We start from the raw sequence: 72089 nt of genomic DNA on the forward strand, positions 1-72089 counted from the left end.
CTTTTCTGCTGTGGCTAAAAGAAAACAAAAACAGCTGTGAGGGCAGCGCACCTCCAAGGACAAAACACCTTTTCTTGGGTTTGCACACAACCAATCTGTGAACCTCCAAGCTGCAATCATCTCATCCATCTTGGCTGCAAAGGTGCCGATAACAATGCATTACATCAATGTCTGAAAGTCTTCTCCTTGGCTGGAGTAGTCTTGTCACCCGCAGTACAGATTCCTGGTCTTTTCAAGTGTTAACAGCCTCATATTAAACACCTGGTACAGGAACAATGGAAAGATACAGGAATGTAAAGCACCTTCCATCTGTGCCTCTTGGTTGAGACAAAACTGAAAAGAGAAACCTAACAAGTGCTGCACAGAGCGAGGCTTGAGTCTAACAGCACTCAGCAGAACTGTGCCGGTTGAATGCATCACATACATTGTTCACTGCCCGTGAACTTCACGAATCGAGAAGTCATGCCAATCTGTCTGCTTCCTAGAATAAGATGTAAAATCCATACTGAGGTTCAAGTATGTACTATGCTGTTTCAGGAAAAGGCATTTAAATAAATTTTACGTTTTGCAAAGTTTCCTTGAGGCATTGGTTGAATTTTGTTTATTAAAAAAAACAGGTATTATTTTCTTCTTTAATAGCAGTACCATGCAAGTTTCTCAGCATTGTATTTGAAGCCCAAAGGCATCCTCTTCATGGATTGCTTTTCGACCAATTGAATTGTACAGATCGTAAAATCTTTTTGTCTCATTTGTAAAGAACATAAAAGCATGAGCAAACAGCTTGCTTTTGAAACCATACTTGTTTGCTAGTTTCTTTGGGCTTCAGATCCTTTAGATAGGGATCTTTTGCTGACGTCAGTGGGAGCTGGATGAGACCTCAAAGGCAGCTTGCTGGATTGAAAATCTTGAGATGTGTGTCTAGTTTACCAGTGATTCACTCTGTCATGATCAAAGTCACTGAAGTTCTTATCTGATAATTCGTTGTTATTAAATAGATATATTGAAGTCAGAAGTTGACTTTGTTGGGAAATCAAGCGTCCGAGACTAGCAGAGCTATTGCAGTCAAGGCCTAACACTAGGGAGTTGTGTGTTCAAATCAGGGCTCCCATTTTGGGTCTCAAAGTTTTGTGGACGGCCGCATGAGCACAGACATGGCCTGGGGGAACATTTTGGCACCTGCTTCCCGTTGGAGCTCCATTACCTTCATATTGCGGCCCATACATCTGCACTGAGGGGCAGAGTCTGCTTACATCCGTGGAAGGAAACAAGATGTTATGCAGAATGGGTGTGTATGTAACACTTGCTATCTATATCTGCCGTCTCTTTCTCAAAATGTGGAGCAGGGGCTGTGGTTACACTTGCACGACAGCTTCAAGGTCATAGCGCTTACTCTACTGATGAGCTGACCTCTCAACATCATTTAGTTTTGTGGGCAGGAAATACAGAGGCAAGAGCAAAGATTTTTGGTCTTTGGAAGAGGGAGGGTGGGCAGAGACACCCAGAGGGGCAGGAACACCAACCAAGGGAAGGTGGAGTGCCCAGGGACAGCACATGCAGAGAGCCACGTATTCCGGGAGTAGAGAGAAGCAGCAGCAGATGGTGCCTCACTAGAAACAGATTAAAGCACTTGGTACAGAAACGAGATGTGGCACCACGGGGCGGTTCAAATCAGAAACAAACTGTTCCTAGCAAAGCTCTGACTCGACTGGGAAATCAAAAGCCTGGGTTAATTTCCCTCCTCAGCACGAGAAGGTTCAAGCCTACATGCCCCATTTCCCTATAGAACGGTAACCTCCATGCTATCAAATAAACCTGGAGAGAGGTAGTGGGAGAAGTAGGAGGTGGTGAGACAAACTCTCTCTGCATGTGTAAAGATCCACTGACTGTAGAAGTGTTCTGTGCCATGAAGTGTACAAATCCCGGTGTCATTACTATTGAAAACATAATATGCTCATTGTATTATATATACATTAACGTGCCCTTCTCTGGCATTGAACTGCCCCAATAGTTAAAGCACCTGGTATCTTTCAGACGGCAATGACTTCTAAGCAGAGTGGTGTTCTGTGCATGGCTGACAGGTTATCGTCTACTGGCGCTCACATTTAAAACCTGCTTTCATCTTTGAAATTCAGGTATAGGATAGGCATTTTAGAACACCTCTGTGATGTTCAAAATTTACATGCATGATGGAGAAAATTAACTTAAAGAAGTAGATTAAGCAGTGCCTGGACTGCAAAATTCACCCTTGTCTAGCCCACACTAGAACCACTATTGTCATCCCTCCCAACAGCAAGACAGACAGTTTTGAATACTCCTCTCTTCTCTTTCCATAGGAAGACAGTCAGAAAGGCATTTTATTGTCCGAAGCATAATTGTTTTCCTTATGGACAAGGCACACTTTGTACAAGAATTAAAAAAAATGAAAAATGCACCACAGATGATTTGCAGTGTGCTTTATAAACAATAAATTATATGAAAGTGTTTGACTAGAAAGAAAAACATTTCTGCACATGCTGAAGGCATAGCCTTTATAGTTACCTTTAAAGTGCTGGGGGTTTTTTGAGGAATACTGAATTGAGTAACACAAGGAGATAAAGAACTAAGCCTGCATTTCCTTAAGATATGTCGCTCTGAGATATAATATTTGGTTACTGGAAGAAAAGTGTAGTCCCATTCAATAGAATTCATAAAATTCTGTTAAAATTGTGTCATTTACTGAGAGGAGCAGTTCTCTGGTAGAAGGCTGTTGTTCACTGGAGGACCCCAGATAAGGCCACTCAGCAGCTGCTAACTCCTCTTTGCTTTCAGCTGCTCAACTCTGTAATCATTTTTTACATGACTATTTCACAACTGCATCTGCTCCCGCTGCTCTAAACTCAGCAAGGAACTGGGAACAGTAGGACAAAATCATTTCTATAGTGAATCAAAGGACACAAGGGCCCATGGAAGGCTTTCTTGCATAAATCATGGCCTACAGGGAAGAAAATTTGAGGTCCCTTGTGAGGAGCTAGAACCACTTTAGAAGCAGCTTCATGTAACTGCAGCTGGTACAACTTGGGCAGTTTTTGTGATCTCTACTTTCTGACTGAGAGTAGTGACACTGAGGTTTTCACTGTCGATGGAATTCAAGATGAGAATACACAAAATGGTGTCTCAATTCCGTAGAGGTCTCCCATTTTGGAAGAAAAACAAATCTAATACACTGGTGTGAAAAACAAATACCACAACTTTACAAAAAGAATGCTACTTTTATTTCAAATGCTGTAAAAAGCCTCATATAAATTTTTATAATGCTTCTATGTAACTTTCCCAACCACAACTAATGAAACAGTCTAGGAAAAATATAGCAGTTGCCATTTTGACTCCAAGAACGAGCTGCTGTAATATATCAACATTAAAAGGACAAGGTACAGTATGTTACAATGCTTGTAATTGCTCGCATTATTGAAAAAAGTGAGAGCACTTCCTAAGCATTAGAGTATAACTGGGCTGAACTGCAGTATTCCCTACTTGCTGTCGCAGAGGAGGAAAGTCACCTCTTTAGAAGGAGCCGGCGCAACACCCTTTGTACTGCTTATGCCCATTTATCCTGGTAGTGTGGAGAGCTTCCAGCAAGCCCCTTTGCACTTCGGTGGATTCGCCCACGTCAGATGCTGTTATTCCATACTGTATCCAACGGCTCAGGTGTTTAACAATTGACCTATAAAAATAACACTTATATAACTCTCCAGCAAGGCAAATTTTAACAGTGCAAATGCAGTATCAACAATATTTGATTTATGAATGCTGGCAAATTTTTTTTTTTTTAAACTCCTTTTGCACATGAAACAACCTCCGCTGGTGTCCTGTGCCTAAGGCCACTCACGCTGACCGGAGATGGAACAAAGTGCAAAAGCTCAGCTGCGTTTCCCAATCCAAGCTTCCTCCCCAGTTTCAGGGTCTTCAGATCCAGAATTTGGATTCAGGCTCACCACTTCCATCAATGCACTCGAGTTCTCCCCGCTGGAATAGGCTAACTTCCCAGCAAACCTCTGATAACAATTTGCATACACAATTCCACATTTTAACAAAAGTTAACAAAACATACTTCCAGAAAATAAATTTTCACATGGTTGCAATCATCAAGCCATTTCAGGATCTTTGGTACTTCAAGAATAAGAAAAATAAATGGCACAATGACAAACATCACCAAAGGAAAAAAAACCACAGCCATCCAAAGGAATATGACAAAAATAAAAGATATGTTGCACTTCCATTTTTTGAGAGCCAGTGTAGATAAACCTTGTGTTCTCTTTAATCTGTCGCAGTGTCACAGTTTCACCTTAAAAAAAATAATCATCCTAAAAGCAGTAGTTAATATTTTGTTTAACTTGAATTACTGATTAAAATAATGCTATGTTTAAAAAAAAAAAATCAGCTACCACAATACAGGAGGTTATGCTAAATAGGCTACAAGCTGTTTCCCTATGGATATAACTCCTACGTGAGCACTGATATGGTTAATCATCTGCATTTTTAAATGAGTATTATCTTTAGTGTTACAAATATAAGGGTTGAGCTTTTTCCCAAGTTTGTAAACCAGTGAGTATGTACAGACATAGTTGTTTAATAGATAGCTTTAAATTAAGTGTGTATTTATCTCCCCTCCCCCAAGGCCCACTGGAAAAAAAAAAATCACCAGTATTACTGAGCATTTGCAGTTTCCATGAAACTTATCTTGTCTTAGCAAGTTCAAGCAGAGTTATTTTTATATTACGCAAATAGGGTAACTGTAGTCTTTTGAAACACATTGTTTGCAGGAATTCCACTTCTGGTACACATAGTGCCCCACGGATGAGACTGGAAATTAAAACTAATAAAAATTCTCTTTTGAATAGCAGTGTCCTTTGGGGCCAAGTTTGCATCTTGGATATTTTCTGCCCAAGCTCCCCTGTCTTGATAGAACGGATTGAAGGTCTTAGAAAAGGCATTTCCTTCCCATGAAGCCTCAGAAACTACTAGGGCACGGGCAGAATGAAGTTTGAAAGTATAAAGGTGGATTTAATTGAGTAACTGGTTTTGGATGGTCTTTGGTTGGATAGAAGTTGAGCTTCACTACACTGACCTGGCTGAGAACAACACTGGAGAATTTCAGAGGATCTTGCCCCAGTGGCAGTAAAGGGGTTTTAATTAGTGTGAGGTCTGGGAAGAAAAACTCAGAGATCGATGAGCTGTTCCCACATAAGACCAGCATTTAGCCAAAAGCTTAGCTTAGCTGTGTTCTGATATAACACTATATAAAATGGATGGGCCCTGAGGTACTGGCCATTCCTCTTTGATGAGCTGAAGACTAAAATTTTTTGTAGAAATGCAGTATAAATAACAGAGATGCCTGAAGGGAGACAAAATATTGGAAGAAAGACATCACTGAAGCCCTTGAGGAGCCCAGTAACTGTTGGATCAGGGAAGACTACATGCACGTCAGTAAGCCACTGATGCACAGAAATCTTGGTGGTAAATGGTCTTCGATGCAGCAGATGAACTCCCCAGTGTGTTTTTTAAAGCATAGAAATAACTCAGAACAGCTGATACCATGGTGCCTAACAGCAATAAATATTTCGGTAATGGCTTTATAGTCACTTCCATTTTGCTGAAAAAAAAACCAAACCAAAACAAAAAACAATCAGTCTAATGGAGTCTTCTGTAACTGTATGCCAAAACATCCTGTGCTTCACACCAGTGAGTATTGTGGAAGCTGCAGAGTGCCTTTCACTTGCGTTCTGAGGAGGAAGACAGCAACACTGACTCTGCTTGTTCAGTTACCAGGGACTTGTTGATTGCTGTAAACCTCTTTCGTAACCAGAAAATGATATCGAAGATCTCTACTGTGATAGATTCAACATACTGCAGATAATATGCTAGTACAGGCAGAGATAAATTTGCCAGCAGTCCTGAACTGCTGCTGGGCTGAGAAGCAAAACCACATCCAGCAGAAGGAGGGATTTTTGCTTCAGTTTCCTCGACCTGGGAGAAGGAAACCCATTTCTGCTGTCAGTTTGTCACCATCATGTGGACTGGGGAGAACAGCATTTAGGTGCTCTGCCCGATTCAGTCGTGCGGGGTTGTGGTTCCTGGAAACTGGGCTCCAGACTCGGCTGATCCTTTGTAATCCCATGGTCCGCATTAGATGGAGATACTAAAAGCAGATGGAGTCCACAGGAGAGGGAGCCTAGTGGGGCGATCCTTTTCTTCTGGCTTGGCAGAAGCTGCTACAGGATATTCTGAAAGAAAAGGCTAGAGCAGGATCCCTTCTGCCTGGAACTTCTTAGAGACAAACAAGAAAAAGCAGCAATTCGATCAGTTTTCTAGGATACATTTTGCTCAGGCAGAAAAGGCTATTTGAATTGTGAGTAGCAAGAAGATGATCTGCCTTACAGCAGAGGCAGGAATGCAGTCCTGGAAACTCAGCCACCTCTTCAGAACTTGGTATCAAAAAGTTCCCCTTCTGTTAAAAATCTTCATAATTATTATTTACATTCCTTTTTATCTTCTGAAGTTGCCAACCCATCAACTATCATTTAAAGTGGAAATACGACTAAACAGATCACGGGGACTGTCTCACCGCCACACACAGTGGAAAAAGGAAGGAAGAGAAGAAGAGATGATCGGCTGATAAAGCCAACCAGCGAGGAGAAGCGAGGGTAGGCAGGGTACAAGTAGGCCCATAGGACACCGCTATTTAAAATAATTCAGGGTAGCCACACCCATGGGGTACCTGCAGACCACAACTAGAACACCCTTGAGGAACTGCTCAGAGAATTTTGCAAATGTGGGCAATGGTTTTTTTTATACTGCATATCTAAAACCCACCAGGTAAGCAGTATAATAACAATGCTGCATAAAATGATATGTTTTACTCCTGGGTGGATTAGATGGTTTACAGTACAAACAAAGCCACAGTACAGAGAGGCATAATTAACCGTTATACACACGTAGGCAGTGCAGTTACAAAGGGATGTACGTTCCTTTTATTCCAGTACCTTTGTATAATAAAGTTAACAAAAATATTCAAATATTTAAAAAAAAAAAAAAAAAAAGCCAGCTGGCACTGCCAACTAATTCCTGTAATAGTCTTAGAAATCCTAATCCCGTAGAATTTCCTTGTGAAATTGATGCGCACCAGAGTCAATGTATTGATAACTAATGCCAAGCGGGTCTGGTGATGCAGCTACCTGAGGTTTGTGTTTTTATTTCTTTTGTGGGTTTGCGTTTTGTTTCACAACTTCCCGGCTTTCATGTAGGAAGGGATCGAGCCACGCTGTGTGAGCCCTTCAAACCTCTTGTAGGTATAATTGAGGAAAACCCAGTCTTTGGATTTATAGTCAGGTTCCGTTGTGTTTGGCACTAGAATTCAGAAACAGAAGTAAAAACAAAACAATTAAAACCAGCGTTGCTCCTGAAAGGACTCTTCACAGAGCACTGACATAAACAGTCCTGAACTCTTACTTCTCCCGTCAGCAGAAATTCCTCTAAGTAATCCTGTTTCTAATCAGGTCACTTGCCTTTTGTCAATGGTCTGAGAAGAGTTACAATTTCAACACTTAATCACTGAAGCAGAAAAAGGTTTTGTTGTTTCTTTGAGGTTTTTTTTTTAATATGTCTACACACAGTAACAGACTCCCATACCTTGACAGGAACCTCTGAAACACCCACAGGATATATAACTACAAAAAACATTTAGGATGCTCCATGCACAACACACACGTATACATATTGTGTTATCCTCACCACAAAAAGAGGAAAAAGGTATATCCGACTTCTCCCAAGAGAACTACATCTATCACGCACAAACTACTTCTAGGCCTTCCTCCCTGCTTAGAGCTTCTGCGAGGTTTGTACAGCCTCCATTTATTTCATGAAAAGCCCAGATGGCTGGTGTGCTGCACTCGGATATGCGCTGCAGTGGGCTCCTACATTTAGGTCTCTGGTTGCCGCTTTTAGTGTTCTACAACAATATTTTCAACCCAAGATGCCCAAAACATTGATATCAAAGTTCATATTGAGGTATCTAGACATACAATAACATTCTCGGTGATACAGTGGGTCTGAAATGCCAGAACTAATAGAAATGTACTTGACATTAACCAAATATGGACTTAAATAGTCTAACTTAGGCACTGGAGATTGATTGCTTTTGCATTAAAAAGGACAAATTTCTTTGTCATGAAATAAAAGCCATTTCAAACAAACAAAAACAAAACAGCTTTTTGATAATTCTTACAATTGTTAGCACATCTACACTTATCTGGCATCAATTAATCATTGTTATGTATCTGCCTATTTTTAAGTCATTAATAATTCATTGTAAACAGTGGGAGCTCGGAGAATTTGGCACGTCAGAGAATCAAGCCTTTTATATATAAGAATTTCCTACTACTTGCCAAAAGAAATTAACAAAGAAACCCATAAATTATTTATAGAGGCACTCAAGTTCATAAATCATGATGTTAAATAATCATACATCTGAAAGTTTTTGCCTACAAACACATGAACATTTATGTTTGGCATGAAGCTCAAAAGTCACTAAAGTTCAAAAACAAACCAGTGTATAATGTTTTACAAGAATTTGGTTAGAAAGACTGTATGGTAGAAAACTGTACCATGTTTTCTGTGCTCACTATATGCAAGCCATATTTAATAATAGATTTAACTGTTAAAATTTGTGGGCTTGGTTCCCCCCCTCAAAGTTCTAAGGAAGTAGATCATAAGTTTACAGTTATATTTGAAAGACAGTCTCTATATCAAGCCTGTATATTACCTTGATTAGGGTATCAGAAAAATGAATATAAACAACAATAACAGTGGAGTACTCTGGCATGTCATAGACAGACATTTGGAAATTACAATGGTGGTCTCACCTGGCTGTAAAATATCAGATTCAGGGAATTCATCAAAGTTGGAAGTATCATCAATACTTTTGATTTCTATAGGGATTGCAGCTGGTCTTTCCCTGCAAATAGAAATAAATGCCAGAACAGTGAATACTAAGATACATTAAGTTCCAGTTTTGTTTAACTTGGCTTTTTAGAGTCCCTTTAGCTTAAAGCACAAAGGTTCCACATCAGAGATGTATCTGACTCACCTGTTTGCTGACATCATGGGGAGATTTATTGGTTTCCTATCTAGCATTACTATCTTCTTGGCAAACTTGGGGAAAACATCATTTTCCCATTAACTGAACCAGCATTCCACATTTATCTACCATAAATATATATATCGTACCATTGCTACGATCTTTGTTGTCACCAAGAATCACTGGTTACCTCTGTTTCATAAACCCAGCCTACCCAGCTGAGTAGGATTTTATTTGCATTTGGAGCCAAGAGACATGTTGCTTTACAATTCCAGCGCTCATCAGCCTGGACCTCATCCAAATACCTTTCAGCTGTAGCTCCTATTTCTGACATTGAGTCGCCAGTATCTCTAATCCAAAATGAGCTGGCTCTGACGTGTTACTGTTTTATTAGCTCAACAATTAGGCAGCTCTTTAAGAAGTTTTAAGGTGTCTTTCAAAGTTGCTTAAGTGGTCTGTCCCATGAAAGCATTCAAACGGAAACATGGCACTGGGGGAAAGTCATTAATTTACACCTGTAAACTTACTACAGTTGTAATTATTACAATTACAATTAAATCCACGTCTGGGTGGAATGGGAAAACCATTTTGCCAGGTTGCCAACTGTGGCATGAACAGATGTGTCACTGCTCTTGCTGCTTATTAATGTCTCCCACACTGAAAAGATAAGCTACATCAGGCTTTCTGCACCAGAGAAAATGAAGGGATAAGATCTGGACAATCACAAGTCCACAGTATGGATTTTCAGGTAGAAAACTACAGTATTACTGGAAGAGCAAACCACCTCAAACCTTAAAGAGAGCTGAACAGTTGCCATCATTTCAAATGAAAGTATCTGTGGGGCCACCAGAATCTGCTCTAAAGACGTTACCACTTCAGGTACATGCAGATGTAGCTCAGAATCTGCAGGTGCAAGCTCAGGCTGCAACTGGTTTGGCTGCCTCTGCTGGGCCCTCTACCCAGGCTTGGCCCAGCAGAATTTGGACGCTGAGACCACGACTCTGAGGTGAGTTGGCGCCTCTGCCCAGCGCTCTGTAGACATACCGGTTCACTCAGGTGTAGTATCTGCAGCGTGCAGCAAAGACATGCCCTGTGTTTTCCTCCTACTTGCTGCCTCTGCTCTTCATTCATCTACTTCCCCTGCATTTTTGGAATAGAGTTTGCTTTTCTCGTGTTCCTATTACCAAAAAAGTCAATTATAGCAATAGCTGCAGAGCCCATTACTACTGGAAGAGGAGCTCTCTGATGATATCAGAGCATACATCAGGAATAACACAGCCACCCTACCACAATTTCTTTCCATCCTGGGCACCCTGGGGCAAACCAAGGCATCTCAAGACAGTTAAAATCTGATCGGATCTATGAATATCAGCAAGGCCTGAATACCTTCACTGCCACTCACCTGCTGCCAGTAGCTGCCTTTCAAAATACAAGATAAATCGGAAATTATCATCCTTGACATCATAGCGCATGAAATTCTTGCTTTCATGGCTTTTGTTCTCTATAAAATGTGTATGTGTGTATATATACATACCTGATATGTCCCCAGTCCACTCCTTCAAAAAACGGATGACTTTTTATTTCTTCTACTCCATTACTACCAATTCTGTTTTCTGAGTCAGTACAAAACCTGAAAAAGTAAAAAAAAAAAAAATAAAGAGAATGTTACAAGAAATGCAGACAGAAGCAAATAAAACTGCCATGATATCCTGTAATACGAATTTGAGGAAGTTCTTTCAAATCGTTCCATCACTTCGGGTAATGTAAAAATAGCCCATTGCCCCTAGGAGAGAAGGGAAATAGTAGAAGCATAATATCGTTAAGAGTCCCAAAACAAAAAGTCATAATGACCTTTTCTAAACTGTTACATCCCATCTTCATGGTTTGTAAAAAGCTGCTGCGAGTTCTAGCCCTGCAAGATTAGTTTGGCATGGAGACTTAAGTTTCTACCCCTGAAGACTCCTCTGCATGTTCTCAACTATTTAAAAATCTGTGTTTCAAAATCAAACTAACAGGAACAGACACACTAAGTGAAATAGGACTACTGTCTGATGTCATATTTTGGAACTGAGCCAGACACATTCAGAATGTGCCATGTCCACAGCATACCCTATTCTGCTTGTCATCTCCTCCTTAGAGGTCCAGATGCTGATGGTACAAAGACCCAAGGCCTATCTCCGATGTGGCCCAGCTGCACAACCTCAGCCCAGACTCCAGAAGAAATTGTCAATTTGTGAGAAGCAGCTATGAGAAAGTGCAGAGAGTCAAGTAAGGTAAAACAAACAAAAAAAGGTGAAATTTGAGACAGAGCTAAGACTGTTGAGATGGGGACTGTTACCTGCTCAAGTAGGCAGAAAAAAAACACCAACAAGGAAAAGTAAAAAAGCCTAAAGAAAAAAAACCAGGGAGGTGAAAGCTCTCTGACAACAACTCAGCAACATCAGGGATTTGTTCTAGGGAACAGCAGAGGCTGACCCTTCTCTGGACTGATGTTTGCCTGGACAAGACTCTGAAGAATCTCATCAAGGAGATGGTGAGCATACCAATGCTTGCCCTAGAAGTTCACTAAATGCTAGCTATCTTTTCTGTGTGTCAGCAAAGATATAACCGCTTTATATTTTTACACTGTCCTTGCAGTCTCTTTGAGGGTGGCAAACGGTGTCAACAGTGACACAGACAAGGAGGTTTACAATAACAGAAAAAAAAAAAGCCTGTGTCAAACAAAAAGCTTGGGGTCTCGCTGAGCGCAGAGTCACCCGATGACCTCCTGGAACTGGGAAGCGCTTGGTAGCATGTGGATGCGGGCCTCCTGCTGCTCTAAGTCAGCTGGCCTTTGTCAAATGAAATCCTGTTTGCCCAGATGAGCAAAGCCTCTGGCTGTTGATTTAGTTATCCTGAACTCTTAATTCCTCCACAGGAACATATCGCCCAGATTCACAAGGCACTTTTCACATCAATACATTGCAATATAAAAAAACCCAAAAAACAAAACAAACCACTTTCTCCCTAGTTATTTAACATTTCAGCAGGCAATTTGGTAATGTAGCAAGTTAGGCTGTAAACAATCTCCAATTATGGACTGTATTGTTCTCCTACTTGAAGTTGAGTGTCACTTGGAAAAAAAAAAACCTGCTTATATTTCTACTGCAGTCCAGCCAGTTGGTGGATGCCAAGTACTAATAATAGACCCCAAACCTTGTAACAACAGTTAGCCAGACCAGGTCTCAAGATCTGTCAGGCTTTATCTGAACCTGAGCTTATTTTAGTTTGATTTTATCTATACCCATAAAAATAACAAAACTTTAGCTTTGTCTGCAAGTTCCTTTAACAACATGCAGGAAAGGTTAAAAAGAGCACTAAAGAAAAATGACAGTGAAAATGTAATACAACTGTCATATGCAAATTTATTATTGAGGATTAGCAATAATGAAGTTATTTGAACTGTGTTAGTATCACTGTAACCGAATTAAGAATAAATGTTCATTGTATTTGTTATACTTGCTGTATGCTTCTGGAGCATCACTTGGACTACTAATAAAATTCTAGCTCTTGGCTCTGCCTATGAAGTACATTCCCCTTTTGCCTGTAACAAAATTGTGTCAGCTTGTAATATTATCTTTAAAAAAAATGAAAGCCGAAAATCATCCCCCCTCCCAGGACACGAGAGCATTTCTGCCTGACCTTGACCCCTAAACTCCTCGCAAAAGCTTCAATGCAAGCTGAATGGATCAAAAACTGTCCTTTTGAAAAAACTGAGTAAATCAAAAACATCTGAAGATTTCTGTTCAGGATGTAAAATGCTGGTACGTGATTATTTTCTCGTTCCCCCTGAGAAAAATTGTGTATTAATCACTTTTTTTTTCTTCCTTCAGTTAGCTCTTTTTTTCCTGATACCATGATACAAATGAAGATCATTACAGCTTATTCCTTCAGGTTAAACAAATGGCAAAGGACAAAAGGCTAAAAAAAAAATCCATCCAAGACAGCAACACAGAAGAAACTAACTTTCCCTCCAATCTAAAGTCTCCTTCATGCAGAACAGAAAGTTAACTCAGTGGAAGATGACTGTGTCTGGTGAGTGGGCAGAACTGGCCTTTTGTTACTGACCTTAGAATTAAATCCTTTGCTTTCTCTGAAATGGGCACCTCTGGAGGAAATACCAATGTTTCTTTCCAGTTCATAACTTTCCTATAAGTTTCTTGTGGAGTTTCTGAGCAGAAAGGTGGATACCCTGCACAAACAGATTGAAACATTAATAAGCTTTTCGCAGAAGAAGAAAGTGACCTTGGTTTCTGCTTTTGCTACCATGGCTCCTAAATCTACCAAGTAGTACCAGTCAGAAGTTCTCTCTTTTGTAATGCAATGATAAATGTTATTTTGTTACTTCCAGGTAATGAGACTGACCCTCAAAAACATTTAACAGTGAAACATTCATTGGAAAAGCAGAGGCATCATCTCTTCTTGTAGACTTGGAAAGGTGGGAGGACTTCAAAGTTTTCTGGAAGCTGAATTTGGGGCTTACCTCAGGTAGAACTGAATGAAATTCTGGTACCTCCACTATGCAGAGGATCAGACTCTATGAACTAATGGACCCTGTTACCTTTGAACGATTCTTAAGTTGGGTCTTTAACATACCTATTAGCATTTCATACATAATTACTCCCAGAGACCACCAGTCACACAGCTTGTTGTACCCAGTCTGCATAAATACTTCTGGTGCAATATAGTCTGGGGTTCCAACAGTAGAATATGCCTGGAAAAAAAAAAAAAAGAATAAACTCTTTAAAAGATACATACCATGTTTTTATACTTTGCAAAACCTTTTCCTGGAGATTCACATATAGGATCTTGGGTTTTGGATGGACAAGAATGCTTCATTTGAGAATTCACAGTATCTAAAATCCCAAGAACGTTATTCTTTTACATGAGTAAGCACAGAGAACCTTGAAAGTAAATGGAAATCACCCTCCTAATGGGATGAAATCATGGAGTATTCCCACTGTGATATCAGAAGGTCATCTTAGCTAAAATATTGGGTAGTTGCATTACAGACAGAGTTCTGTTGTTCTTGTTGTAGCTGTGTTTTGTTTGTTTGTTTTTCAATAAAAGGGATAAGCAGTGGTAGATTCCTATGTACAACACTCATGATACACTAGCTATTACATGTATTACCTTTATTGCAAAATTAATTTGAGCTCTTACCAGACACAGGGTCCATCCTTTTAACCTTTTAAATGTGCAGTCTAGATGATTCTAGATGAGGCCATGCAAACCTCATGAGGTTCAACAACAGCAAGTGCAAGGTCCTGCACCTGGGGCAGGGCAACCCCCAGTATCAATAAAGGGACAAAACATCTCTATTATAAGGACAGGTGAGAGAATTGGGGTTGTTCAGCCTGAAGAAGAGAAGGCTCCAGGGAGAGCTTATTGAGGCCTTTCAGTACTTAAAAGGGGCCTGTAAGAAAGATGGGGATGGACTTTTTAGCAGGGTCTGTTACAACAGGACAAGGGGTGATGGTTTTAAACTAAAGGAGGGGAGACTCATGCCAGACATGAGGAAGAAGTTTTTTTACACTGAGGGTGGTAAAACCCAGGTTGCCCAGAGAGGTGGTCGATGCCCCATCCCTGGAGACATTCCAGGCCAGGCTAGACAGGGCTCTGAGCAACCTGATCTAGTTGAAGATGTCCCTGCTCATTGGAGGAGGGTAGGACTAGGTAGCCTTTGCAGGTCCTTTCCAACACAAACTATTCTATGATTCTGGTTCATGACTACATCTCAAGCTATTTGAAAATTTTTCTTTACTGATGGAAAATTTTGTATGGGGCGGGGAGAAAAACAAACAAAACACAAGCCAACAAAAATCCATAAAACCAAAAACGTCCACCACAACCAGTTCTGCCAGAAAAATCTTTTACTTCCATTTGTCTGGCCAGAAACTTCATTTTATCAGACAGAGCTGAGACATTAAGTTTTGAACCAACAGAAAACCAGGAATATGGCTCCTTTTCAAATAGTGTTTATACAAGTTATAATTTTGGCCTTTTTTTCCTCCCTGTTGGACTGTCTCATGTCTTTACTGACCTCGAGATGCAGTATTTTCAGGGATCTAACTCAAAGTGTGAGTAAGGGCATGAAATACAGCCCCTATGAGGTGACATGATTGCAATGCCATCTCATTATGTCTCATGATGAAATAAAAAACAACCCAAAAGCTTTTTGAGAACACTGCTGCATATCACTTTTTAAAGAGAGTATGCAAAAGTTCCACAATTTGAGAACTGAGGTTTTTGCAACTGCTATTTGGTGAAAATCACAAGTAGGGCTGAAATTCTGAAATCCCACGGCTAGCAGATATTCTCCTTTGATTCAGTTAATGCCAGAGGGCCCTTGACCACTCAGCACAAACCCAGGCTGCACCACTGCAGTGCCAATGTCCTCCACTTCCTTTCCATCACATTCCAATTCAGCAGAAGGACAAACAAGTCTCCCCACAATTCTCTGAAAAAGGATCGCACAGCTACACATCTTACAACACTGAACTGCAGGAGTTAAACCCAGGAGTTCACACACAGCATCAATGCCAGGTCAGTTTAGAGACAAGCTCAAGAAACAGCTTTGCTGAGCGGCTGCTGACACCTGAGGTTATTTAGTCCAGATGCTCGTATGGGAAACAAAGGCACAGAGAAGAGCCAGGCCTCACTGGTCACAGCTCTGAAAACAAAGTGACCCAGCTGATGGTCACCCTCCCACTCTTCCCCCATCCCTGAGCTATTCCACACTTGGAATCACTAGACCACCTTCTTTTGAGTTAGCTAAAATTTTGAGAGCTTGAAGAGAGCAACATCTGTAAGGGATGTGAGGGCTTTTCAGTTTTTAAAAACCAGGAGCATTAATGCCCAGTTTTTATTCCACATTTTCTGTAAATAGTTTAAAAGAAAAAAATGTATACATAATTTTATCAACTCACCAGCTGTCGCCTGTTCTTCTTCCATGTTTCTGCTTTTCTCTTTGAGTTCATATTCTGAAATGCTAATTTACAAAATAGTTATTAGATAGTAAATGCATGTGAGAACTGAAAAGAAAATATTGATAACATTCTGCTTTCAAACAATTACTATCTTTAGAAGGCTTTAGTCTAGAAACAAATACTTGATTATAACTGCAGATGGGAAAATGATAATGAATAACTACTGTCCAATTCACAGCTGAAACTCATGTAAGCAGGACACATGATTAGCAATTCTAAATTAGAACTTGCTAAAAGTTTTACAGATTGATCTGGGATCAGCAGCACTTATTGTTGCAGCTGGCAACATATATTCAGATACAGGCAATTTTTTTTTTTTTAAGCAAGAGGTGAAGAATCTGAGAACTGTAGAGGAATTTTACATTTGTAGAATAAAACACTAATGTGGATGTGTCACCAAGGCATGCTGATGAACAATTTTACTCTTATGAAAAGCATCATGAGATTGTTACTGACTTCAGTTAAGTCACCACACGAAACTTATGTCCCTTCTGAAAGAGTGTTTCTGTAACTTCACTAACATCATTATGAAAAATATATTAAAATAGTTACTTTACATTATGTGTGTTTGTATCTATGTACAAATGTGCAAAAATACATTAACGCTGCAGAAATCATATTTTCTTTTCTGTGAAATGCTTCTGTGTCCCAGGGAACATGCATTTCCAGTTTTCCAACTAAATGTAATCCGCCTGACCAATCTTGCTTAACCCAGCAGAAATAAATTCTGACGTGGCATAGCTGCAGCTCAAAACTATTTACATGTTTAACTAGGACACCTTATACTTACAGAAGTCACTTGGCGGGTTGTGTGTAAGGTTCCTGTAGAACTCAGTTCTGTGAGCTTTCTTTAAACCTGTGCATAGCCCAAAATCAGACAGTTTTACATGACCCTAAAAAAAAAAAATCAAAGATAAAAATATAATTTAGAAAGACAGGGCTCAAAAAATAAAGTTTTAATAACTGCACTTGCCTTCTCAGGCCATGAGGGACTTCCATAGGACTACCTAATCCAGGACAAGTAGGCAAATAATGACTGAATCTTGGTGGACTGTGAGATTGTATTTTCTCTCAAACCAGTTCTTGCTCCCTGGGAACGGTTACCTCTACAGTTCTGCAACAGCTGAGGGCAGATAGTTTGCCTGGTTTTTGTTTTGGACGGGATACCACTGAGACTGAGAAAGCCTCCACAGCAACATCCCTTTATTTTGGTTTGATGGTAACCTGTCTTTCATTAGGTTTCCAGACATCAATGCTAGATGGTCTACAGGTTAGTGTATGATGCTTAGTGGGTCTATTTCATGTCTCACTATGGTCAAACAGAGTTTCCACTTGTGTGCAGGTAATAAAACAAATGAGATAACCGCAGGAATTGAACTGATTATTTAGCATTGTCTGAGTATTTCGTAGTTTCATTTGTCTTGAAGTAAATAAGTGTATCAGTTTTTAATGTGTACGAATATGAGCACCTGGACACCCTAAGCGGGTCTTCTCACTTAAAAGGCTTGCCTTAAAACCTTACAAGAGTTAAAAGGCTTTCCAACAAAAAACAGGAGCAATTTTGCCTTAGGTAAACTAGTGTTCTACAAGGAAAAGGTAAAATCACTGGTCTGGCACTCCTGGTTTGCCCCAATTAGCACCACAATAAATGATATTATCTGCAGACTGAGACGTTTAAAGCACAGGCAGTTCACATGCACATTCCATGCCTTAGCATCCAGCAGAAGGTTATCTGGCTTAATATCTCTGTGGATGAATCCCAGCTGGTGAATAGCATCTATGGCCAGCACAGTTTCAGAAATGTAAAACTGTGTCTCCTCTTCTGATAAGGTGTCTTTCTTCATTAGTAAGGTCATCATGTCACCTAATCAAAAAGCAAAAAATACAACTTAGAAATCAGAACATTTTAATCACAAGACTAATTCTATGTGAAATCCCAGTAGGATCCAAATTTAACCTTGTAACAGGCCTTATAGCTACTAATTAAAAAACTATTACTGCAAGGACCTACAAACCCAACATACTTTTTAAAGTAAACTGGATGTAAAACTGTCAAAAATCCTTAATAGGAATTTTAATTCGATAGTGCAGAGGATACAGTGAATTTTAACGCATAACATGTATATTGCCTGTATTTACTAGCTTTAGTAGTAAAAAGCGAAACATTGGATCAGAAAAATTACTTAAGTTTATTTTAACACACGTCCATAACCTTTCGCCTTCCTGTAAAAATCAGGAGTTGTTACATTACTGGGACTTCATTTAAAACAAATCATGCAATATGCTTGTTTCTAACATTTTATGAAGCTGACAGCAACACCTAAGGAAGAAGTACTTCTATCACCTCACACCATAACATCCAGCCTACCTCCAGGCAAGAACTCCATGATCAGGTAAAGATTTCTTTTATCCTGAAAGCTGTAAAACATTTTCACTACCCAGGCTCCATCTGCTTCAACCAAAATGTCTCTTTCGGCTCTGATATGGGCCACCTAAAATTTAAAAAAAAAAAAACCAACAACAACAACAAAACTATAATTAAAGGATAATTTAATTATTTCACCAAGGAACTCCATATTATATGCCTACTCCTAAAATATACTTTCATAATACTTAATGAAGAAACTATTTTTCATACTCTTTTCATACATTTTTCATAGTTTTTTACTAAAGCCTACAAAGTCCTCACAAAATACCCAGCAGAAACCCACAAAAGTCAACTCAATGTTGAAAAATAACTGTTCACACAATTTTGCAGAAGCAGTCTCTAGAAGCACAAAGCAGAGCTTGTTAAGCTGTTTCTGTTTGTTGGAAAGAGCCGAAAAAAAGCTGGTGGAAAAGTGCAATTCCCTTTTTTACTATACCCTAAAAAGAAATAGATGCATTCAGAACAATTACAGAGCTGACCATCACAGAGCTGTATACAGTACTGCAAGCTCGGGCAAAAAATTTGAAGTGCAACTCGAGGTGCAAGTACTGAGAAAATTATTGGAAAAAGCCAGAGCTGGTCTTAAGGAATGCAAGAACCAAGAGGTGAAGTGGTGGATGCATTACGATTACTGTCAGAAGTTAGCAGATTTCTCATGTGGGTATACAAAGAAACAAAAGAGCTAATGGCTGCTTCTACACAGGTATCTCACAGTTTAAACTTGGCAAGATAAGCCCCAGGACTCTTCTCTACCAAGAGTGACAGAGTGCCTAAACTAATTACTCCCTGCAAAACCCGATTCCTTCATCGCTGTGAAAAGAGAGAAATGCTCGACTCGCAGTGAGGTACCATCTACTTGCCAAACCCATGCAGTCCACACTGGGACAGTGCACAGAGCCCTCCCAGATGGTACACGGAGACTGCTCCTATGTGTGTACACGGCGAACCTGACTTGAACTGCATGGCAAGTGCCTTGGCCACGGGGGAACAGGGCTGGGATGAGTTTTGTCCCTTACAGATGGTGGCAGGTAGCAACGAGCTCAGTGGCCAGGATTAAAGCAGTGCAAAAATGGCTCAGGGTCTTGGGCTACTCAAGGAGGAGGATGGGGAGAGAAGAAGGAGCCGTTCCTCCATGTGATGTGCACGAAGCTGGCCCAGAACTGATAGGGCCACCGCTGTTGCTGATGTTGGTCCTGGGCAAGTGAGTTTGGGAACACCTGACCTTGCTCAGGATATTCCAGTCCCAGATGAGGCTTTGTTCAAACAAACAAACAAACTACACCACCACCACAAACAAACCAACCCCAAAATACAAACAAACAAACCAACCAACCCCAACACCTGAACAAAACAGATCTGCTACTCCATGAATTCGCTGGAAACTAAAAGTAATGGAGATTGGAGGAGGGGTGTACATCTTACTGGAACATACCATCATTCTGAAGGAAAATGAAAGACATAGGTATGGAAAAATATTTCTTGACAGCTGTAAGATTTTAATTATTCATACATCAGAAAGCAACTTCTGCAAAGAAAATATGTACCACTACTTCAGCTTTGAGGGCTATTTCCAATAAGCAGCAAAAAGAGTCTTCTGCATGTCTTCCCCAATTCTACTGGCCAGGAGCTTCTTTACATGTGTTCTTTTCACAGGGAAATGGTTTGCCTCTCTGTACTACGCACTCCAACTTTGATTGATCTAGCTCTGTCTATTCTCATTGGAAAATATTTCTTTCCACCCCCCACTCCTCACTGTAGCTATAAAATATATTAAAATCCTGCTTAAAAAACAGCCAGGATATCTCCCAGTGCTATCAGGCTTGCAGGGGCAGGGGAAATTTTAATTTTCTTGTATTTGTGTCCTGTGTTGCTTTCCATTGAACAAACCAGGCAATGAAAATTACAGCAGAAATTTGCTGTCCAGGGAAGATTACAGTCCCAAACTAAATGGAGAGTGCAGGCTCAGCCTCCTTGCCACATCAGGTTATGAAACGGGGGCAGGGGCCACACACATTCTGGCTGCTGTGCAGAACATGCTGCTCCTCTGGTTGCCTATATTCAAGGGATGGGCTTGAGAAGACAAAAAGTCTGCACCAGGAAAAAAAAAAAAAAGCGCAAAGTAGAAGAACCACTGCAGGGAAATGTAACACAAGAGCAAATGATGTGTAAGGTTTGGACAGGTAAGGAAAAGTCCTCTTTTATCTGCACTTTTGCTTGAGACATCCACACTTGATTTCACTGCTTTGTAGGGCTAAAGTATTTGCTGTGTCCTACCCAGGAAAATGCAGTGAATTGTTAACTAAGAAGCAAAAGCAAAAACCATACTAACAAAAACAAAGCAAAAGAAAACACAAGACCTGACTAAAAAGCAAAACCAAGGAAAACAATGCCAATGAACAATGTGACATCTCTTAGTATCTAACCATCAAAAGAAAACATCAAGTACTCTCAGATTTTACTTTGGCACAGTATAATTTTTCGAGAAGCATCTTCCTCCAAATGCAGTTTTACAGATTAAGTACTATAAGGTCTGCATTGATACAGGATGGAAGAAAAAAAAATTGTTGTCACTGTTCCAAATTGGTTGTCAATAAAACATTTTGTTAAAATGCTGTTACTTGACCTTATTTTTACTTTCTAACTTCTACTTATTCTTTTGTACTGTGGTAGCAACTCCACAGATGCTTCGGACTGCTATACCATTATTGGGGCTACGGAATGAGAAAATATGACCAAATAGTATCTGCCATTATTTTTGCAGTTTTCTAGACAGCATAAGTTTGAAATGTAGGGGACTTGTACAACACGAACCTGCTCTTTTTCCAGCATATCTGCTTTTCTTAGTATCTTCATTGCATAAATATGACCCGTATCCTTCTTCTGAACGAGGCGTACCTATAATGAGAAATATAACCCAATCAACCTTCTCTACCTCAGAAACTAGACCCCAGTGTGGAATCTATTGGAAAGGCTCAAAATTGCTGAGCATGGAAAAGTTCTTTGGTTAAACATTTAAAAACACATGGAAAAAAGAAATATTTCTACACCATGTACAACACTAACACTAGTGATGAACAGATAGCTTGAAGTAGTTACTGTTTTAGGAAAAGTTAGCAGGTATAGTAAATTCCAGGTAGCTGTGACATTGTATATGCTAAAATTCAGGAGCAGATACAGACGTGATGTGACAAGGGGCAGAAGAAGGTTTACAGAGAGAAGCTGTGCAACTGCAAATCCATAATTTCAGGGGCCACAGGGGCAATGTCAGTTTGGGCTAATAAGCAGCTGTGGGAAACTAAGGACCTTTCCAGAGGTCTTGAGAAATTGATGCATGTAATTCATTACGGGGCTTATCACACTTGCACAATTACTCAAATAGCTATTCTTCTGCAGTAAAACTCCAACTGGAACTTTTTATTCTGTAATTAAAATGTTTCTTTTAAACGTTCAATGCAATTTTAATAGCCTATTCAAGCAAGAAAGGAACAAACCTCCCCAAATGCTCCTCTTCCTATAACTTTCAAAGATTCAAAATCATCCAAGCCAAGTCTAGTCCTCTTCAGTCGCAGAAACTCTGTTTCTTTGCGAGCGTGTTGTGACCTGCGTAGTTTTTTCTAAGGAGACACACAAAGAAATTTATGAGCTATTTGACAGTAGAAAGTCAAACTATACAACCTCCCTTCCTATCAAGTATTCCCTCTCCCATTAGGATTACAGAGAAAATGTAAAAGCAAGTTTTTCCAAAGTTCTCAAAGTATGATCCATGAGCATGGTCTTTTATATAAGGGCCTCAGGCCCAGCCTCACTTTATTTTCTTTTTTTTTGGGGGGGGGGTGTTTTTTTTAATTACTTATATATAAAGCACCAGTAATAAAAAATACAATGAAAAAAATATACTGGTTCAAACAAAGTACATCAGTCCAAAGACATCAGCTGAGGTAAGGATTCTTGGTTTTGGGCAGTGTGAACGATCAATAAAAGCTGAAACTTGCACCCCACTGAAAAGACTGATAACAGACAACAAGGAACCTAACAGGCAGCAGAGGTCCACCTTACACTACCTTCAGCAAAATCCATTTGGTTTAAGGCAGACACCTGTATTTGAAGGAAAAATCTGTCCAAATCCTGTCGTATATTTTGTTCTATAAAAATGTCAATCGGATTCACTCCAAGAGAAGACAAACACTGACCTATGCTCCCAAGGATGCTGAGAAGATCTCATAGACTGCTAACAAGACCCATCCATCAGGCACCTGCCAGATTTTGTACTAGGGTGACAGTGTCATTTAAAACCACAAGATGGCATTATGCACCCACACTCGCTTTTCCCTCTTCCCACAAGTTACAGCCGCCACAGAAAACTCAAATGACTGAGGCACTGTTCCTGTTGATTTCCCTGCCCATGCTGAAGGCAATACAGGCAGGCATGGTGTGACGAACCTCAGAAAAGCAACTTACTGACTAAAGTTCTGAGACGTGCCAACTAGACAGACACCCCTCCTCCTCCCTATCCAAAGGGAGCAAGGGTGTGTCTAGTTTATTGTTCAAATCAAGAAAAAAAATGCTACAGCATTTTGCTTTCTCCCCACTTCTTCTGAGCACATCTTGCCTTTTTTTTTCTTGCCAAATACAATGGAAAACAATTTTAATCTTTGAAAAGCATGCTATGTACTTGCTGTGGTCATATGTCTCATAATGATTAAGGGTGGCATAAAAAGCCTCAGCTATTGCAAGTATCATTCAAGTGTCTTCACAGCTTCCCTAATAAACAAGTTACTTACAGGGGCAACATTCATTTACAAAATAATGTCATGCTAGCTGATGTTTGTGTTAGCTCCTCAAATGCCAATTTGAAGTAGTGCGACAAAAGCAAAGCAGCCTCTTCAAAGGTTACTGAGGTAGTATTACCTCCTCGTCTGCAAGGCCTTCCTCTTCCATAGCCACTTCCAGCTTCTTCTGCCTAGAAAGGGAAGAAGCAGGAGTTTGTTTATTTAATTATTTATTAAAAACAAACATAACACTACAGCAAGACACCTTCACATATTCCAGATACTGAAGAGTTTGCCTCAAATGGAAATTTGAAGACTTACTGCCCACTCCATCCATTTACTTATCTGTAACCAAAGCAGGTGAAGATGTACAAGCAAATTTATACACATACTTATGTATTTGCAGAAATAGGCATTAAAGGTCCAAACATATAATCACTCTAATTACACATATTTCTTCATATAATTTTGTTGAAGTAAGGCCATTTTTATAAATTAGGATTATGAATCAGAACAAACAGGTTGTTTTTACCATTTTTATCTTGGCTCTACCTCCAACACCTCAGCCAGCTCCAGCTTTCACCCCCAGTCTCAGCCTTGCTGACCTTTCCCTGGTCACACACCTGGTCCTGCTCCCCCTACCCTCATACCAACTAGCTCTACACTTCGGATTCTTCATCATCTCCTCCCAGTGTCCTGCCTGGCCCAGGGCTCTCTGGTCTCAGAGCTCCTCCAGCTGGTGCCACGCCAGGCTGGGAGGGTCTGAGTGGGGAGCGATGCCTGGGAATACGCCACAGATGACAGGGGGTCAAGTACATGGCAACGTGTCTGCTGCAGCCCTCTTCTTCCACCTGTGGGATGCTTCTTTATGACCATCAGGGTACAGCTTCCAGAGAGCTGGTTACCCACTAAGAGCAGCCCAGAGCTCGAAGGCTGCATGCCAGGCTGCTGGTGTCTTTCTGCACTTCGGGAAGTACAGCAGGATCCCCTAAATTAAAGGCCCTCAGTAGACAGTCTATTCTCCTAACTCGAAGCAACTCAATTACGTGGGATAATGACTAAACATGATGAAGAGAGAAACCCTGCTGCTTGGCTGAAAACCCCTCAATTAAAAACATATTACCAAGGGAATGATAATTTCACATGCTGATGACAATTTGAAACACAACATTCATTATAATCAAACGTTTGGTGCTTTGACACTTAATTCAAGTAGCACTTCACCACATCAGAGGCAGAATTGGGCACTGATGAGAGAAGTTAAAGAGAAGATGACCAATGCACATGCAAGGAACACCAGTCAATGCCACCCAAGAGTAATTTAGATGTGGGTATTACATCACCCCCAGAGTTTTTCCTGCCCACCCAAGAGCCTCTCAAACTTTCCATCACCAACCCTATGCTCTTTACTGCCCCTTATTTCCACCCCAGGCCATCCCCAGCTCTCTGCCTCCTTTCCTTACCCCGTCGCCCTGTCAAACACCTCTCCTATCAGTCCTGTTCCTTACCTCCTGCACACTCCCTTCTGCAGGGTTTATGAGTCTTGGCATGAGCTCTGTGCTGCAGAGCATGAATAGACACCATGAGCAACTGCCTTACACAAAACCAAGTTACCACCCACTAGCAGCTCTGCAGCATCTACCCCTGTAGAGTTTATTCTCTGTGGCAGGCACGGAGGAATCCAAGTTCACCAACCCTGCACACAGAAGTAGAAACCTCACACATGCTGCAAAATAAGACCCCGCACCAACTGGTTTCTGCAAAGTAGTAATAATCTGATGAGGAGGTAAATTAGAATCACAGAATGTCCTGAGCTGGAAGGGATCCACAAGGATCAGAGTCCAACTCCTGTCCCTGCACAGGACAATCCCAAAATTCATACCATGTGTCTGAGGGCATTGTCCAGTCTCTTTTTGACTACTGCCAGACTTTCCAACCAGTTCTTGAATATTGTCAGGTTTAAATTGCGTGAGAACATCAAAAGTGGTCACTCGGTGACTGCTTGGTGTGGTAGCAGGGGACATTCGCAGGTCTACCAGCACAGCTGCTGAAAGGCAGCCTGTACCATTCAAGGATTAGCTCCTTGCCACCAAGTACAGAAAAACTTCCAAGAACTGCTGTGTGCATGGGGATCAAAGTGCCCTTAAACAAACACAGCCAAAAGCCAACCAAGAAAAGCTGAAGAGGAGTGAGAGGAAGCAGAGCCAGTACCTGGTTTCTCTCTCTTCGTGCTGTATAATTAGGTTGCTGTAGAAGTTCTCCAGCGTAAGTTTGGCCACTGTCACTCTCTCCCGGGTGTGGTTACTCATGGGAAAGGATGTTGTAGTCCCTGCAGTCATCGCCATGGTAACATGTACTGAAACGGAGCATGTCAAATCATTACTCACTTGAAAAAAAAATTTAAAAGTATATATATTTTTTCCTCTTTCCCACTCCCTGTCTCCAAATTCTTAGATGCTACAGAATTCACAGGGAAAACACTGTTCTTCAGATATAAGAAACTCTATTAAAATGCTGTATTATAAAATTATCCCGAGATAGCAGACGGACTTACTACCCACTCTCTAAAAAAATAACAACATGTTGGCAAAACAAAGGGTGAATCATAGCAAAGAATTATGCAGGCTATGGGCAGCTCTTGTCCACAAATGAGGAAAATGTACCTCCAGCTGACTTGAGCCCAGCCTGGGGGAGGGAAAAGGCAACGGAGCACGAGAAGGAAAAGGGGGAAGTGAGAGGAGGACCAGGCAGCTCCCACAGCTGGACATGTCATAACTCTATGACAATTTCAGACTCCAGAAATGCTAGGTGCTACCAAAAGGACAAGATAAAGTGAAGAAGTAAATGGACAAAACCCCTAATCTCGTCCAGAAGGGAAGCTGTTTCAAGGACAGAAGATAGCCATTAAATTTCTTTGAATTTTAAAGTCGCTCAACAAAATTACATGTGGACAGTTGGGGGGGATTTCTAGAAATCATCACAGGAAAATGAAATAATGGAATTGCTGTATTTAAAATGGAAAACCTCTGTTGCTGTTTTTTTGTTTGGCACTTTTTTTTTTTTTTTTTTAGGTAACCAGTCTTTCCGTTTGTTTCCTTTCTGACCACCTCTGTGCCATGCCGCCCACAAAACGAGCCTTTTCTGGAGCGGCTGTTCATTCCAGAGCTCCCAGCATTCGGAATCTCAAATTCAAGGGGGAATCATCTTATGCAGTTGTAAATGTGTTACCCATGTAGATATAAAGTACTTACAGGCCAAGGTATATGGTCACTGAGCACTTAAAAACTGAGAAGAGGAAAAAAAAAAGGGTGCTCTCTTCCATAGCTGTCATCTTGAACTCAAAGAACTTGGATGTGCTAGAACAACGTTTTAAAGACTGGGAAAAACATCATCTTAGAGCAGTCCTGAGTCTCCTGCAGCTGGTCTGGGGAAGCCAGAGGAGGTGAAAAAATAAAGCACAGTTTGTCCTGGGACTCATGCCCTACCTGGAAGTGGGTTGAGGCACTTTAGGAGAATGAGGGGAGCCAGAAATAGCAGTATCTCTGCCCCACGCTCATTTGTTCAGGTTGTTTTGGGGTTGGTTTTGGAAAATTACACAGAAGCACATACACTTCCTTTTGATTATTTATGTAACCCTTCTATTTCACAAGGGGATTTTGAGGAAGACAAATCCCAAATTAGGTTTATGATCTTCAAGCAGATCCTAATACCTTTTAAGGTGAACTGATTAAAAGTTTCACACAGAAGAAAACTCACAAGTCCACATCAGACAGGAAGATCGCTTAATTCTGCTCAGGTTTTTTTTTGTTTTGCATTTGCCTGCTATCCTCTGTGAAGACAGCATTTCATCTTGTGGATTTTTAATTGGATTTGATGCGACGATAAGATATTTGTTGCTAGAAATGCAGCTGCTGTATCACAAATAAAGGTGTTTTATAGCATTATGTAGATATGATTTTAGCTGTGTATTTTGGAGCGTGCAAGATGCCAGAATCCTGAGAATAAAAATATATATCTCTGTACATATACAGTGAGCTTTTAATGGCACTACCGCTGCTTTATGATGTTGTCAATATTCCTATTTTTTAAACAATCGTTTATCCCCTTTGATTTTCTACTAAAGAAAGGTGAGAGCTGTCAACTATTAGTAATCTTTACTAAAAACTAAGGGGTTTATTCTTCACACAAGCATGCACCCCACACTGGATACTTCTTGAAAAGCTGGAGAACTTGGCTGTGCTCTCTGTATTGAGTCTGTTACACAATATTACACTTTCTTTCTCCCTTGATAGGTTGAAAAATGTATAAAACATGTATCTGAGAGCAAAACCTACAGCACATTGACACACTCAAACCAAACAGAGCAACTGCAGACCACATGCTGGCATCTGTGATTAAGTTATTTCAATAAATGACCTAATAGAGTAAAAACCCGCCTTCTGATCATTTTGGAGTGTCAGGATAGTGCAGCATTAGCCCAGGCTTGAAATGGATTAACCTTTACTTAAGGTATAATGAGTGCACTCTAGCACCGGCAAGCAACAGGATATTTATCCTTTGCACGTCTTGTATTCCTGATCGGATAAAATAACACTGTGGTTTTGTTTCCTGTTAATTTGTTTTCCCCATACTCCTATACTCACAAACGCAGACGTTACCTAACAGCAAATCTAAGTCACTTCATTTTATTAAGCCTGTAAAAAGGAGATAACAATTCTGGCACTAGCACACCATGCTATAAATAGCGGGGGCTGACCCTCACTGTGGTTCTACAGTAGGAAAATATAGACGAGAACCCAACCCATAAGCTAGCGAGCTCAGAGGAAGTTATTTAACGGAGACGAAATTTGTATCAACTTCACCATCGTACCGTGGCGTGAGCCCACCAAAGCAGGAGGGATACATCACCAGAAGCATTTGCTTCCAGCATCCCACGTACCCCGAGCACAGCTCACCAGCCCTGCCTCCGGACCACGCTGTCCTACAGCATAGCATTTCCTTGAGACAGGTTACATTTGCTCCGTTTGCAAACCCCAGCTAGTTCTGTCATTGTGGTGAAAGAAAACCAAAGATAATCAACTTTGTAAAGCCAAGAAGTGTCCTGAACTCTCCAGTTTCCCCAAAGTAAATAGGAAAGAGCACAGACCTGGCAGGAGACACAAGGTACCCCACAAAATCTTATGCCAACTCACAGCCGAGAAAACCTCTTCACTGTTTTTCCTCCTGCTTCTCTGCTTCTACTACCAAACCCCCAAACAAAGCACAAAACCACATCTCAGACAAAATATTAATTTGGGAGTAACCAAATAAAATCCCTAAGTATGACCTTTATAAACAAATTATGCCGGAGGGGATGGGGGTGAGAAGGAAGAAGCTTCAAAATGGGGCCTTTTATTGACAGCACACTACTTCTCCTGTTAAAGTGCTGAGATCAGTCATGTTTTGAAAAGGTGCCACCCATAGTTCTTGGAAATTACCTCAAAAAACTACTAATTCACCCAAACTCATGCCATTTGCATAATGGAACCATTCTATTCCTGCCACGTCATCAGCCTTGCTTTAGGCTCTCCGATCCGCAGCGACAGTCATACTAACCAGACAGATGCATTTGGCCAAAACTCCTTTGGCTGACGAGGACTGAAGACCTTTCTTTCTGAAGGGCCTGTTACTTCGGAAAAAATGATTCACCACCGGCTGTGAATGAGAGAGACATCAAACCAACAGGAGACACCGAGCAGCGTGCAGCCCACAGGACAACCTCTCGGAGCTGCCAGGAACAGCGACGCCATATGCGCTGCTTGGCCCAGAAATCGAGCCTGTGCCTCGTGGCTGGATGGTTGAATGCACAGCACGAGCCTTTCTCCTGATGCCAGCTCCGTGCAGCAGCAAGCACCTATGGTGTGGGCAGAGGAGACAGAGGGGTGAGGAGCTACAGGCGTGGAGTGACCAAGGGACATCTTGCCCCAAGAGGCAGGTGGGACAGTAGCATAGCAGGGAGGACATGAAAGGTGTTCCTGAAGAACAAGGGACAGCAGGCCCAGTGCTTACAAGCTGGAGTTTTCAGGAGTCTCCTCTGAGTAAGTCAGTCTGACCGACCATCTCCCTTCTGATAGAAAAATGCTGCCTGATCCAAGCATATGTTTGATCTTTTTATTCCCAGATCTTTCCTGATTGGAAAGCAGAGAAAGGCCAAGCAGTGTTTACTACAACTTCACTCTGTGCTCCCATCTATCAGAACAGCTCTAAGTCAAACCCTTGGTCAATTTTCCTGAAAGCGTTTCCACTGTTGAAAACCTCACACCCAGCTTCTGCTACACAACTGGTAACTCAAAACTCCTGCCTGTCCTCTCCACATGCTTCTTGGCAGCTCCCACAGTCCATCATTAATGTTTTCATATTAGACTATTGTATTCGGGCTGTGGTAATCAGAGCAAAATCACTGAGGCATCCAATCCCACCTGCTACAACAACACAGAAGAGGAGAGATTGAAGAAATCAAGGCACCTAGAGAACTGTTAAGCCTCTGAAAGAAACGCTTGGCAGCTTGCGGGATCATTTTCTAATCAGGAAAAGATGAGAACACAAAATCCAAGCCTCTCGCACATCTCCATCCTCCACAGCTACATTTCGGGACATCCAGGGTGTGCAAAGATGAGAGCAAGCACAGAGCTGTCGTTTCGCAGGAAGGAAGGATGGAGGTTTGACACCCTCAGTAATTTAGAGCCTATTTCTACGTATCCAAGTAGCTCTAGACTTTAAAGAGAAAAGGATAATGAGCGATGAAAAAGCATCCCAACACAGATGTGCTACAAGATCTCTAGCAATTTGCTTTATTACCCAATGGCATACTTCCCAGACCATAAAACTGAGCAACAGGACAGGGATGTGGAGTAGAGCATAATCATAACACTTCATATCACCGAAGATTTGAACTGTAGTGATGGTGAAGACTCAAATACTACGACAGGAAAAACAAAACAAAACACACCAAAACCCAACACCCCTCCCAAAGCAGTTAAGTTCAGAATTTCAGGTCCTTCTAACATCTTCTTCCAATCTTTCACATTTACTTTTTAAATGATTTCTCACTTCAGTGAGCATAATAAATATGTGAGAGTATGCTACAAGCAGTGAAAACTGAAACCAATCTTTCCAGCTATTTTCCTTACTAGAGGGTTTCACTTTTCTTGGGATGCTACAGTAACCCGTGTGATCAATTCTTGTGTTCTCTTACACAGATTGCCAGAAAAAGAGCAAGTCTGTACCAGTTAGACAGTGGTGGGGATCACAACTGGGATTCACTTCCATAAGAACAGATCTGAAGGTGCCAATCTCTTTACAAGCAAGTCTCCTGCACAACTGTGTCATATCATATAGCTTGTTCTTCCTGTCAAATAAGGCAGGATCTATACTATCAAATTAATCTGGACCTAAGCCACACAATGGAAATATTCTTATTTTTGAAACCATGCATGTAGTATAATTACAGAGCAGCCCTAGAATAAATTTACTCTGGACTCATTACTCAGTGCATATTTAAGATAGGGAACAAACACCACATACAATTCTCTTGGAGAGAAAAGCACATTTGTTTGTGGGTTTTTTCCATGTGACAGAACAATGCTACTTATGTCATACTGCTGGGTCTCTGATTTGATTTAAAATGTAAAGCTACATACATGTTCAGCAGGACAGGGAACACGAATCCTTCCTCCTAAAACTGCTATGTCACAGAAAAGGCTGATAATAATTTTCATATATACACCAAATCATGCCCCTAAAGCCCAGCAAGTAGGAAGTCAGTTGACTATTGCAGTAAAAAGGGTAAAACTGCAAAGTTTATAAAGTTTCCATTTACACTCCAAGGGAATTTGGCTCTTGAGTGAAAGACTCTAGGTAAGGCAGATACTGAAACATATTTCTGCCTTTCAAAGTTCCCCTTTTCTCAGCATGACGCTTTTTGTCATTCAACTTGCTGCTGAAATGAAGCATATAAATGGCTCTTTTTTCAAGAATTAGATAGTAAAAGAGAAAGGAGAGAAAAAACTTTCAGTGCCAGACCTGTTCCAAAGGACACGCGAACAGCTCAATAAAGCAAGTACTTTCAGAAACACCAGCTGTCACCACTCTGAGCAGTGCTGGAGCTCTTCTTGGTGAGAAGGCAGAGCAGACTTAGTAACACTGCTTAGCTCCTTAGAGAAAACACAAAGCAACTAGCAAAACTGGGCACTAAAAACCACTAGTTACACGGATTATATTTAAAAAATGAAGTGCTACCTAGGAAAGCAGCATGGATACAGCTAGGCTTCAAGTACAAGCACCAGCCCTGCTGTCTCCAAATTGTTTGGATTCTCTTAAAGAGAAGCAGGAGATATATAGATATATATATATATATATATATATGTGTATATATATATATATATATATATATAAGCCCATACACAAATAACAGCATGATTCACACCAAAAGGCAGTGGGCAGGGACAGATAAATAAAATAAGCAACCAAAGGCTCGGCAGGATGAGGTGGTGTGACATACCAGCCAGAGCGAGGGGAGGAGCAGCAGCTGGAGCAGCAGCCGCCCAGGCATCCTGGGCAACTTCTGAAACATGCAGCTGTGTGTGGTATGAGCTGACACGCAAACAGAAAGCAAAGATAAAAATGTTGTATGACAGCTGATAACTCCAATGATGAAGCAGAAGGAGAGTGGTCATACTGTGGTATCAGCCTGGAGGGAAAATTAGTTTCTGCACTACAGTTTCTGTGCTAGCACAAATTTGGCAACTACACCGTGCATATTTTCACCATCCAATTGTTTATACCCAACCTCTTCCTGGAGAGGTTTCCTGCATTCTTTTTCTAGAACCCACTGCAAATCCACTTCCAAAACTTTTGAGAAACCTCCAGAAACAAACGAAACACTACAGGATCCTGAAGTCTCCAAGCAGCAAGCAAACAAGAAAACCCTACTACTCCAATCTACATCAATCGTGGACCAATATTTTTCAACTCTCAGAGTGTGATCCTAATAGTTGTGTTACTACTAAATACATACTTCCACGTTCAGAAAGGAGCCTTGCCCAAAGTCCTTTATGTCAATAAAAAAACCCCTTCAGCTCAACAGGTTTTGACCTAATATTCTTGTTCTTGGCATCTGGATGGTGCTAGCTGTGCTGCTGCTGTTACTGAAGTTCACAGTTATCAGATCAGCACGCTTGCCAAACACTGCTCTGGGATATGTTTCTGAAAGAAAAATAAATATTATGTTCCTACATAATTCATGTTTTCAGTAGCATCACCACTCACAAGCCACTATTTTATTTAACATGCTACCTGAAAGAAGCAACATTCCCCGCCAAATACAACAAATCAGATACTTCACACGCAGATTCTTCTTCTCTGACATTATTGCCAAGAGCAGATCTTGGTGACACCCTCCAGTTTTTACAACAGTCTCCACTAGAGAAGGGAAAATGAAATAACAAGAGTGCAACAAGCTGCTGACATCACTGACACTGATTTCATTTATCTCATTTGTATACTTCATTTCCTCTAGTTTGTTATTCATTCCCCAATGTGCGTTACATTCTAGTAAGCTTTGCTACTTTAAAGTTACAGAATGAATTACATTTGTTCTATTTAAAGTAGCACTAAGAAATCCAGTAAAATTAGCCCTGTCGGAACAGTCTTTGCTATTTAAAAGAAAAAGACGTTCAAATGTTTTAGCCATTTTAAGCCATTCTTGCTGTCCCCATGGAGCGCCTGGGTGGGTCGCCCGTTATAGTCACAGCTAAAAGCAGAGAGCGCTCCATGGCTCGCCCGGCCCCAGCTCAAACCAAAAAGAGCAGACACTCCCTGTGCCCGACCCCCACGACCGTGAGAAAACCTCAAGGAGACATTCACAGACACGCAGGACTTGGGGATGGAAATGCCACACGGGTCCTGCAGCCTTTGGGACTGATGACACCAGGGAAACCTGGGGGACAGGGAAGCACCAAGAGCAACTTGAGGTGTCGGTGGCTGGGTCCAACATGTTCCCTCAAACCCAGAAGAGCTTTTCACCCAACACAGACAAGTAAGAGATGCTCCCAAAACAAAGGAACTTACTTTCCTGTTTTGGGGTAGACTCCTAAATCTACAAATACCCCAAAATGCCAAGGAGAGGCTACGAATATACTGGGCAAAAAACTCTCAGAAAAACAACTCCTCCCCAGCAAAGGCCACAGTCGTGTGCACATTGTAGGCTGGCATTAGCCAGCACTGTTTCTGAAAGAAGCCGTCCCACTTCCCATCAAACCATCTGTTTGTTTCTCTCCCGCTGCCACTCAGTGCTTGGTGCCAGCAGCAGAAGCTGCATAACCCAGATTGAGGAACCACGCTGGGCTGAAATGATTTATTTTAAAGTAGTTTTGGTGAGGTTGGCTTCACCTGTGCTGAGTGAAAAAGGCCACTCTTCCCCAGGCTGAGCCTGTTCATTCCTTCCCATGGAGTTTGTCCAAAAGACAAAAGTGAGCGACAGGGCCTTGTCTTTTAATTTGGCTCACAGAAATTAATCTCACAAATCATTCCAACACACCCGCAGTAATGATAAGGAAATATTTCCTAATATGGAATAAAAACTGAATATTGGAGTTATGCTGCACTCCAGGATTTCCTGCTATTCAACAAAGTCGAGCAGCAGAAGTCTCCCATGACCAGCTGCCGTAATTCAGTTCTCTGCTACTTTCAACAAGCAGCAAACACAGCTGACAAACAAATTCATCTCCCTGATGAGAAAGGTAAGTAGAGTCTGGGTGAAACTATGCATGTATATAGGTATATGTAGGTATACGTATATCTACACCTATATAAGATACATGCACTTTGTTTCCTGCCTTTTAGAGTTAATCTTTTGTCCACTTCAAGTAGCAAAGAAATCTTTGATCCAAACATCATAACCTCTGATTTCACTAACAATGGGAGGCTGGTCACCTAAAGTTTAGAAACACAAATCCACTAATAAGGTAGCTTCATCTTGGCTCCATTTGCCTCAACCTTTGGCGATACAACTACATTCTTTATGCTTTACTATCAGTAGCTCTGTCCCAAAGTTAAGAGTACCTTTTGAGACATCCTGTACTTAGAACACTCACTCAACATTGAATGACTTGCAATGACATATCTAAATTTTCCTGTGCTGTCCTTTCCAATAACTCATTTTAATTTTCTTCACAGAAGGGCTTTTAAAGACAATCCAATCATTTGGGTTTTAGTAGTACCCACTCAAATTGCTTTACTGTACATGTGTGTGTGACTACAAGATAGGACTCTCCTACCCACCCCATTAACCTCATGTAGAGAGGAGAAGATAGAAAGGTTGTACTTCTGCTCCATCAGCAAGGACACAGAGCTAGAGCTAGGAACAGGAAGGGAATAGAGGTGCTGGTGTATCCACACACCGCACTGTCTTCCAAGGAGTGCTCCACATTGAAGGTCATCTCAGGACGACAGCCTGGGCAACTAAATGAGGCACAATACACAATGAGGGAACTAAACTTGCAGTCCCATGAAGCCATCCCTCTCTTCCAGGGTCTACCATGGCACCTGAATTGATGCATTTTAATTTACCAGTGACAAGAGAAATCAGTAGCTTGCTGAAAAGCTAACAATGCTGTGCAATGAAATGGCACTTCATACCTTGCTTTAGCTTACTTGTAGCTTTTTTTTTTTAATCCTGCCTCTCCCCAACTTTCACAGTGCTGCAAATCTTTGTTCTCTTAGAAGTATCTAAAACCAGGAAGCTCTTCTATCTACTGAAGTAATTGCATTCCTGTGCACTTAAGCATTTTTCTCAGCTTTTAGCAGGTACTTGCATCCAGGCATATACAGGAAAATATTGTTTTAAGATCCGCTAAGTTATCTGGCATAAAAAAAGCCCAAGCTAAGCAATTTGCTGCAATGTTTTGGATCATGAAGTAATTACAAATAGAAGAAGGACATTGACCAAAAGTCTGCTTCCTCCTCAGTTATTGGTTTTCTTTATAAAATTATACTCCGGTCTAATGAAAGATATGTCCCACTCCAAAACATGTACAACTGCCTAAAAGTAACATTCAGTCACAGTGGATCTCTACATGTGGCTCTTCCATGGTCAATAGACACAACTTAGGAGAGAAGTAAAGAATAAGAGAATATGCTTCTAATGCGGCACCTGCGTAAAGTTTCATTTAAATCGTAATACATTTTCAGCTTTGATCCAAGAAACTCTACTCTCAAATTTTAGGGATGCTGTAAAGGCTTTCTGTTTTCTAAGTAGTCTAGGAAAGTAGGAGCAGAGGGGGGCTTCACCTTTGGGAACAAGAAGTGACTTTTCCATTGGGGAATGCTGGAGAAGAAAAGGGCACTAAGTTTGTTTTTCTTTTTGCTGATGTATGTCCAAATTCCTGACTCTTGCTAGGCTCTTTTTAGATCACATCAATCAAATTAAGTAATTACACATGGTAAGTCTGTGCCAGCAAAGGAGCTGACTGATAAACGAGATGTAGAACATTAATGACCAGCTATGGCCTGAGCAGTGCCTCTAGTCAGGGTTAATAAGCACAACTGATCCCTCTGGCCTTAAAAAGCTGCAAATATAGGTAGTGCATCTTGTTAGTATATGCAATACTGGAGAACAGATGTTTGCCCATTCAAATCGCACTGCAACAGCTCACTTATTTAACTATGATTTTTGGAGAGGGAGACAGCTGTTGGCACATAAAGCAGGCTACCTTGATGAGGCCCAGGATACACAGAAATGAGAAGATGTGTGCGGTCTCTTGACGCAAGAGAGGAATAAATGGTACCACCTTCCTAATTTCTGAAGCTGGGAAGCAGATTTGGAATGGTGGGGATGGAGCTGTGCCATATTCTTACCACCAAACCACTAGGAGCTCTGGCCATCAGTACCAAAGGTGAAGAAAGAAATATTATTTAATGAAGGAACTGTAATGGCAGAATTTGATCCCTGCAATGGTAACAAGGACAAGTGAAAAGAGAAAGCACTACCATCCTGCCTTATTATCAGACTATTTTAGGAGAACAGTCAATACCATTGTGTTTTTGCATTTCAACGTTGATATCACTTTGAGAACATATGTATCACTACTCATCTCCTGTAAGGCTGAAGAGTGACCAGAGTAGTACTTGGTTATGGCTATGTGTATGTACACGTGATCCCATCAACACAACCACACATCCACCCTTCTAGGAAGATAAGACAAAGGCAAAAAAGGAAAAGGAAACAGAACATTTGCACGTAGGTGAAAGGTGATGAGATTTGTGATGGGCATTAGAGCTCCCTGTGGAAGGTTACTCTCCAGTCTTGGTCTGGGAAAGCTCACTCAGAATGGGTGGTGTTTTCCTTTAAATTAATCTCAGATATTTGATTCTATTATCTAGTTTCCTAGTTAAAGGACAAGAGAGACAAAAGCAGGGTGTGGGCAAAAAGCTCTGGCTATACCCAGCTGCAAGAGAAACTGAGAGGGAAAAGGAACAGAGGATATCTGCTTAGTTTCTATAAGATACTAAGGCTGTGTGTAGCTGCTGCGCTACAGTTAAACATGCAAGAATGGGCAAGTTTCCAGATTAGAAAAAAAATGTTCATAAAGAGATTAATATTTTAGGCTCTTAATGAAGACCCCAGTTTCATAAACTTTCAAGATGAGATCAATTATGGCAAGATAACAAGACGAGTTCTCTAGGAGCAAATCTTTCCCACCAAGAAAGCCTTCAGAATAGAACAGTTCGCAACATGTCCTGAGGGCTAAGCACGCTCTTGTCTGAGAAAAGGAGCACTACTCAGCAGTATGGAGGACTCTTCATGGAACACAGGTCACCATGTACAAAGCTGTGGGCTTGACAGGAAAGTTGAAGGAAAAGCAACACTTGTGTTCCTGCAGAATGGCTCTCACTGTTCCTTTTCAAGGTGTTTCTATTGCCCTGCAAGGTGACTAAATGTCACTGTGCCTCCATTTCTTTATCTCTGAAGTGGAGATGAAGACAAGCGGAGTTACCTGCAGGAAATTCAAACGGAGATACCAGTTTAGTGCAAACAATGTGTAAAGATGGAGACTGGTGGAGTGGCAAATAAAGAAGTCTTTCTTCAGGCAGCGATCTGAATTGCTTGAAAAGTTGGATACAACCAGCTATTTCCCACAAATAGTAACCCGGGAAAAACCCAAATAAGCCGTAGGAAGAATGAGATCATTTCCACTTCTGAAATATTATTTAACATTAACGTTTCCTTATGGGGATGGGCCCCATGCACAAAGCCCTTACAGAGAAAAGACAGACATTGCTGCCAAGTTCTGTTTCAAGGAGTGTCAGTGCAGGTCTACGAATTGCTTCTTAGAGAGAGACCGATCCCTTCTTCTCACTTGGCTGATCAGTCCTGGCCACACACTCCTACCATTTTCCCAATAATGCAGCCACAGATGAGTTAGGTGAACTCAGCAGTCAAACAAACCTAAACTACCAACCACCTCCATGCTCCTGTAAAAAAAGGAGATGGGAGGACAGGACTGTCCCTTTTCACAGCGGCCAGTAATTCAGATTGGGTACAACATAAAACCCAGAGCCTAACCATGGCAACTGTCAAAGAAATGCTCTCACCAATGAGTCACATTGTTCTTGCACCAACTTCTGCTGGCTCCCTTTGGAAACGAGCTGATGGAGAGGACAGCTTTGCGAAGTTGTCAAAAGACAGGCTATGCCTACTTTCTCACATCCCCTTTACTTCAAGCTGCCACACTAGGAAACACAATTCATTTGATATTGATGGTTACAGTGAGGCTGATCATGATGAACAGCTGAATACCTATCCCCTAGACGGTGTATTATATGCTGCACTCTCTGTAAATATAGCTAGGTTCATTCATAAAGACCAGGAAGAGTTTTTGTACTATGTGCTGCTTCTGCTTGCTCCAAAAGCCATACCAAGTGCTCCTCCTGGAGCACTGCTTGGTTCCTCTATGTTGAACAAAGCCCAACGCAGACAAGCAAGCTCAAACAGCAATGCTGACATGGCGCAGAAGTTCACACTATGCAGCAGGCACAGACATAATTTGTGCTTGAAATAGTTTTATGTTCACCCAAAGAATGCTGAGAGCAAAGACTCAGAGCAAAGCCTGGTACGTGATCTACAGCAACACACCAGGAACATCCACCTTAAAGCCCACCCTAATTTCTCACTCATTCCTTAATGTGCCTCCTCTCATTCTACTCAACAATTCTACCAGAAGAGTTGTGAGTGAAGGCATCCCTAACGCAACCTTGAGGTAGACAAAACTTTCAGGAATATAAAACCACATTAAATTCCTGGTATTTGCCAATGATGCAAGTGTTGAAGTCATGAATATTTTGAGTTTTCTTCTAATTGCAGATGATGTACATACAGAGTAAGCATGCTCTTGTGGCTACAACACAGGCAACTGCATTAAGTGACAGATGATATGGATTCTATTTTATTTCCCACGTGCAAGAACAAACCCTACAGATAAAAAGGAAGAAAGAAAAAAAGTACTTAGGGTGTGCCTCAGCTACACTACATGAAAACAAACATATAATTCCTTTATCCAGCAGGTCATATTAGAAGGCTTAATGAGTTCATATGCACAAAGAACCTGGGCTCTTAAGAGGAGAGATGTTAAAGACGTATTTTAAAATTATTTATTAATGCATTCTGAAAATTCATTATTTAAGCTGGCCCCAAAACCTGTAAGGCATGTGGTCCCTTGTTATAGCACTCCTCTGAGCTGCCCATTTGATCAGACCAGACAACCAGTTAACTACTACAGTCAACTGCAGAAGAAGCATTAATCAGTATATTGTAGATTTGGAAGGGCGTGTGGCAAGAAAAGCAGCTGAGACGTTTTTCACTGTTCCAAGGACAGAGTTGAAGTATCATTCTGACATCAGAAGCTGGAGGAAAATATATGGGAAAAGGCAACAGAAAGGACAATTAAATATTAATATACTGCAAGTGGCCAAGTTTAGCGATAACATTTCCAAGTCGAGTTATACTCAGCATTGGCGAAATGTTGCTGCTGTGAATCCAGCAGAAAGCATTCATTTGAATGACTCCCCAGTCAATGTTTACACAGCCGGTTGCTCATATGCAAATAACATTAATCAGCTGTCTCTTAAAGTACTGATAAATGGACAACATTTGGAAAGTTTTACCAGTTTCCCAGTAAAGCCCTACATGATATCAGGAATGTAGTTTGTCACATTGATATAACACAGGGTAAGAGAGAATACTTCTCAATTTCACAAATCACCAGGAAGCAGCTGCTCTGCTATATTCTCTTCACTCCTGAAAATATAAAGAGCACTAAAAATAAAGATAAGGGAGTCTAATAATGTAGTAATAGTACAGAATAAAAACCATTTACATTTGTGATTCCTCAGATGATTAATTATTGCTTCAATTGAGTCTTAAAGTACATTTCAATTTGTACTCATTTGCAAAAAGAAAACCAAGTAGAATCTCTTATTTTAAAAGTACCCCTGGCAGTCTGAAGAGGTCTGTGCAAAAACCAGCACTTTTTTACTCCACAGATCAGGCCCCAATTGATATTAAGCCGTACCTACCTCCCTAGCCTAGTTGCATACTAAAAAATTCATAAATCTCCTCGGGTCTAAGATGATAACACAGGAATGGAAGAAAGATCTGGAGGCTAGTCTATATTTTTTTTTATCCCCTTGAGTAAAATTTTGCAAAATAAATCAGTAATAAATTATGGAAATTTCAGCAAATCCTGAAAGCACAGGGAAGCTGCTGTGCTGGCAGCCTCCACGAGGGAAGGTGTATCTTCCCTCTGCCCACTATGCCCAAAGATGCAAAGGTCTCTTGGGGTTCTTACCAAGCCTCAAGCTGCTTTCCTCTCCTTTTGGTTATTCCTCATGTTAATAATGCCAGAAAGCATCTTCATCTTCCAATGAAATGGAGCTCCAAGATTTATTCTGCTTCTCTATGCCGTGTACCTGCCTCCTAGCTTTCACGCAAATGATGTTTTGCCCTTCTGAAGTATTTTCCATTCAGATCTCAAGTTACTTTGCAAAACTGAAACATAAAGCACATCATCTTAGCAAAAGCAAGTCAGCAATTCTATCACAGCTGGCTATGAACGAAAGTATTAATAAACAAACCCAGGCCCAATCCTGGGAGGACTTAGAAGGTATATGAGCAAGGAAAGAACTTCACTAGAGAACCCTGCCTTGTAACAAGTGTCTACAGCGGCCTGGGGAACAGACTTCTTCCATCTCCACCCATTTATTAGTAGAAACATATCCAAGATAACATAGAGGCTTACATAGCACTCTCCACATATAGTTCTCAAAATACGATAACAATTTCAATCTGATTTTAGAAACGGGAAAGTGAGGCACAACAAAATTAATCATAGCTGCCAAAATAAAAAGTAATTTTTAAAAAAGTCAACTGTGCAGCACCATACCAGCATCTGAAACACAAAGCCTAATTTGTAGAAGCTGCCAGAAACCTGAAGGAAGAGCTGAGACATGGAATTGCTGCATCAGTCCTGACTTTTACCTTGAGTTTAGTATTACAGTCAGATCAGATCAGCACTGGGGAAAGGCAAGCTGTTCCTCTGGCAAGCCTTCATACAGATACACGTTTGAAAAATAAAATGTGTGCACTTATGGAACATAAAAATGCTTTATGGATTCCTATTTTTAACACTAAATGGTACAATGAACTATGGGGGAAAAACTAGAATTACAGCAGGAAAGAGGAAAAAAAAGCTCAGTTGACCTGGGCCCAGGGTTTTTTCAGAGGTGTAACTGCAGCGGAGCTCTGTCGACTTACACAGCTATTTACACTGGGCCCTGGGGCTTTTGCAGCTGCTATTGAAGAAGGACATTCTTCACGCTCTTCTGGAGAAAAACAAACAGATTCTGACTGTGCTGTCAGCAAAACAAAAGGAGTCCGTGAATTCACAAGTTTTTGCATGCACCTGCAGGGGTATTTTACTAAGGTGAAGCCAGCGGATTTTATTACTCCTGAAATTTCAGCTGCCATAGGAAACTACTCAGAAGTCACACAGTAGTATCAGAGTGTATACACGCATTCAAGGTTGCACAACCAGAAGCCCACCAGGGCCTTGCTTGTATCTTTTTTGGCTGAGAAAGCTGTTAAACTCTGTTCTACATGTTGTAGTGGCAGAGTCCTAAAATAGTGACCCTCATAGAAGGTAGAAGGAAACATCTCAGTGCTTTTTCATCTCCACTGACTACAGAGGATGGTAAAGATGACTGACTGGCTGGTTTAGATGTGCAACTTTTAAGCACCCAAGGGTAGGTAGATGAATCTCACCTGGCAGCTGATACAATGCCAGCTTTCATTGTGATGTGGCTACCTCAAATTAAGCTTTGGATTTAGCAGTTTGCTTCTCCTGATCATCTCAAAAGCCTGTAACTGTTGGCCATGCCTATAACAGGTTTCTCAAGAACTTTTAGAAACCCAGCCTCATCAAGTAGTAGCCCTACAGCAAATGGATGCGATTTACAGGTAAAATATGTTCCAAGGGCCAAATGAAGCAAACAAAATAGGTGGCATCCCTCTCCCATCTCCATCTCCACCAGAGCGCACTGGACTCTCCAGCTGAGGAGGACCAGGTGACTGTCTGTAATGTGGATAGACCCAGCCCCCAAACTTAAGACAATTCGAATCCAACTGTGATTTGAGCATCTTGTCATTTTTACATCCCTTAACTCTGGGCACCTCACAGACAGTAAAGATATTCTCCACATAAAGAAAAGAATATAAAGATCTGGAGCTCTTTATATAGCATTTGCTAAAAATATCTCTTTGGAAACATCTTTTGCCAAATGAGTGCCAAAACTTCAAAGGCTGAATTATAACATTGAAATATTTGTAACACAAGTTTGTTACATTTCTTGCAATGCACAGTTGGCTGTTGGAAACGGCATCTTTCAGCTCACGGTCCTGGTCCAGGCAATAACTGGAAATAGCTCTTTGGTGGCTTACGTGAAATGAGTCAACAGATCTCAGTCCAGCTCTCAATAAATTAGGCACCACATCACAAAAGCATCTGTAAGAGTCACTTCCTTTGTTGATACCATTCTAAAGGCCAAGGACTGAATAAAGTGGGGAAAATGAATTATCCTCCCTCGAAATAGCACGTTCCTCTAAAACATGAATTGCTTTTACCTAGCATCTTGGGTGAAAGTATCCCAGTGTGCTTTTACAAAATATAAACTAATGTAAGTATTTATTTAAGTTGTCTGTGTAATCCCACACTTTCTCAGTAGCTAAAACAAAGACCTGCTAACTTTAAGCATGTCAGAGCCATGCAAAAGGAGAAAAGATGACAGGAATACTCCCATCCAACACACTAACTACATTTCTCCTTTCTGGAGCCAATAAAAGTTTAAGAGCTCCCAAGCATTTTTCTTTAAGAAAATCTAGCATACAAACATATACTCATCTTGAATAAACCACTCAATTTCAAGGACTCACATCATTAGGAATGTTTGCCTTGTCTTTGCCAGTAAAGTGGCATAAAACAAGTTAATACAAACTTAGAAAACTAAGAAAAAGTAATGATATTTTAAACTCTGCTTTAAGAAAACTGAGTAATTTTAAGGGGATACAGATAACATGGGATCAAAATCTTTGATTGCGAACATCAGTCTTCATTTCTCATAATAAATCGCCACATCTCCCTAAAGCGCTATATAAATACCAGTGAATTAACTCTGCTAGAAAACAAAGCAGTATGTGTCAAACACAATTCAGAGCAACAGTTTTGAAAAATAATTTGATTGTATTAATTAATTTGAACTTTGTCGCATTTGGATGGCACAAAGTAATTTGAGATAAACACATTTAATATTAGGGGATTGGTGCTGCTCGATGAATTTAGAGATACCGAGTTGAGAGGAAAGAATGCGTTTCATTCAAAGAGGATAAAGTCCTTCTGAGTTTTCGTTTTTCATAAACAGCTGCTAAACGAATTGAATGATGCCTGTGAAGCACACAGGGTCAAATGTGGTCAGTACCTCAAAGAGCACCAGAACTTTCAATATTGAAAAAACACTTATAAAAAGATCTTAATACATTCATATATCCTGACTCTGCCTGTCACTTAAAAAAAAAAAAAGTCATAGGTATCCATAACAGAGGCTGGATTATCCTTTGTCAGTCCCTTCTCCATCAAAATTGATGAGAATTATACCACCAAATTCAGTATGGGAAGTAGATTTAGCATCCTATCGATAAAGAGGCTTCTTGCTTAGAAGTAGCATTGACTGAGATACCAAAGAAAGCCAAGAATTACAAAGAAGTGTTTATTTTATCCATTCATTAGTCACTGACAAATACTAATTTAGATCCCACTAATCTGAAAAGCCATTAGAATGCATTCAGTGCAGCTTCTCTGTAAGAAGTAGGGTGAACCAAGTTTTACTCCTGTTAAAAAGTCCTACACTTTCGGTCAAGCACAAACTACATTCCTGATCCACCCAAGGAAAAGAGGAAAAACCATAAGCAGGTGCAGTGCTTTGTTATATCACAAGCAAAAAAGCCCCTATTTCCCTCCCTAGATGTATTAACACATATATGATGGAAACCTACTTCTGTAAGTGACTTCATCTTGTAAATCAGATGCTTTGTTGACAAGATGATCACCACCCTTGAATAGAAGGAAGCTGCACCCAAAGCACAGATTCAGACATTCCAGACAGAAGTCTGGCCCTTCCATTCAAGACAAATATGGAGATTAATCTGCACTGCTCTTACTGTGGTTTATTAGTTTGCAATATCTGGAGAGGATTTACTTTACAGTTCAAAGAGAAGGGGGGGCAGCGGGTGGACCTTACTTAACCAACATCTTTGTGGTAAAAATCCAGCCCTGCCTTGGCAGTCAGGAGAGGGAGGGAAAGCACTTAGAGTCCACAATGACAGAAGCAAATCTCACCATGCAACTGCATTCTTCAACTGCACACAGACAGATGCAGATTCACAATCGCTCTCTAATGTCCTAAGTAAGAATACAGAAGCTTTTATCCTCTTAGTCTGTAGGGCAGTGCTCTTTAAAGATGACATGACTGCTTCACAGCACTTAGGCTAAAGAACAAAGTAAATACATTTATGCTTTCTCAGACTGAGAAAATTACAGTCAAATAGAAATAAGGAGGATACTGCCAAGACTAGTCTCAAAAATGAGCTTCTACACGGGAAAAATGCAAAGAACACTAACAGCTGGTTTTCTGGTGTTGTTTTTGTTTGGTTTTGGTTGGGTTTGCTTGTTTGTTTTTAAAAGAGAAACAGTATAACCAAAATTGTCATCATAATTCTTCTCTTGAAACCTTTACTCCCTAAGCAACACAGGCTCATCCCATGCCTGGGGGTCAAAATCTGAAACTGAGATTGGACTGTAAACAAAATTGAAATTAGCTTTATAAATATTACTGCTTGTTTAATAAAAAGGGCAGAGGGAAAATCAGCTAAAATCACTTATCTTATTAGAGTACAGCCATTTCCCTCCAACTATGTCATAATTACTTCCTTTTTCATTTTTGACTTTCCCCTATTATTTCAATCCTTTCAAATGCAGTGATCTAAAGTACACATGAAAAAAATGGATAGGTATCTATTGATTTTTTTCTAAATGTTGCTCTTGATTGTAAAGGTTATTTTACAAAGCAGAAAGTTATTTTGCTTATTCAAACAGATAACAGCCAAGGATATTTCTTCATTGTACCCTCATCATGGCCAGAGTTTTGCATCTTCCTGATGAGCCAAGAAGGTGAAGGCAGCAGCATTTTTGGCAGGCTCCAATGAACCCCTTTGCTAGTTTCCAGCAAAAGTGTTCAGCAAAGTCATTCTGTCAGCAGCCAGGCTGCAGCACAAGCTGTGAACAGCAGCTGAAATCAGTGCTGTAGGTCAGGGTATATTCAGACATGTGAAATTCTCTTATCTCTTGTTTGGGTGATATAACATTCATCTGTTTTTCCTGGACACTGAAAAGGATTTGTTCTTCTTTTATCATTTGGCACTACACAGTTGGCTTACATGTCTGGGAGCAGAAGCAAAGAGTTAACATGAATCAGGTGCCCTCTGGGATTAAATGGGGCTTAAAGGTATCCAAGTGTGAGCCTAACACTTTAGAGTTATGAATGAACCAGAGCTGTCAGAGACAACGCTTTCAGTATGAGCTTAAAGCAAGCAGCACTGTGATAGCAAGGAATATGCAGGTTGTGCTCTGACGCCTCCTGAAAAAACAAGTGGAAAATTCCTTTAATTCACCCTACACTAATACCAGCACCACTAATGTTGATCGAAGGAATTGGGATTAGAGCTGCAATTCAACCAGTCAACTTGAATATCCACATATTGGGTAGCCCACTAACACATCCATGGTCTGAGATTCACAGCACTGTCAAGGGGATTGATCATACCAGCACAGCATTAATTTTGCACTCCTCACTGTGACAAAGCCCAGAGCAGTACGTCTTGAATGACAAGAGGACACATCACCATTCCTGTGACAAGAAATTTTGATACAAGTTCACTTGCATCCAAATTACATCCCAGGTGTAACCAACCCTCTGGAAATGCCAAGATTTACATGCTCAAACTGATTAGCTGGTAAACACATTATAATCCTCACCTGGGCAGCTCCATCCTTCCATATATTACTGCCATACCAGCACAGCTGAAATCCAAGGTTTCATCCCACACACTTCTCCTTCTGTAACACTATCTTAGCTACATAGCCTCAAATCTTTGAAGACAACTTTGCATTTCCTTGTGCACCTGGGGCTCAGTGACTTCAGTGGGTTCCTTCCTGTTGAAGGAATGGATGAATGTTGCCTGTAAACACTGGTAACTACTGAGAATCAGAGCTGGTCAAAAAGTGGTGCATGCTGTGATATTAAGGAAAAAGCTAAAAAATTTTCCAAATTCTTTGAAGGTTTGCCAGCAAAGCTTGAACATCTAAAGTATTCCACTTTGTTCTTTTCCCTTCGCCACTCTCTCATGAAGAAGAGACAGAAAGGGAAAAGAAAGAAGTGGAAAAAGATTTAACAGGAGCAGGAAGGAATCCCCTTCTCCCTTCATCTTCCAAACCAAAATAAAGTTCTGGAAAAACAAAATAGTTTCTCTCACTTCAATCTAAAAGCTGTTCTTCTCAAAATCTTACAATAAATTACCCACAATTCATTTTCTTACCTGAAACTAGCTTTGAAGATGATTGTTCCTAATACTACAGCTCATCATAGCTCAATGATTTCCACCCTGTGGTCCACAGACACTGTCAGCAGTTTGCAGCTGGTCAACAGGACAGGAGTGCTTTTCAATCAAAGGTGCATGGTGGTCTGGGAGCATATTGTGGCTTGACAGTAGTCTGTGGTTTGCTGAACTTCAGAACCACAGCTTCAACTTCTGTTGCTGTCTAACCACTCCATGGCTTGTATAACTCAACTTCAGAGACAGCTGTAACACTCAGATTCAGCTGAAGAATATCGGAGGACCTTTGGTTTCACATGTATCTCTTCCAAGCAGATACTAATGGTGAATTATACTCATGTTTTATACCACATATACATTTTTATCTTCCCCTATGAGGACTCCCCTACCTTCCCATCATTAAATGTTTAATATAATGTCTGTATTCTGCACTTTGGGCTTTTCGAATACTTCAAAAGAGTCTCTGCTCCATAGCTTCTTATACATCTTACTGTCATTTTGGCTGACTTCAAGTTCAGTCAATTACTAGTTGGAATGATTCAAACCATAAACAATTTACAGGATATTACTCCAGGTTTCTAACACAATTCTTTTTTTAAAAGAAAAACCAAAACAAAACATAAAAAACTTTTACATTGCTACTTATGCAACTTAGCCAGGCTAAGATACTCACATGACACATACATCACATGAACTCTCCTTTTCTGTTAAATGAAACTCCCAGAGAAGATAAACAGGACGGAGTAGGGAAAGAGTCTCCATGCAGTAAATAATTATATAAAAGAACCCATCTAATACACTTAATATCAAACGGTCATCTATATACTTTGCTCACAAGAGATTTGAGAGGTCAATTCACAGAGAACTCCTGTTTTAATACACCTTGTTTCTCTGCTTTTAGTCATTACCTCCCAAGATGCTAGCTGTGCCTGTTAAGATTGTAGGACTAAACAATAAGACTTTACTAGAAATTGTATTTAGAATATAATCAGAGTCATTTTGTTTTGTTTCCACCTCCATAAACTTGAATGTGACGATTTCCTTTCCTACAACATTTGCAGAAATCAAGATTCATGCTGTAATTAATTTCGTGAAGTGAAGGAAATAGTTTATTTTTAACGGTAAGTAGGTAGTTTAATTTAGTAAGAGAAATTTTCTTCAGGCACAATGAAAGTTTTGATTTACAGAAATGAAATATGGTAAGTCAGTCATGAAGAATATCGACTTGCCTGCTCAACCAGAGTTCTTTACCACTTCAATGGACTAAACAAGCACAAACAAAACCAACAAAACCCAAAGATGTACGTTAATGACATTAGAAGTTATAGATTTCCTTTCTTTCACCTCGACAGTCAGAATTCACTAAGATGCACTCCACTGCTTTCCAAGACATGTCACTGTTATGATCTGCACCATAAGACAACCTTACTTGGTCTCACCAAGTGTATTTGCTACACAAATATCTGTTAACCAAAGGCCATTACTCCACTATTAGGAATGTGCTTTAACAGTTGGCTGTTACACATTTGTAACAGCCATGTCTTTCATTACTGTATGAGCACAGAGCTCATATGCAGAATATGAAAGTCCCTTAGAATTCCAGATGTTAGTGCTTGTTAAATTACACTTTTAATTGTTGTTAAATGGACCTCATATTTAGTTTCTACAGTTTGCAAAAAACAGGCACCTCTATTAAAATCCTTACCTTGTCATTGAATTTTGTTTCCTTTCCTGCTCTGCCAATCGCTAAATACCACAAAAGAGAAGAATCCAGTTATCTTTAACTTCAAGAAACAACAACTGCCTTTAAACAATGCAGTACAATGCATTTGTCTGTGGAGCTACTAATATAAGCTTTCCTCTTCATACAGGACTCAGCATGCTAAAAATTAGTGACATTTTAAATGGAACAATTCTTTCATCATCAGGCTGATTTTTGGCTGGCATTCTGGTTACCTCCCTTATAAGGCACCAGTGAGAGGGAAGGGTTAGAAACACATTATGCAACTGTAAAACACATTATGCACTGAAGAAAAAAAAATAAAACAAATTTTAAGAAATATCTGTGATAAAACACTTTTTTCCAACATCCAAAGCAAGAAAAAAGGAACCTGATGCCATTGGACTAAGGTCTGCTATTTCTACCCGGTTAATTTGGCAAAAGGGAATTTTTGCTGAAAGGTTTTTCTCAGTTATTATGGGAAGAAGCAGAACACTTAAGGCTATGAGCTGCTCCTGCCTTCGCCACATGTTGGCTCAGACCTAGCTAATCAGTCAAAGAGGTAGCTCTGCACTGGGAAATAAAGAGGACATACCAGACCACACGTGTGTCCTGTCACCCTCTCCTCTGTGCTCCATTTTGACACACAAACTTGAAATGGCTAATGATAAGTCCAACTTCAAACAACGGTAAAGGGCTTCTGTGGCCAGGTAATCTGCATGTTGGCTAGCTTGCACAAAATGGCCTTCCTGCAGACCATGAAATATCTTTTGGAATTTGACTATCAATTCAGCTCTAAGCAGGTGGTGTTGTGGGGGCTTTGTTTGGTTTGTTGCCTTTTTTTTTTCCTTCACTCATGTACTCATAATAACACTGAGACTTTCTACCAAGAGAAGCTATAGCTGTTCTGGTGTTCCACGGCAGTCTGGTCAGGTCTCTCTCAATATTAAATTCAGCTCTACTCATCCTGGAAAAAAGCAAAGCAGAAGACAGCGACCTGTGGGTAAGGTCTGCCTTATCAAGTGATCCCCCACAGGTGACTGGGCTCAGATTGTCAGTAGTGCTGGCAAATTCAAGGTTTACATACATGGCAGAAGCAAATCTACCCCGGAAACGAACGCTGCCCCTGGATAACCCCTTCCCCACAGAGCAGACTCAAAGAGTCGCCAAACTGGCAGTGGTGTGGCAGGACAAGGACCTATCTGTCCTCTCTGGGGATTCTCAGCAATGCTGACAGAAGGTTGTGGTAGAGCACAAGTGTGCTAGATAAGCTGTCTCACTCTCTGTTGCATCAGGGAGATGGAGTGTAACCTTGTACAACCAGAAGAGTCCCCTAAGCACACACAGCTCCCCACTTTTGGCAAGCTACTTCTGTCAAGCAACTTTCTTTTGTTGTTTGTGTCCTTTTTAACACTAGCTTCAGGGTAGTCATCTGTCTCACTGAAGTGATGACCTTCATTCCACATCCCACGTCCCCCAGTTTAAACTCTTGTGTAAGGAAGCTGACTGTATTTGTAACTCTTAGGGCTCAGCATGACCTAATATCTTCATTTTGATTGCATCCAACTGAAGCACAACCACATTTCTCATAAGCATTATTCTAATATAGTGGCTCATAAAAAGGGCCCTAGACCAAGTACTTCTTTCTGGTAAGATACCCCCTCGAGTAAAGTTTTCTAAATGTTTTTCTGGGGGGTGGTTTGCTTGGTTTTGTTTTACTGTACGGAGATATAATACGCAGTAGTGGTGCCTCAACGTGACATTATACACAGTACTCTCAGAGAATTGTCAACTGCTATCTTTATTACACATAGTAGAAAAAGGTCTCACAACCTTTCACCTGTTCAAAAGAAAACAAAAAGGTTTTTTATCTCCACTTCTGTGGAAGGAAATTTAACAAATTCCAACATGCCAAGATCTTTGCTACATTTGCAGCTCCTCTACAGCATGTCAACGATCACAGGGTCAAACTCTGGAACACAAGAGACACAGCTAAGGTAAGTTACAATACAATAAACATTCTAAACACAGTTCCTATCCCTGTATAGATCCAAGTTATCCCCTTACTTCCTCCCTCCCATTCATTCTGCCACCCACAATAAACTCAATCTGTTTGCACAACCTGTTCACAGCAAACTGTTACTTAATATTGTCTGTTCTTTGTTACTAAAAGATGAACAGTTGTCTTTTTTTACTGCTTCAGGAGATTCTTACTCCCATGAAGTTACATAAACCCAGACTGCCATTTAAACAGCCATTGTTCCCTTTTACTACTTAAAATATATAATAATTCAACTGTTCCTTTGACAATCAAAATCTCATAAGCAGTCTTCTGATGCAAGTTTATTACATTAGAATTCTAGGTATCTGCTTTCTTCATTTTCTATTCAGTTGCAACTCATAAAGCCATATGTCAGCTAACAAATTGCAAGTTTGTAGGTATAAATATTAAAGACATACATCACAAACTGAGTTCCAAATTTACAGTTCAAACCTAAATGCAAAATCCAAAGTCAAAAATACTGAGAAACCAGAAAACCAGATAATATTATTTCCTGATCTGCTGTTTTCCTTTGTTTTTCTAATCTCTACAGAGTACTGATATATTAATGCAAGCTTCACAAAACTTCCTGATTTCACAAGTGAAAGACAGTATCGACAACTGCTCATTTTAATGTTTCCCATGCTGATCAAGTTATTTATGACAAGGAAAATAAGTTCTTTCCGATAAATCCATTTACCCCCCCAGTCCCTGTTTTGTTTTTATTGTTGTCAAAGAAAAATGTTCTATTGTTTCCTCATGCAGATGGAGGAACAGTGGGACTGCCAGAAGTTATTCTGGAGTTTTAGACTACAGAGCTGCAGGACTTTTAAAACCAATCAAATGATCAAGTCTAGTCATCTGGTTTTGGCAAGAGCTAACTTGTCATCCTTCAAAAAAAGGATTCCCCACCTTACATACAGTTCAGCATATAAATTCACATCATGCACTAAATAACTCTTCCTTGAGTTTATACCCCATAACATTAGATTGGTTTACTCTCACTGTTATATCTTTTTGCACAACAAAAGATGCTATTTAGTGACTAGACTTTGAAAATCTTGCATCAACTCATCCCAAAGAATTAGACTTCAGCCAGTTATTTATCAAACCCCCATTTTCATGCTACAGTAATGCAACTATTACTGATGGCAGCTCTGCTCTAAGTGCAGCTATATCTTGAAGTAAACTGCAAACAAGAGAAGATTAAATCATTTTGTGGACAATAGTATGTTTGATTTATGTCAACTGTCATTACCCTAAGACAGATAAAGCCTCTTTCTGGGGGACTAAAAGCAAACCATTTACCATATAATATCAGCTTAGTAGCCTTTGTGCTGATGAATACTGTGTTCAGAGAAGTAACTATTTCCATTGTAATTTACATGTCTACCCTGCGTCTCCTAGAATACGAATATTGAAGTTTATCAATTGGCTTTACATTTTAACCAATCCTCAGCTTAAATTTGGTGGGAAGAACATTTTTATTTGAATAAATGTGAACCGAGTAAAAACTGAATTCATGGGGAGAAGATAAGCTTTAAAACCAAGGCAAACCCCTTGCCTAGGCAGATATAGTGGGCAAAAACAGTGCTTCTCAAACTGTGATTAAGATCCTTGTGGTCAGTAAAGGACTCAAGAGAGATACGAAACTACAGCAGATAACCTAAATTATTAAATATTTCTACCCACTATTCAAGCTTCAGGGGCATACAGACACATGAGCCAAAAGGAGTCTACACAGAAGTCCTGAAAAACAATACCAACAATATCACAAACTCAATATGAGTCAACCAGCGTCCTGCTGCAGCAAAGGCCAACAGGATGCTGGGCTGCATCAACAAGGGCACCACCAGCAGAGATAGAGAAGTCGTTATCCCACTCTACTCAGTGCTTGTCAGGCCACACCTGGAATACTGAGTTCAGTTTTTGTCCCTGCTATTCAAAAAAGATGTGGACAGACTGGAGAGGGTCCAGAGAAGGGCCACAAAGATGATCAAAGGACTGGGAAGCTGTAATATGAGGAAAGGTTGAGAGAACTGGGCTCATTCAGCCTTGAGAAAAGAAGGCTTAGGGGAGACCTCATCACCATGTTCCAGTATTTAAAGGGTGGCTACAAAGATGGAGAGTCCCTTTTCACAAGGAGTCATGTGGGAAAAACAAGGGACAACGGGTAAAAGTTACTCCTGTGAGATTCCAATTGGACACAAGAGGGAAATTTTTCACTCTTAGAACAATCAGCCATTGGAATAATCTCCCCAGGGAAGTGGTGGATTCCCCAGCATTGGACACTTAAGATTCAGCTGGACGGTGTGCTGAGTCAGCTTGTCTAGATCGTGCTTTTCCCAAGAAAGGTTGGACCAGATGATCCTTGTGGCCCCTTCCAATCTGGTATTTTATGACTCTGAACAGCTCGGCAAATCCATGCATGCGAGAACTCGATCCAGTGTGCCAACCCGTATCATTCCAACCCATGAGATCCTCACCTGAGGACTCTACTAAGGAGGACCCTCAGAGGTCAGCACCAGAAGGCTTCAACAAGCAGGTTCCACAACGCATCGTTTGACAGAAATGCAAAAATTCTGTTATTGCAGGAAAATTCTCACATTGTGCACTGACAGCATAGGGGCCTCATCCAACTCCACTACAAGCTAATGGTAGGGCATGGGTGTGTTTGTTTTTAAATACTAACTTTCTGCAAAAAACAGCACAAAGAAAAAAAAATGTGATGCTTGTCTGCTGTAAATACTTGCTTCTGAATTCTGTTTAGCTAGTGATTTGGGGGTTTCTTTTCCCCTGAAAAGTCTGAGACAGAAAGTGTTTAATTTTAGAAATTTTTTTTAAGCTCTGCTGAGCAATAATATTTAAATTGAATGTATACTATGCCATGCACAGGGCAAAAACCAGCCGAGTTAGTTTCACAGAACTATGCAACTTTGACTCTGCCTAACTCCAGACACCATTTAACAAAGCGGGAAAACATGTCTACATATAGCACAGAAGTTAAAACTGCATCAGTTATATTAGATACAGTAACAGATTTTTCATACGCAATGATTGTGGCCACTGCTTATCACCTCACCAGTTAGTAGCTTCCAGTCTTGTTTCTTAGTATTTCAGTTAACTGCTTAGAGTAAAATTAAGACTGATACTGTTTCATCCCTAGAGTTCCTAAAACCTGCTTTCATTCCATATCTTTTAAGATTTCTGTGTATATTCAGGCATCTTTTAGGGATCATGCACAATGATCCAGTGAGATTTATTAGCATTATATACTCCAAACAACACGATCCCTCTAATTCAAATGACTTCAGAAAACTGTAATCAAAACACTGAGTCAGCATATGTGACAAAACACAAGATTTGTGGTCTTCAAAATAAATTTCACATCTCTTCAGCAAAGAGCAAATAAAAGCAAACCGACATCAATATAACTCACAAAATATCTAAGAAAAAACTTTTCTTAAGTCAAACTTCAGCATTGCATGTTATTCAGAGGCTACAGCAAGGCTTGTTTATTCCTGTTCTGGATTTTGCAACAGGAAAGCAGGTACACAACATCAGTGGAGGCAGCTTTTAAGCGTGCATGTGAACTCTGTTATTCTAACCCAAGACAGTTTCAAACTAACTAAAGCCAAACAAAACCAGGAGACACCTCATGGTTCTTAGCATTTAACTTCTACCTTAGTCACTGTAAATTGCTTAAAGACATAGACCACGAGCAGGACTGTCCAATTACGGGCCCAGTCCAAAACTCCTTTGACTCTGGGAAACGTTACAAAAGCAGGTTTTGGATTTGTTCATCTGAGAGTGGAAACTTGTGAGGTTTTGCCTTTTTTTTTTTTTTTTTTTCAAAGCGCGTTACAGAGATAATTTTGTCCCTTTATTTACTTACTCGTTTCTAAAGAGGGCAGGACACCCTCAAGCCAAGTTATCTACCGCGGGTACACCCGCACCACCTCGCCATCTCCCGCCGCACCTGAGCCTGACGCTCACCGCGAACAGCACCGTACCCACACACGCCCGGCATCGCCTCCCGCCCCGCCAAACGCCGAAACCTGCCCACCGAGCTCCTCTCTTCCCTCGCCGCCGCCGCCGCCGGGGCACCCCCGGCCCCCCGCAAGCCCGCCCGCCACACCGGCCCCTCAGCCCGTGCCGCCCAACGGCCAACCGCCGGCGGCGCGCGGGGCAGGGAGCGCGGCGCGAGCCCAACCGCCCGCCCCTCGCGCGGGGCAGATGGAGCGGGCGGCGGCGGGGGCAGCCCAGAGCCTCGCCGGCTGGCGGCCGGGCGGGCGCCCCGGGGAGACGGGCGAACTCGGGCAACTTGTGCCGTCTGGGTGGAGGCGGCAGCCCCTGCCCGCCCCGCCGGCTTGGCCGCTGGGGTCAGGGGGAGAAGTCACCTGAGGGGCAGCGCGCCGGAGGCGGGCGGGCAAACTGCCCTGGCGGCTCCCGAGCCGGGAGCCGCCCCCCCGTCCTCCCGCCTCCTCCCCGGGCTGAGGAGCCGCCGGGGCTAAGGCTGTCCTCCCTCAGACTCTAAGCTATGGCTGCTCCTGCTGCCTCACGGTGGGGGGGGAAGGAAGGAGGCGAGGGGGATTTCCAGCCTCCGATGACAGGGTCCCTTCTCCCGCCGCACCACGCCAGGGGAAGGCTGCTCCCCCGCTGCCGGGGAGAGGGCTGGGCCGAGGGCTGCCCCCGGGGCGGAGGGCTGCGCCGGCTCCCCGCGGCACTCACCTCTCCGCGCCGCCCTCCCTCCCGCCGGCTCCTCGCTCGCTGCCTGCAGCCGGCGCCTCTGCGAGCACGGCCCCCTCCTCCGCGCTAATGGCAGGAGGAGGAGGGCGGTGGGAGGGCCCCGGCGGAGGGATGTTTACCCGGCGGCTCTCGCGAGAGCCCGGCGCCGCCGAACCGGGCCGCGATTGGCCGCTCCCGCCGCCCGCCAGCGGCGCGGCCCGGCCCGGCCCGGCCCGGCCCGCCGGCAGGTGCCACAGCAGCCTGCGAGCCCCGCGGCCCCCGGGCCGGGCGTCTCTGCTGCGCCTCCTTCTCGACAGCCGAAAGTTCCTCGGGAGCGGCGGCCGGGGGAGAGCGGCCTCGCCTCCGGCTCTTCGCAGAGCGCAGCCGCTGCGCCGGCTCCCCGCGGGCCGAAGGGGCTGCCTTTCCCTTCGGCCCGAGCAGCCAGTTTAGACCGTGGCTCTCAAGAGGCTCTGGCGGCGGAGGTTCACCGAAGGGCTTGTAGTTGTGGAGGGGTCTCACGGTCAGGAGGGCACTGTTAAACTTGCTTTCAGCATACCGAAGCGCCCAAGTGCGCAAGCAGAAGACAGCAGAATTAACTGGAAATAGTGCATTTGCAGGTCTTTTGCTTTTATATCTTTCTGTCCCACCACCGAAGTAGAAGGATGAGGATAACACAGGCAGAAGATAAGTGAAACCCTACTTTGTTTTTAGTACTACCTGACCATAAAACGAAGCAGCAGCACTTAATGGAGAAAGGTGTTACCTAAGGATGCAATGCTACTGATTTCTTACAAAGCGAGCCATGCAGAAGGCAAATCTCTGAGCTTACATTGGAAGAATTACAAAGTACAACTGTCTTCTGCTTCTGTAACAATATGCAATATGTGGAAGCTAGTGAAAGTTTGTCCTAGTGTCATCACTTGACTTGAGGATAGTTGCTGATGAAGACTTATTTGGCAGCCGCATTTATTTTGTTTTACCACATTAGTCTTTATATAGAGACAAGGGTCTTGGGAGCTCTGTATATCTTGCCCAGAGATCTTACAAACTCAGAACCTGCAAGTTATCTACATGTCCCCTTTGCCTGTAGGCAGAACCAGGAGATTCACCATGGACCTCCCTGAGCACTGTGGACCTACCTGCTAAGACCAGTTTTCAGAAGCATTAGATTTGGTAGGTTTGAAATAACAGAAGCCTAAAATTAGCATGTTTTAACTTGAATGTGATGCAAGAGTGCTTCCTGGAGGGGCTGCCCTTTGTGGTATCTGAACTCCATTTCCACATTTGGAGCCTGCAGTAATGAAGTTGTGCACTCCTGTTTACCATATTGTAGTGCTGAAAGTGCAGACACATAACCCAGAAAAAGAATTAGCAAGAGGAGGAAAGGGGAAAAGGCACTCTAAACTATGATAAGTAAATTTAAAATAAATTACAGACCTAGAAAAGAAGTATTTCACTAAAGCATTCTTCCCAGAGCACAAGCCTTTAAAAATCTTTATCAAAACAATGGTAAAAGGGAGTGAGAGACAACATGCCTGCTTCAACAGGAATGGGTACAGATTTTGACTTAGGCTTTCTGGTGCTTGAGAGTTTTGATTTCGATATCTTGCTTCTGTCTGCTCCCCTACTCTAAAGTTGTCAAAGGGAAGGTGGCAGAGGCAAGGTCGGTCTTGGATACAATGAGGACCAGCTGTGACAATGAAAATTAAATGAATATTCACAACATGACGTAACAGTTCCTGACTTGCTGCTGCTACTCCTCTTGTGGGTCCTGCCAGCACAGCAGATGGCAGACACTGAAAGACTGTTGTGCCAGTGGAAAATTACTGAGGTTTTTTGGCCCTGTGTATGTGCCCATGTGAGGGGGGAAGTGGAGCAAACTTCTATTTTTTTAATTATTTTCAAGAGCGAAAAGGAAAACAAATGGTTCCTAAGAGTACAAAAATTACTGGCATCTAAAGAACTGGTGTCTTATTTTAGACAAATGATACATGTCTGTTTAGATTATAAGTTTTCCTTGTAATTCCGTATAACTTTCCTCATAAGTCAGAATTGTGAGTTTTCCTAAATAGAAGTGCAATTAAAAAGAGAAATAACATTGTAATAATAGCACTGGCTGTTACTTAAGAGACCTATGGAAAAACTAAGTATTTCATGTTTCTATTTTTATGTGGCTGTAAAAGTATTTATGTTAGTGTACTTTCCATTGCAAAACAGACTTGGTTTATTTTAATTTTCTAATTTTACATAGCTATACACATAGAAGGTTATCTTACTTGATCTTGCAATGGAATCACTGCTGTTGCAGTTGGAGTCAATGGGATACCTAAAGTGAATACAGTTGAGCATGTCCATAGTCTTTGAAGGTCTGCATGCTTAAAGAAAGCTACAATGAAATGCTCATCCTGAAATAAACCATTGAAGAACCAAGCCTGCAAATAATATCTGTGCAGGCAAATGAAGTGTGGAGAGATGACAGAAATACATAAGGTTTTAACCAAAACTGTGATGCAACTTAACAGTTATAAACAGCAGTGTTTGCCTGATAACTTCTGATTGTTTATATTTGCAGGGTTAACCCTTAATTTAGACGTGTAAGAACCTCTTTGCTGTGCAGAAGGCCAACGTCTCTTTAAGTTGCCAGGCATAGGACTTAGAAAAACATTTTGAAACAAAATCTTTGCTCTAAATGTACATACTTCTGCACACTGTATAATATTCCAGTCCTGCAAGTTGCAACAAGAAGCAAAAGGTTCTGCACCCTCTGTTCAGATGGTTCCAGCTGCAGCATCAGGAGACACCCTGGTGTGCAGCAATGAAAGTCAAACACAAAAGCCTAAATACCACTTGTCAAATTCCACTGAACCTCTGAAGCCTTCAAAAAACTTACGGGAAGGTCTGTAGCAAACCTCTTTATTGTAATTCGAAAGAGGGATATCTTGTCTGTGAAAGGCCAGTTATATGAGGTTTTGACATACATTTCTTTCTTCTGCAGTCAACTGGTGTAACAAATTAAAAATGCTATATCAGAGTCATGCTGGAGATGTCTCCTGGAGACATCCTTGTCTTTTTTAAGCATGAAAAGTCCTTCTCAGCATCAGAAATAATCTATAAATATATAGTTTACAGGAGGCATTCCCAGTAGTTTGCAACTAACTGCTTAGTCAATGTAATATTTAGGAATCAATTCTGAGTTTCCTTTCTCGCTTTCTTACTATTTTTCTGTACCATATAAACCAGTTGTATTTCTTCAAAATAAGCCGAAAAAATACTGAAACTTTTAAGACTGGTCAAGAATAATGCAGAGCTAAGTAAGCATAGTGCAAGTCATACAGAAACATTCACACAGATTTTCCAGTGTCTTATTATGACTTTTTTAGCTACTGTTGGTGCTATTTTTAATCCAAATTTTACTTGTAACTCCCTGATCTGCCTAAATAACAAAGACGTATGTTTTTGTTGTTTAATACATAGAAGGCCAGGAAAAAAAAGCAAATCCTTTAATCTGTTTTATCACACTTAGCATGCTATTATACAATTCTGACAAGGAATTTTCCACCTGCTGAATGTGCTGTAGATCTTTAGTTGCTTGCTTCCTGTGGGGCACATTAGTGAATCAAATGCTTCGAAAATGCTGTGGCATAGAAGAAAATGTAATTTCTTAATAAGCGAAATGCAAACTTAGAAGGAGGCATGTATGGTTGTACTTCATATGCAATGTTTCATGGTTAAATTAAACAATTAAGAAGACCTTGGGCCTGCAAGCTCTTGGAGACTTAGGTAACACTGACATTGATTTGGTTTACTTCTATGAGATTATTTACAGAAGTAGCATTACTCACCTGGTTGTTTCCTAGGTCACACTCCATATTTAGGAAACTGTCATCAATATTTGAAAAGACATAACAATATAGAAATGTCTGCAGTGATTCAGACCCAGGCTCTGTCTAGGTCACATTTCTGTCTTCCCAGTGATCATGGGCAGACACCTAGGAAAAAGGAAGAGTAGAACAAATTCACAATGGAGTTCCTTTAAACCCTCCCACCCTCCACCTATCCTGATCCTGATGTGGTCTGTTTAAATAGTAACTCCAAGGATTTGCTCTTCCAAGTGCTGTTGTAGTCTCCTCTTAAAACCTTGTAATCATCTTGCATTGCCAGCACAGGGATGTTCCACAGTCTGTTGTGTGAAAATCACCTCCTTTTGCTTGTCCTGAACCTGGTTCCTGAGGGCATCTTGGTGTGGATCCTGGTTTTGGTGTCAGCATAGACAGTGAACTATCAGTCCGTGTCCATCCTGGCAGTGCTACTCTTCTTTTTTTTAATATCCTGTACCTTCTCAGTTGTCTTTATTCTAGATTAAAGAGTCTTAGCTTGGAAGCCATTCCATACCTTTCATCATCCTGTTGCCCATCTCTGAACGTTTTCCATTTCTATCACATTTTTGGAAGCAAAGAGACCAGAATTTCACTATTCAAGGTGTGGATGAACTATGAATTTATCCAGGGGCATATACTTCTTGCCTCACCTCTTAATTTGAAGGCAGAATATGCCATTTGCTATGCCTCTCAAAAAGAGTAAGAAAGTTGAACAATGTCAGCAAGTAAGTAATATTGGTTAAGTTTTTAAATGAGGTGCCTTTTTAAGGCATTTGCAACAATCCAGCTCTGTTCCATACAGGCATTTCCAGACTGTTGCTATCTCCACACCCCTTCTTAGAAAGTTCTACTTTATACTTTCCTGAAAGCTCAGTTAATTTTCTTTATATTAATAGCATCTATATCACTGGGAAAACATTTATGTTTCCATATGTGTAGTCTAAGGAACAAAGCAACTCATTCAGCTCTACAAAATCAAGGAAATTACTATAGTCACCTTCCAGACTGTCAACTTGTACCTTGAATGTCGTAGCAATTCACAATTATCCTTTCAAAACCAATATTTTGCGCATTTTCAATACCATTTAAATTTGTTCTTTTCTATGTAAGTATTATTATTTTTTAGCGTGAACTTCTGGCTTGGCTGTGACTTTTGCAGGCAATTTGGAACCCACAGCATGGTTTTTCCTGACACAGAGATACCAAATTCCTCATACAGGAGTTAAGGATGTGACAAATTTGATTCATTTCGCAAGCAATTAAAATATTTATAGCTGAGTTCACTTAAACGTCATCTCTTAAAATATTATTCCTGGATTCTTTTTGGAGAAAATCCTTGGTGGACCAGCAAGAGATGTATTTAGTACATGATCTTTTTCCATAAACAAAGGAACATGGAAAATCTGGAACAAAAGAGTTATCAAAACCACTAACTATAAGAACTATTTTTAGTTATTAAGGAAGCTCAATATACTTCATCAGTTAACATAGTTGGCGTTGTCCTTTCTTTAAAATTCTAGAGGAAAATGAAGTTGACAGTTTTTATAGTCACCCCAGGGCTACAAAATGATATATTTAACAAAATACTCCTATTCGTCAGGCATTTTATTTGTAGTTATATATTGATCTGTTCTTACACTGTTTCAGGAGTGACCATATGCTTTGTTCCTCTTAGTAAAGGTTCTCTGCAATTCTTTGCTTGCTCCGTTGTTATTTTCTCATTATTCTGATACATGGGAGATCATCTGTATATTGCAAGCTTACCACATAGTCCGTCTTCTTACTTAATGTTTGCTTTCTGCCTGTCTTTGCTATATAGCTATCTAGTTCAGCTTTTGTGTCTGACATAAAATTCTCAAAACAAATTAAGAAAAAAAGATGCCGGAACAAGATGTAAATGAAATTATGCAACTTGCTGTTACATTCTGTTCTCTGTTTTTCAATCCTAATGCATCTACTTTAGGGCCTGATACAGAAGTCTGTGTACTCATGGGAGCTATCTCATTGAACATCGGCTTCTGGAGCAGCCTAGGGAGAGGATATTCTTGCTTGGAAGGGATGGCAGGCATCACAGCATAGTGTACCTGTCGTAGGAGAACCAAGGACAATAAAATAGGCACAGGAGATATGGAGACTAACCTGACTGATGACACAAAATTGGGAGGAGCCATCAACACTCTCAAGGGCAGGGAGGCCCTGCACAGGGATCTGGACAAACTGGGGAGCTGGGCAATCACCAACCGCATGAAGTTCAATAAAGGCGAGTGCGGGATTTTGCACATGGGACATGGCAACCCTGGCTGTACATACAGACTGGGGAACGAGAGGCTGGAGAGCAGCTCTGTGGAGAGGGATCTGGGGGTTCTGGTCGACGGCAAGTTGAACATGAGCTAACAGTGTCCCTGGCAGCCAAGAGGGCCAACCATGTCCTGGGTGCATCCAGCACAGCATGGCCAGCCGGGCAGGGAGGTGATTGTCCCGCTCTGCTCTGCACTGGTGCGGCCTCACCTGGAGCGCTGTGGGCAGTTCTGGGCGCCACAGGATAAAAATGATATAAAGCTACTGGAGAGTGTCTAGAGTAGGCCACGAACTTGATGAAGGGTTTGGAGGGGAAGCCGTATGAAGAGCAGCTAAAGTCACTTGGTTTGTTCAGCCTGGAGAAGAGGAGACTGAGGGGAGACCTCATGGCAGCTACAGCTTCCTCACATGGGGAGGAGGCGGGGCAGGCACTGAACTCTTCTCTCTGGTGACCAATGACAGAACCCAAGGGAATGGCAGGAAGATGTGCCAGGGGAGGTTTAGGTTGGACATTAGGAAAAGGTTCTTCACCCAGAGGGTGGTGGAGCACTGGAACAGGCTCCCCAGGAAGGTGTCACGGCCCCAAGCCTGATGGTGTTCTAGAAGAGACTGGACAACACCCTCAGACACATGGTGTGAACTGTGGGGTTGTCCTGTGCAGGGACAGGAGCTGGACTCGGTGATCCTTCTGGGTCCCTTCTAACTCAGGACATTCTATAATTCTATGACTGGAATCGGACCTGTCATATTTCTTCTACTGTAACTTGAAACACCACACTTCAGGTCACAGGATAGTCATGTGTCTGCTCACATAGTATGAGGCTGAAGTTTGCCTATGCAAGGTGACAAGCTTCCTGCCTGAAGGCCATGCACTTCTGGCTTCTCTCCCTCTTGATATCTTCATGTATGGACAGTCAGTTGCAGGAGAGTCAAAGGCTGCGTTTACTTTCGGAGTCTATAGCTCAAAGCATGGAGTCAGTATGAAAAGTAAGAAGATGGCTTACAAGGAAGTGGGATAAAACATTACTGGAGTTGTGCAGAAATGTTTCTAGGACCATGAAAGATTTGTCCAACTGGCATAAGCTTAGAACGCAACCCTGCATTTATGTACAGGCACTCTGTTGCTAAGATGCATGGTCCAGCTGTAGATACCTCAGAGAAGCTGCCCTGAAATGAGAAGGATTTGGGGAGGGAAGAGGCTAGAACAAGGGTCACAGATAGCCTGAGAAAGCCACAGTTGCAAGGATCAAGGAGTCTCAAGAGCAGACCCGCTGTTTCCATGATGGAAGAAGTAAGGACAGTGTAAAGGGATCACCAGAAAGAACTTTGGAGGTATTTCTTACCCAAAGCTAAGCTAATCCAAGAGTAATGCAGCATTGCAAACTCTTAAGTGTTAAAAAAATTAGCTCTCCTCTCCCAAACTTTCACAAAACTCTCAGAACCATGAGTCCAGAAAAGAAAGAGGTGATGGTGATGAAACACTGGGGTTTAGTCAAGTGCTTCAGTTATTTAATTTCCTCTGCTTCGTTCTGCCACTACCTTCCATTTCAATTAAGTAATTGAAAGCCTGAAAACTCCATCCTAAATATGCACACAAAGATGCAACCACTGCTCTGCTGCATTCTTGATTTACATTTCCAGTCCCCCCCATACTGTCTTCCAGCTCCATTCTCTAGATCCCTCCCTGTTCCCTAAGCCCTCTTAGCAGTACCTGACTCTCCCTGCACATTCCTACTAGATTTCCTCACCCCACTAACAGATTGGCACAGCTTCTCCACTGTTTCCAGCATGTGTGAAGCATGTCCTTGTGATGTCTTTCATTACAGACCCTTACTGAATGGTATAGGGGCTATTTTCCATACTGCTTGCTGTTTAATAACACGAGAAGTCTTCGAATTCTTAACACTAATCTGGTTCTTTCTTGAGAGGTGTCACCTCTCCCCCAGCACCCAAGTCAAGTACTTGAACTCTTGCTGTCTCTACCACAACTGTGCTGCTTCTGCACTTCTGCTCTTCCCTCAAAGCTGTAGGCTGATAGTGAGGAAGGCTCCTTTTGCTGCCAAAGATGGAGAAAGGGCAGTTCTCCAAGCTCAGTAGTGAACAGTAAACTTGGGCTCTGCTATGCAGTGCAAAGAGAGAGTCAACTCTTTGCAGGAGCAAAGCTGACAGCTCTTGAGGTCTGGCTGTTTCTCATACATCAATTAAATGCAGTAGAAATCTGCAAGGATATAAAAATAATAGTTCTCAACTTGGCAAAGGGCAGTTCTTAAACGAGCTGGCTTCTTTGCAAATTTGCTTAGCTACATGTATCATTTAATGTGAAACAGGAGTTTCTAGACAAAACATTTCAGAAAGTGTAACTAATTCAAAAAGGGGGTATAAGAATCAGTTTCCTCATGTCTCTCATACAGTCCCTCTAAATATCCAGAAAATGTACTCTTTCTAGTAAAAAATGAATTGTGCTGCTGGTGAAGTTTTGATAAGCTATCAAGAACCAGTTCTTAGTTGACATGAATTTTATGAGGTTTCTGACTCTGTTCATTTGTCTGTCCTACACACAGGCACATACATGCACAGTCAGTGTAATTAAATCTGGCACATGACGATGTTGAGTGTACTGGCCTATGTCAGCAAGATCACTTTCATTCTTGAGTTTTAATGTCAATAAAGAACAAGTAATGCTACATGCAATTGCCCTGCACAGTAGGGCGTCTGCTTGAATGTTCAGCCAGTGTGTGATGCAAACACAGAGATGAGCGCACGCTTCTCCCATTCATCTCAAAAGTGACCCTCTGGAGGTTTCCAAATGAAGTGCTAACTACTGTGAGCATTTCAGCAATAGTGTGAACATTTCACTCATGGTTTTCAAAGTTTAGTAAGGAGAGGAACTGCTCAACCATTGCATTTGTAGGTCAAGCCCATAAGAAATTGAGACAATCACCCTGTGAAGACATACATAATAAATGGGGTGACATTTTGAAGTCTCACCTGTGTTGCAGGCAGAGCTTGCAGTGGTACTATAATCTTCCCAATTAGCCTTTCAGTACAGAGATTTTATTAGGTAGCCTTTTATGTTACCTTTATAGTAAAAAATAAGTAATCATGCCATAATTTCCTTCATTTTTGCTGACCTTCTTTGTGAGACTTACCTTTGTTGTCCTTCTTTTTTACTTTCAAGGTAATTGAAAACAGAAATTATATAACTAGCTTTTTTACTTTTAGTATACCACAACCATTCACTGGAATATAATGATCTAAGCACAATCTCCATCTGCAGAAGAGAAGAAAGTGATTCCAAGCTAACAGAATAGTTACAAACTTAATGCAGACTCACACTTCTTCAGACTACTAATGAGGGAGAGCAGAGAAAGGAAAACAATTCCGTTCCATTCCAGTTATCTTGTGGGCTTGGATCTTTAAATGAAAATAATCCAATTAATTGTCACAGCATGAAGAAAACAGTTGAGTCTGACAAAGACAAGGCAGAACCCTAAAGAAAAAATGTTCAAGGTCTTAATATAAGCCAACAAAGGATTTCCTGGTTTCTGTGCACTTATTGAGGTCGTTCTCTGCATTGCCTCTGAATAACATCATGGAGGGGTAGACCAGTCAGCCCAGGCACATTTAGCAGGACCAGTTGTCTAATGCTAAGTCTCTCTGACTGTTGTTACATCAGATGAAATTCTCCTGGAGTCCTCAGGAGCACAGAGCCCTGTGTAGAGGCTGCTGTGAACAAATGGAAACAGAGCAAGTAATTAAGACTGCAATGCCCAAGTCCGCTGTGGAGAAAGGCCACAGGGGGCCCAGTAAAGAAAAGCTTTTTAAAATGTCATCAAGCATCAAATCCCTGGAATTCTGTTCTCACCCTCCCGGTAAACAGTCAAGGATCAACGACATTTTTCAAAAATTATTGCAATTCAGAAAACATGGGCAATAAGCTGCCAGCAGGGTGTCAGTGAATCTGGAGCTGCCAAAGTCATTTTCTAGTCTCTCCAAAGGGAATAGAATGTTAATAAATGTACTCATTTTCCTCCTTCCACTGTAATTAGCCATGCATGGCCACAGTTTGACCACCTGAGTTCACTCAAAACTGTTGAAAAAATGCGTATACTCAAAAGAATTACTGATAGAAGAGACTAGCTTTGAAAGGACAACAAAAAGTCAAATATCTAGCCTAGATTTGTGAGGGTCTGTTAAAACGAGCAGCCTGGTGATAGGAAGTGCATACAAAAAAGAGTAAGCAGGGATGAAAACTCACTGGGGTTTGTTAGGATTTTAACTTGTCTCCTCTCCTTGTCTCCCTGGGACAGTAGCATTTCTTACTAAAAACAATAGTTCCAAGGCTGTTTCCACAGAAATTAGGGTTGTTTCACTGGCTGGAAACTTTTCATCAGTTGAACTAAACAGGAATCCCTACTCTTTAGTGAGACTCGTCTTTTTTCATGTAGAGACAGAGGAGCAACCCACGAGCAACTGTAAAATCAGGACTGAAGCCTTTGGTTCTGCACCCTAAGTATTGTATGCTAAGAAAACATCATGGCAGTGAATATGGAAAAGAAAGATGTGACAAAAGCAAACACCAACCAAATTCTTCAGAGAAGGTGGAGAAATTTCTTGTTGGAAGAAAACATTTTGGATGTGAACAACTGGTCAAATATGTTGAAGTGGGAGAAAACTACATAAACTCACTTTTTATAAATGTTTGTTGCAATATATAAGATCCAGAAGGTAATTTAGAGAGTAATTTAATTTATGCTGGGAGACAAAGATGTGAAGTGTTGGTGATACTATGTGGTACGTTCTAGGTCTTCCTTTGTTGATGTTAGGTAGAGCCAGGGAGCAGCAAAAGCAGGTTTTCTCCATGAGGGAGGACGAGGTGGGGCCAAGGGTGACCACAGCACAGATAATGCCCTCACTGGCTAGGACACAGCCCGACAGTATGTGAATAGGGTGCGCACCCTCCATCAACAGTCCCAGACAAGGCGAGGTGATGGTGAGGTCTGGAGTCTGTCCAGGGAGTCCAGTCAAGAGCATCACAAGACAGAACTGGAGACAATACTACAGCATAGATCTGAGGTCTGTCCAGGAGACAGGATACAAACTACCCACAACACAGACTGAAGATCCAGCTGAGAAACAGTGTCAGAGACAGGGCTGGGCACAGGAATATCTACAACATAACTGGGGCAAGGACTGAAGGCCCTGACAAGGAAAAATATACCAGGTCTCTCCTGACCAGGGAAGCAAGTCAGACATGAGTAAGGCGGAAACAGCAAGTTTATTGTCCCCCAAACTAAGGGGATCAAGTGCAGGGCTGTTGCAGGTACCTCCAGTCAGTCCCCGTTACTTCATTTGCATTCCCTTAAATTCCCCTTTTCACCCTACCAGCTTCTTCCTCTTTCCCACACTCATCCCATCCCAAATAAACAACCCACACTGGTGAAGTGTTGTTCCATTGTCCCTCCTGTTGCTCTTTTTGGTGCTTATCATATCGCTGCTTTAATAATTTCTACTTTATTCAGCAATTCCATTTTGTCACAATCCCTCTTTTGTTACTTACGTATGTTTCTCATTTCTGCCATTATTCATGTTATTATCTTGTTAATGTAGCCACAGGTCAGGGATTGTCAGCTGCATATATATTACTCTCCCTTTGCTGTCTGTAGCTCCTTGTAGTTTTTCATGTTATTTTGCTCAGGGAGGACATTCTGCATATTTCAGCAATTTATATCAGCTAATAATTAAAGTGAGACTATATAACTTGCAACAGCAATAGCTAAAAATCTGATTTATTCAGTTGTGAGGACTAGACAGTTCATTGGAGTTTTATTTTCAAGATGAGACCACACAAACTTGTCTAAGTTCTTGTTAGTCGCCTTCATCGCTTTCCCACTTGTCATTCTTATTGCCTGCTACAGATAACTGAAGGGAAATGAAAATACATACTCAAAGGTGATAATTTTGTGTCTGTTTTTTCAAGATTTCTTTCTCTGAACCCTTCCTACTCAGTCTTCTGCCACTCCAGGCCTCAGTCAAAGCCCAATGACACTAGTGTTGGATAGCAGAAAAAGTGGAGATGGAGATGTTTCCCTATCATGACCTGTCTCTGTCACAGCTCCTGCTCTAGTTTAGAGCTGAACATGCGATGTTTACTCATTAAAAACTGAAAAAAGACCCAAACTCCCGACCTTATACACTCACTGAGGTATTTCCAAGCTTAACTGCTAGTGAAAAATACACAAAATTGCTAAGATTTAAAGAACACATCTTTTATATCTTGAAGTGAAAAAAAAATTGACTGGCTCCTCACTTTTTCATTATGCCATGTCCTGTTTGTATGTTTACCATTTCCACTATTTAGGGGACACAGGGAAATCTAATTTGTCAGTTTGGCCATTATGTATCACTTCATTTGATCACAGAGTAAGTCTGTGCTCCTGACCTCTGTATAGTTCTGTGACTGGACTTTAATGTAGATAACCCACAGGGAGTTTTAAACCATCCAGCCTGGAAACTAGTGACAACAGTGTTGTCTCCAGGCATCTCAGTTGCAGAAGCAAAATCAGGTCTTTTTTCTGCTTTGAAGCAGAAGGGCTGGAGTTGGCTGGGTGCTTCCCAGCTCTGCCAGGAGTGGAGTCAGCAAGGGAAGTGGCAGATACAGAGCAAGAGCACCTTGGGAAACTGGGCTTGCCACTGCTCTGCTGCTGGACAGAAGGGACCCCACTCCCTACCACACCAGCTCTGGCCCCTCGCATCCTCTGCTGAAGTACCAGTCTGACTCGCACTGGTTAACTGCACTGTGAGACATATGATAGGAAGAAGCCTAGATAGAGTAGCCCAGAGACCAGTTCAGATAATCCCCTCTGCATGTGCCCTCTTTATCAGCATGGTTTGGCAGCCTGCTGTGAGCTCCAGTAGGGTGCTGGCAGTGCCACGGCAGTGCTAAGTTCAAAATTAGGTCAGATATACACAGAGGACTAAGAGTCAGATCCATGTCACCAGTGTCAGCATGCACACACCCATGCTATATAAGGCTTTTACAACCTACGGACCAAGTTATTCTTGGAAGTCACAACTTAAAGCTCTCACCTCTGCAGGCCAAAGTGTTATGGGCTCACAGAGGCAGAACATGAAGGCAAAAGTCTCAAAAGATATTTCCAGAAGAAAGAGGAACTCCTGAAAGACTTTCAGAAGAGACACGTCTTTGAAAGGGAATGCTCTGTGTCTCTTCTGTTAGTCTTTTGTTCTCTAGATCTGACAGGCCCCCATATGGACATGGCCTTTTTCATACACTTACAGCATATTGTGGACATAACATTCTGTTTTCTTGATGTGAAAAATAGTGGCAAAGCAACTGCTAGTAAGATATAGCTCCATAAATTGCTTGTGAAGAGGGGAGCTAATCACTTGGGGCCAATTTTGAATGGATCTAGGACATTTTCACCAGGCACATGTTCCTATGGGCTTACTCTAGTTTTGTCCAGCTCTCTCCAAGAAGTGCAACCATGTTAAAAGTTCTTACAGGCTGCATTTTTCCCCACCTTCAGAGCTAGCAAGTCTTGTGTAACTCCATGTTTGCCTAACTAGCTGCCCAGGTAAGGCTTCCCCAGTACACAACAATGTGTGTGCTACCAGTTCTCCTTACTGATCTGTCAGGCCTCAGCAGGGGCTGGCTGCTCCCTAATGAATGGGGAGCCAAGCATGTCCCACTGTCTTCAAGCAAGGCTGAGCAGGACAGCCCTGGGGATGGCAGCTGGGGTCAAACAAGAGTCCAGATCATCAAGGAAGGCCATGATGATGAGGGAGGTCTGACAGAACATGAGTTAGCAAGTCTGAATTGGGTCCAGTGTCAATAATGAGGGTCAGACTCAGATGGTGATCACCAAGCAAGTTCATAGCCATGTTCACAGAACAACAGGATCACAGAATGTTTGGAGTTGGAAGGGACCTCTGGAGATCATCTAGTCCAACCCACCTGCTAAGTGTTCACCAAGAGCAGGTTGCACAGGATCGCGTCCAGGTGAGTTTTGAATGTCTCCAGAGAAAGAGACGCCACAACCTCTCTGGGCAGCCTGTTCCAGTGCTCTGGTGCCCTCTCTTCATATTCAGGTGGAATGTCCTATGTTTTGATCTGTGCTTGTTGCCTCTCATCCTATCATTGGGCACCACTGAAGAGAATCTGGTCCCATCCTCTTGACACCCACCCTTGAGATGTTTATAAGTATAAATAAGATCCCCTCTCAGCCCCATGGTCCCTGGGGGAGGCTGTGGGTAGAGGCCCCAGGTGAGGCGGGACAGTACAATAAAGGCCTGTTGGTGCCTTCAGGGCCCTGCCAGTCTTTTTGTCCTCCTTTCTTTCCTGCCAAGAAGAGACAGAAGGAAAAGAGCCTTGGTGATGCAGAGCATGGTGAGCTAAAGGCAATCTTTGGTGCCATGACCAAATTGCTGGCATTTCTAAACATAAAAGCAGAGCTGAAAGAAGGTGTCATTTTTCATTTGGACATGAGTAGGATAGTTCTTGTTTCCATGCTCTTTGGCTTTGTACAGCAGCTGCACTACTGAAAAAGGCTGAGGATGGACTTTACTGTAGGGGCGAAAGAGGATGCAACATTATTTTCAGTGTCGTACACCATAATCCAAATCATTGTTGCACTATTTTCCTCTTGATTTACTGTGCCTAAAGATGTATGCATGTTCATTTTCACATGAAGTCCAGAGGCAGAGTTCACAGAAGCAGAAGCCTCTTCTTCTCCCATAGATAAGTCAGCATAGGCTGGCCTCAGTATAATGTCATATGCACCATTTTCTACTGATATGGAAAAGAAAGCATTCAGGAGCTGTGGTGTTGGAAATGGATACACTGTTTGCTTCACCTTAGATTACACAGTGTAGCAGAGGGCATGCTCTCATGAAAAAAATCTGGAAGCTGAAAAAATTTAGAGAAAAGCAGGTATCTCCAAGTGGAGCTAGCCCATACTCAGTATGAAAATAAGGTACATGAGGAGTGGCCAAGGTGTCTCTGCATCAAGATGTACAGTGGTCCCGATTCCAGGAGCACAATGCAGCTAGAGCCAGCAGTTTACTAGCCTGAACTCTGATCTGTAAAAGCTGTTAAACTTAGCTCATCCTGGAAAAGCATAGCATCACCCACACAGAAATGCACCTTAGATATTATATTTATTGTCCCACTCTGGTGACCTGCAGAGCCAGCCCATGTGTCTCTGACTGTGTGTAATGGTCAAACCTCAACACACTATATGAACAGCCAAGAATTAACCACACATTGCAATTATACCAGTGGACATACTCCTCACAGAAGAAAAAATGCAGAACTCATAGTGACAGCCTCACTGAATAATAAATTTGGGAGGCACTTCTGGAGCTCCTGTATTCCAACGCCCCACTGAAAGAAAAGTTAACTAGAGCAGCTTGCTGAGGACTGCATTCAGTTGAGTTTTGGATGTCTCCACGATTGAAGACTGCACAGCCTCTTTGGGCAACCAGTGTTGGATTGTTTGTCCACCCTTACTGTAAAAGTTTTTCTGATCTTTAGATGGAATCCTTTGTATTTTGTGCCCATTGCCTCTTGTCTGTTCACTGGATACTACTGAGAAGAGTCTGGCTCTGTCGTCTTTACACCGTTCTATCACAGATAATGTCTGTGCTGAGCCTTCTCCAGGTTAAACTGTCCCAGCTCTTTCAGCCTCTCCTGATACAACAGATGCTTCGGTCCCTTAATTACCTTTGCAGCCCTTTACCAGACTTGCTCTAGTACACCCATGTCTTGCTTATACTGAGGATGCCAGAGGTGGACCCGACACCACAGATTTGTCTCACTAGTGCTGAGTGGAGAGGAAAAATCACCTCCCTCAACCTGCTGGCAACACTTTTCCTGATGCAACCCAGGATGCTGTTCGTCTTCTTGCTGCAAAGACACATTGCTGGCTTGTGTTCGACTTGGTGTGCACCAGGACCCTTGGGTGCTTTTCTGCAAAGCAGCTTTCCAGCTGTTTGGCCTTCTGCCCATGTCGGTGCATAGATACACATAGATGCACAGTCTATTTGTGCCTGTAAGCCTGTAGCGCAGCAACATTGGCCGGCAGGGACCTCTGTAGATCACTGTGTCTGAACACTCACTTAAACTGGGGCTAACACCAGCACTACAATAGATAATCTTATATTGCAAGATCCTGAAAACCTCCAAGGGTATCTACTGCAGTGTTTTGCCACTCTCCCACCAAAAACATATCCTAATGTCAATCTGGACTTCTCAGAACAGTTTGTGGCCTCCATATCTTCTTATACCATCTGCCACTGCTGAGCAGAGTTTGGCTCTGTCATCTTTGAGTAGTTTTGTTTAATTTTTAATTCATCTTTTAAAATAATTATGGTACTTTAATGAGTATACACTCTACAGAATGCCAAGAATGCTATGTGATCCTTTTTGTAACTGGCTCTGAGAAATGGCTCTCTGTCCAAGTAGTATTTGGTTATCATGTGGCTCTCTGCACATGAGTAGCACACCTAGTGAGGTCAAACAACAACAGCAATGGATAGGAGAGTAGACTAAGGAGATCCAGTGGCATCTATTTTTCTTTAGGTTCGAATCCCTTCTTCTCATTTTGAAAGCATTTGTATTTTATGTTCCAATTTAGGTTACTTTTGCTCTCATCTGGTCTCATCTGATTTTGCTTTTTTAGTATGATTTTTGTTAGACATCAGTTGCTGCCAAAATGGGCACAGAACACACTTTAGAATAAGCAGGCATATAGATAAAATATTTAGTGAAACTGGACTTCACTGAAGGCTTCTGTTCACTGAGGCACACAATGG

General features: G+C 41.5%; 1 protein-coding gene across 2 annotated transcripts; it reads right to left on the reverse strand.

The window, feature by feature from the left end:
* Window positions 1-3248: 3248 nt before the first annotated feature.
* On the reverse strand, window positions 3249-55164 carry STK38L (serine/threonine kinase 38 like). 2 transcript variants are annotated; one of them, XM_065637638.1, is made up of 15 exons: window positions 55084-55164; window positions 25549-25693; window positions 23477-23528; window positions 22060-22182; window positions 21380-21463; window positions 18509-18632; window positions 17850-18004; window positions 16931-17033; window positions 16081-16142; window positions 13748-13865; window positions 13220-13343; window positions 10647-10742; window positions 8898-8989; window positions 7212-7383; window positions 3249-3700 (listed from the first exon to the last, which is right to left on the reverse strand). In XM_065637638.1, the coding sequence occupies exons 2-14, from the start codon at window positions 25680-25682 to the stop codon at window positions 7256-7258; spliced, it is 1395 nt and encodes a 464-aa protein (XP_065493710.1). In that variant the 5' UTR covers window positions 25683-25693; window positions 55084-55164; the 3' UTR covers window positions 3249-3700; window positions 7212-7255. The 2 variants fall into 2 exon arrangements, with proteins under 2 accessions (XP_065493710.1, XP_065493702.1); XM_065637630.1 differs by having other exon boundaries at window positions 3249-7383.
* Window positions 55165-72089: the final 16925 nt, after the last annotated feature.

The sequence above is a fragment of the Caloenas nicobarica genome, chromosome 1 (assembly GCF_036013445.1).
Source record: "Caloenas nicobarica isolate bCalNic1 chromosome 1, bCalNic1.hap1, whole genome shotgun sequence".
Taxonomy (NCBI): domain Eukaryota; kingdom Metazoa; phylum Chordata; class Aves; order Columbiformes; family Columbidae; genus Caloenas; species Caloenas nicobarica.

Bases quoted from the DNA above. Each gene is read 5' to 3' on its own strand.
- STK38L (XM_065637638.1), bottom strand. From the start codon at position 25,682: ATGGCGATGACTGCAGGGACTACAACATCCTTTCCCATGAGTAACCAC. The intron at 22,183-23,476 runs GTAATACTACCT...GTGTCTCCTTAG, and splicing joins AAGGCCTTGCAGACGAGGAG to AAAAAACTACGCAGGTCACA. The intron at 7,384-8,897 runs GTGAGACCACCA...TCTGAATTCTAG, and splicing joins ATCTGATATTTTACAGCCAG to TGCCAAACACAACGGAACCT.